Genomic DNA, 71,816 nt, shown 5'->3' on the forward strand with positions numbered 1-71,816 from the left:
CTTTCGTATTATTCTAGTCTGCTGTGATACCGACTTGAGTCCGAAGATACCTGTTCACACATTAAACTCCAGAAATACTGTTAAATCCTGTTTTTGAGGACCTTCGTAAGCCGAAGGCCCCCAACAGTAGCCCCTCGCAATATTAATTTGTTTAAAACAATAAATTTAGATTGCGATATGGACGAAGGCTTACGCCGAAGGTCCGAAAAAACACCTTCCCTTTGCTAGAATAGCAACATTCACTGACAAGCGGGGTCTTTCAATTTTCAACGCACTGGGCGTATAAATACGGTCATACCGCAAACTCATTTGGCACGCTCTCTTGTCATCTGCTCTCGCTCACTCGATTTTTAGCTTTTGTGCACTAAGATTTTCTGAGCTTTTAGTTTTGAAGCTTCGGCTTTGAAAACAGTTTTTTAGTGTTTCCGAAGATGTCTGGAGATAAGAAGGCTGCTGCTGAGACGAAGCTGAGTCTTGACGAAGAGAAAAACTTGGGGTTTCTTATAGCGATGTCGAAGACCAACACGGAAAAAATCACCAAGGAGATTCTAGAAGGTTTGTCTGAGGATACTGGTGACAGCGACAGTTATGATGTGGACAGCGGTGGTGAAGACTCCGAAGATCGTCCCTGGCGACCAAGCCATTCAGTTTATGGTAAATCAACTATCAAAGAGAATTATCTTGTCAACATGAGAGGAAGGTATTTCCGGGATTTGTCCATTGTGAGGGCCGACGAAGGGGAGAAGACTTGTCCACACCCTGAAGAGAATGAAGTCGTAGTGTACCGAAGCTTTTTGAAAGCTGGGCTGCGATTTCCCTTGAGCAGCTTCGTCGTGGAGGTGTTGAAAATCTTCGAAGTCTATCTTCACCAACTTACCCCCGAGGCTATTATAAGGCTGAATATCTTCGTGTGGGCCGTGAGAAGCCAAGGTCTGAAGCCTGATGCAAAAAGCTTCTGCAATATACACGAATTATCATACGAAACAAAACCTTGGGGTAAGGAACAGTATCATAATAATTTTGGCTGCTACAGTTTCGTTTCTCGGTCTGGGTCAAGCTGTCCCGTGCCAACCTTTCGGAAGAGATGGCCCAGCGACTGGATGACAGAATGGTTTTATGTGAAGAATGACCTGTCAGTACGAGAAGATATCAAAGGTATAATTATGCGCCCTATTTGGCAAAGCTTCGGCCTTCGGAGGCCGAAGGTTGAAATGAATGAAGCTGCCGAAGAATGCCAGAGGGCCTTCGGCGTTATCTGTTCTTTTATTGGAACGAGAGATTTAGTACAAGAGCATATTGCCTTCCGGGTATGGCCGCTCGCGGAGAAATGGGAAATGCCGCAAGAAACCATAAAAGAGGCCGACGAAGGTGGACTTGTCAGACTGAAGTACACCTTCAAGTTCGGAGATAAATTCGTTGAGCCAGATGATGACTGGTTAAAAAGCATTGAAAATTTAAGTGATGAGCTGCTTGGGGCTTATTCGAAGGCCGAAGATACTGCGATGTCAGCAGCCTTCGGAGGCCGAAAAAAGAAGAGGCTGAATCGGGTATTTGATGCAATTGGGTTTGTCTACCCTGACTATTGCTATCCCATTCGAAGGCAGAAGAGAAAAAACACAACCTCTGCAAAAGAAGAAGCTGTAACTGCTCCTAGCGAGCCAGAACCGAAAAGAAAGAAGATAAAGGTCCTCACACATCGGTCGCGTTATATTGAACCAGCTTCGGTGCCTGAGTTTACCGGAGAAACTTCTTCGGCCACCGAGGCTAAAAAGCCAACCAAACCAACCTTGCTGCCAGTAGTTGCAGAAATGGCCGAAGCGCCAAAAAGGATAGAATTGGAAGAACCGAAGATTTTGCTACCAGAAACCGAAGAAATGGCCGAAGCGCCATCCACAGAAAAAATGGAAGAAGTGAAAAAACCATCTGAAGAAAAAGCATCAGAAGTTGTGAGTCCTGCAGCAAATGTTGAGACAGTAAAAAATCAAAAAGTGCCAGTAGTGACTCCGAAAAGAAAGAGAATGGCTAATGTGCTAGATGTATTGGAAACAATCAAATCTTCAAGCACACCTCCGAAGAAGGCTGCTGCCACTCCTGAAACAACAACTGAAATTTCTGATACAAAAGCTCCAGAGCAAGAAACTGAAGCCGAAGCTGGGTCCTCAGAGCCCGTAAAGATAAAATCCTTGGAAACTGAGGAAGAAAAAATAACAAAGCCAACTTTTGTTGAAGAAATCGGTGTCGTTGCCCCCGAAGCATCCTCCAAAGTTCGTGATTATATTGTTCGTCATGCTTCGGGGAAAAAAACTATCAGAAAAAGAAGAGCAAGAGGCCCAGCGCTACGCCCAAAAACTGAAGTATCCAAAGGGGGCGTTAATATTCAATGGTAGTGGAGAAGAAGACTTTTTGTATTGTCTCCCTGACAGCAAGGAGATTTCTGTCTGCCGGGAGATGAGCAAGAGCTTCGGATTCCCAACTTTAGAAGACGGGCTCTCGGTGCTGTCGAAGAACGATCTGGCCGACAGCCTGGCCTATAATAGCTTAAAGGTGCGACAAATGGGATCCTTGTATTTTTTGTTGAGACCAAAATTTTTCGTTTGTTTAAATCTATTGACACACACATATTTCTCTTTGCAGGGCCTGATACTTAGCAATGCCCTCAGGGCACAGAAAGATGCTGAAGACGAAGGGTGTGCTATAGCCCTGAGCAACCTTCGTTCCGAAGTAATTGAACTGAGGAACGAAGGCCTCGAAAAAGATAAAATATTACACTCATTGATAAATAAAATAAAGGAAGACGAAGCTGCTTTTAAGGGTCAAGCTGAAGCTCAGAAGCGCGAAATTGAAGATCTTCGGAAACAACTGGCCAGAGCCAAGGAAGAACGCATACTTGAAGAAACAAGGCGAGAACTCAGCGACCAATGGGCAGATCACTTAGAAGTAACTGTTGAAGAGCTTCGTTCGTCCAAGAAGAGATGCTATAACAAATCTATAGAGTGTGTTAAGAAGTTAAAAGCTAGCTTCGCCAGGATCGGCGCCTTCTCAAGCGAAGAAAACTTTACGAGAGGCAATCCCGAAGGTCCCATCGAATGGATCGACCACGAAGCTGAGGCCTTCGAAGAAATTTTAAATAGCCGTGGAGATATATGTGCTTTCTCTGGTGCTAGAGGAATTGCCACCATTTTAGAGAAGAAGGGTTGCGAACATGTAAAAATTTTAGCACAATCCGAAGCTGCTTTGTCCTTTGAAGATGCAAGAGATCCTTCGGCCGAAGCTAGCATGATCGGTGGAAAATTTTTCACCGATATCTGGGATAATGGTGGCCAAGAAATGGCAGGAGAAATTATTCAAAAAAGTGAAAAGGGCATTCACGATGCTAGAGAAGTGGCTGAAGCTGCTGAAAAGAGCGCAGAGCCCGAAAGTCAATTAGGTATTAACTAATAGTTTTTATTGTGTTGTAATTTTTGGTTTTAAGCTTCGTTTGCTATTTGTAATAGCAATGTAGCCGTATCCTGTCCTTCTTCAGATCCTGCTAAAGCATCTCTGGGCCCTCAGCCGAAAGGAGACGACAAAATTAAAAAGATGGCTGAAGCCATTATGGACGAAGTCGTCAATCGACTCCTTAATGAGGCTGCAGAAGTTGTTCTGAGAGAAGATTAAATACTATTGTAAATTAAACTTCTGAAATGTAATATATTGTAACATTTTGTAATCCTGAATGTAATATACCCATTTTTATTGCTCAATTCTTTACGATGCATGAAACTTTACACGTACCGCTTTTGAGTCTTTGACGAAAAAACACCTTCCCTTCTTTTCATGCTTCGTGAAGAGGAATTTTTCTTTGTCACAACAATATCCAGTGTTCTGATGAATAATATCCAGGCTTCGTGAAGATACTTTCCGAAGCTATACTTCCGAAGATCAATAATGTATCTCCTTGTGACATTATGATTTTTCCCTTTTTTCAAAACATTCTTCTGTAGATTAATATGATGTCCACCTCTTGTGCCATATGCAACATGATGTATGATGCTTATGCTATGCGAAATGATGCGATGATGTTATGCTGTGTAAGATGGTGTTTATTCCGAAGATACACACATTCCTGCGACAAAACACATAATCTTTTGAATCAGCATTGTCTTTTTACTATAAGCCTCCCTTAGGAGCTTCTTCGCCTTTTACTTCAGCGGAATCAGCGTTTATTTTTCGCTGTAAGCCTCCCTTAGGAGCTTCTTCGCCTTTTACTTTCAGCGGTATTCGCGTTGACTTTTCGCGCTTCGCCTTTTACTTAGGCGGTATCAGCGTTGACTTTTCGCTGTATGCTCTGCATTCCCTTTGGAACGACTTTGGAGCAGAAAACTTACACTGCGCTCCCTTTGGAACGACTTTTTTGTGACTTCGGCAAACTTACTCTGCGTTCCTTAGAACGACTTTTTGTTGCTTCGAAGAATTTTCGATAGTTCGAAGGTCCTCTTTGTTATCACAAGTCTTTCAACAATTTAAGCCTGTGAAGAAAATATATTTTCCTTGTGGGAATCAACGAAACTATTTACATGAAACCTGAACAATGTCCTTTATTACAGAAAATAAAACTGAATGAAAAAGATTGCTATTAAGGTAGGATATTTGTCAATAGATGTGCTTTGACTCTGGCACAGTGCTGTTGACTGTGCGAGCTTCGGACTGTTCTCTGAAGTCCCTTTGATGTGGAGCATATTGGCTCCCTTCTGGCTGCTGACCTTGTTGCAGCGGTGGTGGAGGCGGAGGTTGTTGCCAGGAAGCCTGAGGTTGACTCGCCGAAGCAACAGAAACTGCAGGGTGATTGCCTACATACTCTGGGATGTAAGGCGAATGATACGAAGCAGTGTGCATGACCTGCTTCGGCTGAGCCTGTTGTGCTGCCGCTTCGGCTATTTCTTTTTGCTTCTGGATGGTAACATGGCACATCCTGGTGGTATGACCTTTGTTCTCACCACAGAATAAGCAAAAGATTCTTCTTGGTTGATCGCCAAATCTTCCTCCGAAGCCCCTGGCGCCTCTGCCTCTTGGAGCTGGTGGTCGGAAGGAGCCTTGCTGTTGCCCCGAAGCCTGTGAGGAACATTGTGGCCTTTGCTATTGGCTCCCTCTATCATCATTTTGTGTAGAGTTATGAATTGATCTAACATGCCTCGGGTAGAACTTCCCTCCGAAGCCCCTGGTCATTTCAGAAAACCTGAAAGCCTCCTCCCTTCTTTGGCGAAAATCATTATCGGCCCGAATGTACTCGTCCATCTTCTGGAGCAGCTTCTCCAAAGTTTGAGGAGGCTTCCTAGCGAAGTACTGAGCTGACGGTCCTGGCCGAAGCCCCTTGATCATGGCCTCAATGACAATTTCATTGGGCACCGTTGGTGCCTGTGCCCTCAAACGCAAGAACCTTCGGACATACGCCTGAAGGTATTCTTCGTGATCCTGGGTGCACTGGAACAGAGCTTGAGCAGTAACCGGCTTCGTCTGAAACCCTTGGAAGCTAGTTAACAACAAGTCCTTCAGCTTCTGCCATGAAGTGATCGTTCCTGGTCGAAGGGAGGAATACCAGGTTTGAGCGACACTCCTGACAGCCATAACAAAAGATTTGGCCATGACTGCAGCATTGCCACCATACGAAGATACTGTTGCTTCGTAGCTCATCAAAAACTGCTTCGGGTCTGAGTGGCCATCGAATACGGGAAGCTGAGGCGGCTTGTAGGACGGAGGCCAAGGTGTAGCCTGCAGCTCAGCGGACAGAGGAGAAGCATCGTCAAAAACAAAATTCCCATGATGGAAATTGTCATACCAGTCATCTTCATTGGGAAAACCCTCCTGATGAAGGTCTTGGTGCTGAGGCCTTCGGTGTTGCTCATCCTGGGCAAGGTGACGAACTTCTTCAGAGGCTTCGTCTATCTGCCTCTGCAGTTCAGCTAGCCTGGCCATCTTTTCTTTCTTCCTCTGCACTTGTTGATGAAGCATCTCCATATCTCTGATTTCTTGATCTATCTCGTCCTCTGGTGGTGTCGGGCTAACAGCCTTCCTTTTCTGGCTTCGGGCCTCCCAGAGGGAGACTGTCTCCTGATTGTGGTCCAGCGGTTGCAGAGCTGCAGCCCCAGTTGCTGAAGCTTTCTTCGGCGCCATAACGAAGGTTTATGATCGCCGAAGGTGTTCAAAAAACTCAAAGAGTGGAAGTGAGTTCACCGGAGGTGGGCGCCAATGTTGGGGACTTGTTCTCAAATGCTGAGTCAAGAACAAGGCAACATAGAAAATGTTAATCGGTAAAGTCCTTCGTCCTTCGAAGCATTATTCCTCTTAGGATATAATGGTTTTCGAACGAAGGTTATGAAGGGCATACCTTCATAAATATATTATACAATGACGAAGGACGAATTATAAGGAATATAATGAACAACATAAACAATTATGTCTTATTATCATGTATAAACAGAAATAATTGTTGGATTACAAATGTACCTTCAACTTGAAGGAGATGAAAGTACAAGCGTGACGCAAAAGTGAATGCCAAATCAGCGTGAACAGTACGGGGGTACTGTTCACCTATTTATAGGCACAGGTCACAGCCTATGCAAAATTACATTCATGCCCTTTACATTTGATAATAATTCTATTATAATCTATCGAGGTCTGAATAGCCTTTTCATCTTTAAGTCGGTTTCATTTTGTTGCTATCATGCCGAAGCTTTCCTGCTCACACCTTCGGCGCTGTATCAACCTTCGTATTATTCTAGTCTGCTGTGATACCGACTTGAGTCCGAAGATACCTGTTCACACATTAAACTCCAGAAATACTGTTAAATCCTGTTTTTGAGGACCTTCGTAAGCCGAAGGCCCCCAACAGTTGTATTTCTAGTATTATTCTTTTAGTGCTAGTTATTGGGGTAAAGTTGGGCTCTTGCTTAGGTTTAAATTAGTGTTGATTTTTAGAGAAGCCCAATTCACCCCCCTCTTGGGCATCGTGATCCTTTCAAATACTATGCCATCCTACTTAGGGCTTCTTCGTTTTGCTTCTAATCCATGTGGATTGAATGTGATTGAGTCAGTTTAAATCTTTTATAATTTTTTAATCCATATAAGATATAAATAACTGAACAAGTTCTTACATATGATTTAATAAAAATAAAACTTTCATGAAATCTCTACTCTATACTATACTTAAAGCACCAGTTTCAACGGTCGTCCTACATCATATTTTTACAAATAACCCCTCACATCTATCTCAATTTAACCATGCATCCCTTCATGCACACAACCTCTATGTTCGGCCCGTTAGCCAGTCGGGTGGTTAAATTAGCATAAAATATTTTTAAAAAAACAATGTAGGAGGTGGGGTTCGAACCTAAGCCCTGATGGAAGAAGAGCGAAAGACACTAAGTGAAGTTGTCTAACCAGTATAACATCATGGTCAATTATTTTTAATATTGAATATAAATTTTACCTATGTATATACGAGTTTTGTAAAATAAAAAATATAATCGTGTCGGGTCGGATCAGCACTACGAGCCGAGGCTACGGCCCAAACACGACACGACGATCGTGTCGGGTTGGTCCAGGCACTATTAAATGGGTTGTGCCTGGACCAGCCCGCCAGACACGAATAATTTGACCATCTATACCTCCGCACGATAATGATGGTCCTCGCCTCAGTTGTCGCCACCTCGTTCGTCATCCTGCTTCTTTTCTCTCCCCCCTCATGCCTCCACCTCTGCGCCACGCATTCTCGGCAGAGGGCATGGGAGCAGGTGCCTCCTCCCCGTATTCGTCTGACACCAGCCCCGACACCGACCCGTGCAGTGGCTATTGCACGTCCACGAGGGTGTTTCACAGCATCCACGCACCATCGTTTTCGCCGTCGTCGGATGCCCCGTTCGTCTTCCCGGCCTTCGCCCTGTTCTTCCTCCCCAACCTGCTGCCCCTGCCCACGGTCGCGGCCGCGAGCCGATCGACGCTCGTCGACGTGGGTACGGGCGAGTCGGTCTTGCTCCTGGCTTTTCTTCGTGTGTGTCGCCGAGGAGGACACGATGGTGCCTATCACACTTAGGTTATTTTGGTGATGACGAGTCCAGATCTGAGATATTCGATAACTAAAACCTGTAGTGCGGCAGCATTCGGCATATGCTACGGAGTTGGTGGTGGAGTTGTGTCACTTCGGCGGGTCCAGAGCTGGAAGGCACTCACATTCTCTCGCCCTTTTTGTCGGCGTTTCGACCCCGGGGGGTCCCTGGACCGACGAGTAAATTGTCGCTGCGTGTCCCAGCCCAGATGGGTCGGCGCGAGACGGGACACAAAGGGGGAGAACAGTAAGGGGAAACCGCGGCCTTCGTGTTGTCCTGCGCCCAGGGCGGATGGATGCGCTTGCAGTAGGGGGTTACAAGCGTTCGCGTGAGAGAGAGAGAGAGAGAGCGAGAGCCTTATGCATCGGCCCGTTCTCCCGCGCGGCCAAGCCTCTCGTACGAGAGCCCTGGACCTTCCTTTTATAGGCGTAAGGAGAGGGTCCAGGTGTACAATGGGGGGTGTAGCAGTGTGCTAACGTGTCTAGCAGAGAGGAGCTAGAGTCCTAAGTACATGTCGTCGTGGCAGTCAGAGAGGTTTTGGCACCCTGTTCATGTGATGTCGTGGCCGTCGGAGGAGCGCTTGGGCCCTATGGAAGGACAGCTGTCGGGGCTGTCGAATCCTTGCTGACGTCTCCTTGCTTCCATAAGGGGCTGAGAGCCATCGTCGTCATGGAGCACGCGGGGCGCCATCATTATTTGTTTACCGGGGCAAGCCAGATGGGACGCCGGTCTTGTTCCCCGTAGCCTGAGCTAGCTAGGGGTAGGGTAATGATGGTCCCCCCTGTGACGTGGTCAGTCCGAGCCCTGGGGTCGGGCGAGGCGGAGTCCGTCTTCCGAGGTCGAGGTTGAGTCCGAGCCCTGGGTCGGGCGAGGCGGAGACCGTCTTCTGAGGCCGAGGCTGTGTCCGAGCCCTGGGGTCGGGCGAGGCGGAGTCCGTCGTCCAGCGTCGAGGTTGAGCCCGAGCCCTGGGGTCGGGCGAGGCGGAGCTTCCTATGGCGCCCGAGGCTGGACTTAGCCACTGTCGACCTCACTCTGGCGAGTGGCACGACAGTCGGAGCAGGGCAGGCGGCGCTGTATTCCTGTCAGGTCAGTCAGTGGAGCGGCGAAGTGACTGCGGTCACTTCGGCTCTATCGACTGAAGAGCGCACGTCAGGATAAGGTGTCAGGCGATCCTTGCATTAAATGCTCCTGCGACACGGTAGGTTGGCGTGGCGATCTGGCCAAGGTTGCTTCTCCGCGAAGACTGGGCCTCGGGCGAGCCGAAGGTGTGTCCGTCGCTTGAGGGGGCCCTCGGGCGAGACGTGAATCCTCCGGGGTCGGCTGCCTTTGCCCGAGGTTGGGCTCGGGCGAGGCGAGAACGTGTCCCTTGAGTGGACTGAGCCTTGACCTTAATCGCGCCCATCAGGCCTTTGCAGCTTTGTGCTGATGGGGGTTACCAGCTGAGATCAGGAGTCTTGGGGGTACCCCTAATTATGGTCCCCGACAGTAGCCCCCGAGCCTCGAAGGGAGTGTTGATACTCGCTTGGAGGCTTTTGTCGCACTTTTTTGCAAGGGGACCGGCCTTTCTCGGTTGCTTTTCGTTCCGGTGGGTGCGCGCGAGCGCACCCGCCGGGTGTAGCCCCCGAGGCCTCGAAGGAGTGGTTTGACTCCTTCGAGGTCTTAGCGTGTTTTCTGATGCTTCGGCCGGTCTAGTTGTTCCCTCATGCGAACTGGCCGTAGCCCGGGTGCATAGTCGAGTTCCAAGTTCTCGGGCTGGTATGTTGACGATGTCAACGGTTTGGCTGGAGCCGGGTTTGCGAGAGCAGCCCCCGAGCCTCCGCACAGAGCAAGAGGACGGTCAAGGAAAGACTCGGCTTTTTCCATATACCCCTGCGTCGCCTTTCCGCAAGGAGGAGGGGGGGAAAGCGCCATGTTGCCCTCGGAGGGCGCCGAATATGGTGTCTCCAGTGAGTTGCTAACGGGTAATCCAAGTGGACGCTCGTGCCCCATTTGTTAGGGGTCGGCTAGTGGCCCGGAGGCGCGCTCCAAAAGTACCTGCGGGTGATTCGCCGGACCCGGTCCCCTTTTGACGGGGTCCGAGGGCTCGATGCCTCCCTCTGGTGGGATTCCGTTACAAAATCGTTCCCGTCGGTCTCGGAAATGTCCTAGGGTACCTCGGGAGCGTAACCCGAGCCTTGGTTATGTATCGAACGTACCCAGGGTCATCCCTCGCTCTGCGTGCTCTGAGGCGGCTGTCGAACCCTTCGGGGGCCAGCCTACGAACCCCTGATCAGTAGTGGGCGCGGAGCCCGAGTGGCCTGAGGCGGCCGTTGAACCCTTCTGAGGGGCCAGCCTTCTAACCTCTGACCAGTAGTGGGCGCGGAGCCCGAGTGCTCTGAGGCGGCTATTGAACCCTTCCGAGGGGCCAGCCTTCGAACCTCTGATCAGTAGGGGGCTCGGGGCCCGCTTCCTTCGCGGAGAAGGATCCCTTTCGGAGTATCCCCTTTCCCGGTCCCTGTGGCAAGAGAGAGAAAGAGGAAGTGGAAAAGGATACAAAATCGAATGACGTGGCGCACCTTTTTTTGACGCGGTCATTATGGCGGAGGTGAAGCGTCGCCTGCTTTGCCTGCCAAAGGTGTCGCCTATCCCGCCGCAGAGTTAATGCGACGGGACGAGTGGTTCGTGGGGCAGCCGTTGTGCGTGCGCGAGCCGTTCGAGGAACGGAACACGGGCACGTCATCTTCACACCGTGGGAGAGGGTTCTCTCGCTGTCCCAGGAGGGGGCGTGAGCTTGCTGACGACTTGACTGCTGCTTCCGCCCGCCTGCCACCGCCATTACTGCCGACCCATTTCTGGCTATATCGACCGTCGCGCCTTCTCCCGCGGCTGACTGACCCGTGACCGATGTGCTCGGTTGGCACTGTCGGGTCATGCGCAGGGTCGCCTCGAGTCGCGGCACCGGTTCCGCAGTCGAGGAGGCGCGGTACTGGCGCGTGTGGCGGTGCAGTTTCTCGCACGTAGTAACCAGCGCGCTGGTTACATGACGTGTGGGCCTGGGCCTCCATGCTGGACGCGTCGAAGTCGAAAGGGTGCGCCCCCTTGGTGCGGTTGCATGCCGCCTGCATGGCGGTCCGCCCTTTCACCCGCTGGTCCGGGCGATAGTGGAGGAATGCTTGTAACCGCTGGGCTGTTGTGCGCTCCGCGCGCGGTGGTTCGGCTTCTTCTGTCCTGGGCCAGCTTGCATGACGTGTGGGACCCAGCCCTCGTGTCGTAGGGGGAGAACCTTGGAGCGTGTTGGAGAAGACTCAGTCCGTGACGGCTGAGGACGCAAGTGGGGAGAGTCGCCTTTAAAAGGAGGGCGACTCCCTTGGATGGCAACCATGTCTTCGCACTCCCTTCATGCATCGCGTCCTTCCACCTCCCGAGCCCTCGAATGGGGAGCACTCACGTCGCTTTGTCTTGCTGTCATTGGAGGAACGCAACTTCACGGAAGTTGGTACCTTTCAGCCATCACTTGGCTTCAGGGATTTTCATCAGGCAGCCCGGCTGCATCCCCCCGCCGGTGGTCACCCAAGACGGTGACCACCAGTTCGATGGTGGGGAGAAGCGAGTCGGGCTGCGGCCTCTGCCCCGCCCTCAGCTTCAAGGATCTTCATCATCCTTGTTGGGGCGGAGGGCGGGCTAAGCCAGAGCTCTACCTCCCGCACGGGTTCGTGGGTCACCCTCTCCTTCAGCATTCAGGGGAGAGGGTGCTCACTGGCCTAGCGGAAGGGGCGGACTCCGACAACGCGGGGCTGGTCGGCCACGAGCGTCGTCAGCTTCAGCGCGTTGGGCTCGCTGGCTCAGCTGGCTCTAGCTCGGCTCCCGGTGCCCCCTCCCGCCGTACGAGCGGTCGCCGCGCCGCGCGCACCGGAGGGCCGCCCAAGACGTCGCGCGCTGCTAGGGCGGCGTTCGTATTCTTGGGCTGTCCTGCCTTTGCTCCGGTACGACGCCTCTTGCGCGGAGGTCGGTGCTCGCCTGTCCGGGAGGATCCAAGTGGGGATCTGCCGGTGGGCAGATGGCTGCCGTCGTCGACGTTGAGGTGGTGGCGGCTGAAGAAGTCCTCGTTGCCGACGAGATCGTCGCCACCATCCGCGCTCCGGGCCTCCGGCTCTTTGGCTTTGATAGCTTGTCCTCGCCCCTCGAGTGGGGACGTGGGCGAGGAGCTCGTCGCAGCAGCGTCCGCCCTGAGGTCATCGCTGCTGCTGTTTGGCCACTCGGAGCAGAGGTCGTTGTCGCTGCTGCCGGAGCGGGCGTCGGCGAGCCACCAGGGGTTTTGTCGCCCCGCAGGCCCTCCAATGTGGGGGGTTGTTCGTACCTGCGGGAGTGGAACCGGAGTTCCATTTGTAATGGCACCTTGAGTGCCGGTGTTTGTTCATTGTGGCTGTCGGGGCCTGAACATGTAGGTATTTTTGGGTGTAATACCATGTTTTTTCCTCATTTTCGAGCACCGGAACTCGCCTGTCGGCTAGCCGAACCGCTTAACCAAATGTGAGTTGCTCTGTGCGGAAGGTGACGAGTGAGGTATCCGTATCCCGGAGGCGTAGGAATCCCTCGGCTCGGTCGGCCTTGCCGCCGAGGCTTCACTTGCTTAGTCGAAGAAACCCTCGGCCGCTCTGCGGTGAGCCGGGGCCGAGGGCAGCGGTGTCAGCGTGGACAAAGGCGGAGTTGGCTCGAAAAAGGAAGCTTCGTCGGCCGGGGCTTGGCCGGGTCGTCCACTAGCAGGACCAACGCCGGAGTCGAGTTGCCGAGGCCACGAGCCGGGCTGGTGTCCTCGGGGGACAACTGGCTGAGGCTTCGGGGTGGCCGGCCGAGCCGTCTGCTCGGGTCGGGTTCCTGGAGGAGACTCTGGCCGCGATGGCCCGGGCGTGGTGCTGACGTCTTCCTTCGGAGCGGAGATCCTTCGCCCGTGTTGCCGTCCGAGGCTCGGTCGGACTTCGCCGAAGGTGGAGTTGACGCCAAGGGTGCTGCTGCTCCCCCTCCATCGACGTCTGAGCCTGCAGGATCGGTTCGCCTGTAGTATGCATATGTTTTTTGCGGCCGCCGAGGCCCAAACATACTATCGTCGCGTTGTAAAGCTGCATTTTCTTTCCTCTTGTTTCAAGTATCAGGGCTTGCTCGTCGGTAGCAGAATCGTTTATCCGAGCTAGAGTTACTTCTCACGGAAGGTGATGAGTGAGGTATCCGTATCCCGGAGGCGTAGGAATCCCTCGGCTCGGTCGGCCTTGCCGCTTACGTGTACTCTTGCTCGTCCGCGGGATTCTATTATCGACGTAGCCGAGAAAACCCGAAAAACCGTTTTGGCAGAAAGTCTTTTGAGCGTTAAGGCTTGTTCGGTCAGCAGGATCGCTCATCCGAACGCGAGTTACTTCTCGCAGAAGGTGATGAGTGAGGTATCCGTATCCCGGAGGCGTAGGAGTCCCTCGGCTCGGTCGGCCTTGCCTGCTTACGTGTACTCCATCGTTTTCATGATCCCACTACCGAAGTAGTCGAAAAGCACGGAAGATATTCTGGCAGAAAGACTTTTTCCGAGGAAAATTTTGACGCGGAGGGGGTTCCCCCCTTCTAGCCCCGAGAGAGGGTCGGGCTTTGCCGAGGCAAGGCTGACCCTTCCTTGATGGTTAGACTTCATATGTAAACGAGGTATATGAACGGCTTGAAAGCATCTTAAGGGTAGAAGCGACGTAGCTGTCGGATGTTCCAAGCGTTGCTGTAGACCTCGCCTTGACTGTTGGCCAGCTTGTACTTCCCAGGCTTCAAAACCTTGGCGATGACAAACGACCCTTCCCAGGGAGGCGTGAGCTTGTGCCGCCCTCGGGCGTCTTGTCGTAGTCGAAGCACCAAGTCGCCCACCTGGAGGTCTCGGGACTGAACCCCTCGGGCGTGGTAGCGTCGCAGGGACTACTGATACCGCGCCGAGTGTAGTAAGGCCACGTCCCGAGCCTCTTCCAGCTGGTCCAGTGAGTCTTCTCGGTTGGTCTGGTTGCATCAGTCGTCGTAGGCTCTCGTCCTTGGGGAACCGTATTCTAAGTCTGTGGGCAAGATGGCCTCGGCTCCATAGACTAGAAAGAATGGCGTGAAACCCGTGGCTCGACTTGGCGTCGTCCTCAGGCTCCAGACCACCAAAGGGAGTTCCTTCATCCATCGCCTGCCGAACTTGTGGAGGTCGCTGTAGATCCTCGGCTTGAGTCCTTGCAGAATCATGCCGTTGGCACGTTCTACCTGCCCATTCGTCATGGGGTGTGCCACGGCGGCCCAGTCCACCCGGATGTGGTGGTCTTCGCAGAAGTCCAGGAACTTTCTGCCAGTGAACTGGGTGCCATTGTCGGTGGTGATGGAGTTCGGGACCCCGAAGCGATGGATGATGTTGGTGAAGAATGCCACCACCTGTTCGGACCTGATGCTGTTTAGGGGTCGGACCTCGATCCACTTGGAGAATTTGTCGATGGCAACCAGTAGGTGCGTGTAGCCCCCGGGTGCCTTCTGCAAGGGACCGACGAGGTCCAGACCCCACACAGCAAACGACCAGGTGATGGGTATTGTTTGTAGAGCCTGAGCGGGTAGGTGTGTCTCCCTTGCGTAGAATTGACACCCTTGGCAGGTGCGGACAATTCTAGTGGCGTCGCCCACCGTGATCGGCCAGTAGAAACCTTGTCGGAAAGCGTTTCCAACAAGGGCTCGAGGCGCTGCGTGATGATCGCAAGCCCCCGAGTGTATTTCTTGTAAGAGCTCCTGGCCTTCGGCGATGGATATGCATCGCTGGAGGATGCCGGAGGGGCTGCGGTGGTAGAGTTCCTTCCCGTTACCCAGCAAGACGAATGACTTGGCGCGCCGCGCCAGTCGCCGAGCTTCGGCTCTGTCGAGGGGTAGCTCTCCTCGGTGGAGATATTGCAGGTACGAGGTCTGCCAGTTTCGATTAGGCGTGACCCCATTCCGCTCTTCCTCGATGCGTAGAGCCTCACCCTCGGTAGCCAAGGGTGCCTCGGGCACGGCTCCTTGAGCATCTTATCGAAGAGATTGGCACCTCCAGAAGGTTTCCGACGGTTCTTGTACTCAGCGGCGGCGACAAGGTCCGCGTCGGTGGCATCGCGTTTCGCTTGCGACTTCTTCTTGTTCTTCTTCTTGGTGCCGCGCTGAGCGGACGCCTCGAGGACGTCTTCCGGCTAGCGGCCCTGAGGCTGCTTGTCCTTTCGGAAGATGGCCTCAACCGCCTCCTGGCCAGAGGCAAACTTGGTGGCGATGTCCATCAGCTCGCTCGCCCTGGTGGGGGTCTTGCGACCCAGCTTGCTCACCAGGTCGCGGCAGGTGGTGCCGGCGAGGAACGCGCCGATGACGTCCGAGTCGGTGACGTTGGGCAGCTCGGTACGCTGCTTCGAGAATCGTCGGATGTAGTCCCGGAGAGACTCTCCCGGCTGCTAGCGGCAGCTTCGGAGATCCCAGGAGTTCCCAGGGCGCACGTACGTGCCCTGGAAGTTGCCGGCGAAGGCTTGGACCAGGTCGTCCCAGTTGGAGATTTTCCCCAGAGGCAGATGCTCCAGCTAGGCTCGAGCGGTGTCGGATAGGAACAGGGGGAGGTTGCGGATGATGAGGTTGTCATCGTCCGTTCCACCCAGCTGGCAGGCCAGTCGGTAGTCCGCGAGCCACAGTTCCGGCCTCGTCTCCCCCGAGTACTTTGTGATGGTAGTCGGGGTTCGAAACCGGGTCGGGAACGGCGCCCGTCGTATGGCCCGGCTGAAAGCTTGCAGACCGGGTGGTTTAGGCGAGGGGCTCCGATACTCCCCGCTGTCGTAGCGTCCCCCACGCCTGGGGTGGTAGCCTCGACGCACCCTCTCATCGAGGTGGGCTTGACGGTTGCGGTGGTGGTGCTCGTTGCCGAGGCGACCCGGGGCCGCAGGCGCCGTGTTGCGCGTGCGCCCGGTGTGGACCGAGGCTTCCCGCACGAATCGGGAAGTCACGACGCGACGCTCCGAGGGGTACCCCTGCCTTCGGGAGGTAGAGCTTTCGGCCCGTCGGACCGCGACATCCTCCAGGAGATTCTTGAGCTCTCCCTGGATACGTCGCCCTTCGGTGGTCGATGGTTCCGGCATCGCGCGGAGTAGTATTGCTGCTGCAGCCAGGTTCTGGCCGACCCCACTGGAAGCCGGTGGCGGCCTTGCCCTGACGTCGTCGGCAATGCGGTGCTGGATGCCCTGGGGTAGATGACGCGCTTCTCCGGCCGGAGCTTGGTCTGCCCATTCTTGCCGATGTTCCGCCGGAACTGCTCAAGTGTTCCTGCTCCCTCGTCGAGCCTGGCCTGCATCTCGCGAATTTGCTCGAGCTGTGCGTCCTGACCCCCCGCAGGGACTGGGACCACAGCTAGCTCCCGAAGGATGTCAACGCGAGGCGCAGGCCTAGGGGGATCGCCGTTCTCCGGCATACCAAGATGGTTGCCTTCGCCGGGACCCCCTAGATCGACGTGGAAACATTCACGACTCGGGCCGCAGTCCTCGTCGCCGAAGCTGCGACTACCATCGGAACAATCGGAGAGGCAGTAGTCGCATGCGGTCATGAAGTCCCGCATGGCACTGGGGTTACCGAGCCTGGAGAAATCCCAACAAAAGTCGGGCTCGTCGTCTTCCTCAGAACCCGAGGGTCCGTAGGTCGAGACGGCCGTCAGTCTGTCCCAAGGCGACCACATATGGTACCTCGGAGGGTTGGTACATGCCTCTATGAAGGCTTCCATCGAAGCGAGGTCGCTTGGTGGGTCGAAGCTGAATCCAAAAGGCACGAGATGGGAATCGGTCGGTACCTCTTGGTCGACGGGCGGTGACGAAGTCGCGTCAGGGGCGGACTGCACCGTTGTCTCAGGTACGAGGGCGACGCCCAGCAAGTCCTTCGTGAGCGTGCTGGCGTCGTTCGTCTGCTTGGGGTTGGCGTGTAGCGGGGAAACGACGCTCGTCTTCGTCTCAGACGCAAGGTCTAAGCCCGACGTATCCCCCGCTGGGGCGCCGACGTCGTCGACTTGCTCGACAGCCGATGAGGTGCCGCCTCCTGCTTGGCCATGGTTGCCTCGCCTCCTCCTCCGTTGGTGGGGGAGGTGACGGGACAAACCCGGATGTTGTTCTTCCGCCATGTGGGGAAGACGTCGTTGATTCCACCGCTGGCGGGCGGGCTGACGGCCGCCATTGTCGCTGTCGCGCGGCAAAGGAAGGAGTATCATGTCGTAGCTGCCGTCGAGGGACATGAACTCAAGACTCCCGAAACGGAGCATCGTCTCGGGTTGGAAAGGTTGCTGGAGACTACCCATCTGGAGCTTGACGGGAAGCTGTTCGTCAACACGCAGCAGGCCCCTACCTAGCGCGCCAACTGTCGGTGTTTCGACCCCGGGGGGTCCCTGGACCGACGAGTAAATTGTCGCTGCGTGTCCCAGCCCAGATGGGTCGGCGCGAGATGGGACACAAAGGGGGGAGAACAGTAAGGGGAAACCGCGGCCTTCGTGTTGTCCTGCGCCCAGGGCGGATGGATGCGCTTGCAGTAGGGGGTTACAAGCGTTCGCGTGGGAGAGAGAGAGAGAGCGAGAGCCTTATGCGTCAGCCCGTTCTCCCGCGCGGCCAACCCTCTCGTACGAGAGCCCTGGACCTTCCTTTTATAGGCGTAAGGAGAGGGTCCAGGTGTACAATGGGGGGTGTAGCAATGTGCTAACGTGTCTAGCAGAGAGGAGCTAGATCCCTAAGTACATGCCGTCGTGGCAGTCGGAGAGGTTTTGGCACCCTGTTCATGTGATGTCGTGGCCGTCGGAGGAGCGCTTGGGCCCTGTGGAAGGACAACTGTCGGGGCTGTCGAATCCTTGCTGACGTCTCCTTGCTTCCATAAGGGGCTGAGAGCCACCGTCGTCATGGAGCACGCGGGGCGCCATCATTATTTGTTTACCGGGGCGAGCCAGATGGGACGCCGGTCTTGTTCCCCGTAGCCTGAGCTAGCTAGGGGTAGGGTAATGATGGTCCCCCCTGTGACGTGGTCGGTCCGAGCCCTAGGTCGGGCGAGGCGGAGGCTCCTCCGAGGTCGAGGTCGAGTCCGAGCCCTGGGGTCGGGCGAGGCAGAGTCTGTCTTCCGAGGTCGAGGTTGAGTCCGAGCCCTGGGTCGGGCGAGGCGGAGACCGTCTTCCGAGGCCGAGGCTGTGTCCGAGCCCTGGGGTCGGGCGAGGCGGAGTCCGTCGTCCAGCGTCGAGGTTGAGCCCGAGCCCTGGAGTCGGGCGAGGCGGAGCTTCCTATGGTGCCCGAGGCTGGACTTAGCCGCTGTCGACCTCACTCTGGCGAGTGGCACGGCAGTCGGAGTAGGACAGGCGGCGCTGTATTCCTGTCAGGTCGGTCAGTGGAGCGGCGAAGTGACTACGGTCACTTCGGCTCTGTCGACTGAATAGCGCGCGTCAGGATAAGGTGTCAGGTGATCCTTGCATTAAATGCTCCTGCGATACGGTCGGTTGGCGTGGCGATCTGGCCAAGGTTGCTTCTCCGCGAAGACTGGGCCTCGGGCGAGCCGAAGGTGTGTCCGTCGCTTGAGGGGGCCCTCGGGCGAGACGTGAATCCTCCGGGGTCGGCTGCCTTTGCCCGAGGCTGGGCTCGGCCGAGGCGAGAACGTGTCCCTTGAGTGGACTGAGCCTTGATCTTAATCGCGCCCATCAGGCCTTTGCAGCTTTGTGCTGATGGGTGTTACCAACTGAGATTAGGAGTCTTGGGGGTACCCCTAATTATGGTCCCCGACACTTTTCGGACTAACGTCTGGTGAGGTGTCTCTCGGTTTGCAGCTACTCTGGATGAACTTCATTCTCCGCTTGCGTGCTCTCTTCGTGTATGTATCTAGTGGTATACTACCTATATCGCCTCCAGATGTCCATGTCTTCGTCGTGTCCTTCTCCGGCAACGAACAAGTATGATTGCCTCTTCCAATCTACAAAACCTTGAAAGTGGGGGAGGCGAGGGATGAGGTCCCTGATTTGCTGCCTATGGTACCCATTCGATAGCTCGACATTGTCTGTTTACATGACCTTTCCTTTACCACGATGTCGACTCGCTTAGTCAAATAAAAAAATTATGTGGAGAGAAGAGACAATCAATAAAAAACTTTGACAATTAATAAAAAACTTTGAGATCTTTTTGATGGATACTTTATGTGGTTATTATTGTGAGCCGTCGCAAGGTAGGGTAACCCGCTAGTATCCATCGAGAATGACTTCATTCTGAGTGAAACCATTCTCCGTTCAACGTGTACTGGTCTGGTCTACCCCGGGCCCGGTCCGCACCCCGCCGCCGCACCCGCACGGCCCCCCTTCGTCCCTTCCGCAAGAAAGGAAACGAGAGAGAAAATCGAGTGAAAAGGAAGGGAAACAACATAACAAATCGCAAAGAGGCGTCTTCCAAGCTTGTAGGGTTACCGGATCGGAGGAGCATCCCCGCCTAGGTCACCACAGCCATGGTTCGCGGATCGCTAGGCAAGCTTGCGTCGCGCGCCCTCTCCGTCGCCGGGAGATGGCAGCACCAGCAGCTTCGCCGCCTCAACATCCACGAGTACCAGGTGTCCAGCGCTTCCAGATCTCTCACTTTGATTTATTGGTGCTGTTTGGAGGCAGGGGCTGATGGATTGTTTGGGTCTGCAGGGTGCGGAGTTGATGGGGAAGTACGGTATCAACGTACCCAGGGGTGCGGCGGCGGGGTCCGTACAGGAGGTCAATGACGCCTTGAAGAACATGTTCCCCAGTGAGAAAGAGGTGATGACGCCACAACTTCTTCATCTTCTGTTATTCGACCCCTCATTATGTTCATCTTATCACCTCGTGATCCAAAATGCAGTCGTCCATGGCAGTGTTATTAAAACTACGTTTAAACGATGTTTAAACGTCAAAACTCTAATTAGAGGTTGAAACCACGTTTTAGCGTTTTGGCGTTCTAAACTGTAAAACGCAGTGTTTTATGCATTTTAGACCGTTAGCTACTTTTGGGCCCAGTCTATTAGTTACTTTTGAGGTTCAATCCAGCTCATGGGTGAAGTTTTGGTAAGCCACTAACCTCTCTATTTTGGTATTTAACTTCATATTATTGTCTGAAATTATGATGTATTGGTATTTTTCCTGTGTTGTTTAAAACTACGTTTAAACAAAGTTTAAACGTTTAAAAGTCAAAATTTCACCCATGAGCGTTCCAACGTTTTACAGTTTTAATAACCTTGGTCCATGGCTTGGGTGTGACAGTCACGGTGATTCTAGACCCAGAAGAATGTAGTTTACTTAGAATTTATGCTGAGTTGTGGTTGTATGGTGGTCAATTTATGATTGATTTTTCTTTTTTACGGGTGCTGGAATTAGGTGTATTTTAAGTGGTCAATGGGTTATTGAGTTGGTGGGTATAAACAGTATTTTATATTTGGCATAAACAGTCACATTTATCTTAGCTGCAAATGGAGTTATATGCAACCTTCCATGTCATATCTAACATTATCATACCGACTCTTCTCCATGCTATGTGCAATATTTCTGACCTTTATGATGTATGCATGCTTTTTATGAAAATGCTGGGTGCAATATTTCTGACCTTTTATTTGTGCATGCTTATGAAAAAGGTTCCGTATATAGCTAAGCAGCATGTATGCTTGTAATCTAAGTTAAGATTAGACATATAGTTTGCTCATTGCAATTTAGTCACAGTTTCATAGTCAAGGTGTTCTCATTACAGATAGTTGTTAAAAGTCAAATCCTTGCTGGTGGCCGAGGGCTGGGAACTTTCAAAAGTGGGCTGCAAGGAGGTGTCCATATTGTTAAGGCTGAGGAAGCTGAAAGCATTGCACGTAAGTGTACTATAGCAATTACTTGAATTCAATATGTATTGCTGGCATGCTGTGATTTGATGAAGGAAAAAAAAACTATAGCAGTTCTTCCTAGATTTTCTTAGATTTCTTTCCCGTCAACTGTTGCTATTTGCAATAATGAAACTTATTTGTCATTGCAATTTGCATTCCCTTGTTTATGATTAAAGCCAAAAAATAAAAAAACATAGAAGGCCAATTTTACTTTCTATGAACTGGAAGGACAAGCACATACTTAATTTCTGTTCTCATACATTAATTTTATTTTGAATTGATGGGTGCTGAAATTTGCTACCATGAAACTCTACTTGTACGATGAAGTGCGCATGATTACTTTCTTGTTTAACTAGGTGGATCTGTATCAGGAATATTGCTACGTGGATAAATCTCTGTGTTCACACATTTATTCCAGAATTTAAGATTGTTTATTCATTGTGATTGGTTGATTGGTTTCATGCAAGTCAGTCATGTTTCGGGTATGTATTTTAATCTCTGATGAGTCCTACTGATACTGCAGGTAAAATGTTAGGCCAGATTCTGGTAACGAAACAAACTGGTCCGGAGGGAAAGATTGTGAGCAAGGTTAGAACTTACTAATTGAGGCCATCTTTTGCTTTTATTATATGTTTCTGTTTGAACCGTGATTGGCTTCATGTTTGCTCTCAGTCTGTTGGTGTGTTTACCTGTTAGTTCATTTACTCTCTGTAGAATTTGATATGCTATTTCTTCGTTCTTGGTCTGTTTGTGTTTGTACCCATTACTTTCCTTTACGTCGAGCTGTTAAGAACATTACAAATGTTCTCCGTCGTGCGGGTTCTCCATCTTCCATTTACCAAGTTTTGACCCTTCTGTACTTGAGTTAGTATGTCAATAATAGGAAATTCGTACTCTTATATGAGAACACAAAGTATCACATGCATCCATTTTCTCTTCATTCTCCATTCTTATGTTCATGTGAAACAGTAACAGCAGGATTGCACCACATTGTCATAAAAAAGTACTCCCTCTAATAGTAAATATGGTAATTTTACATAAAGTAGGTAATTCATTTTCTCTTCATTCTCCGTTCCCATCAAAGTTTAAGTTTAACTATGACCAGTAATACATAAAGTAGGTAGATTGACAACATGACTTCCATGTTACGAGATTTTTCATGTAAAGTAATTTTACAATATGTAATTCTTATTATTTTAGCATTGTCAAAAAACTGAAGTAAAATTTCTACCTTTTAGACGGTGTAAATGTCCAAGAATGCATAGTTGTTGTAGGGAAAGGGAATTAGTGTACATGATATCTGATTGTTTCTGTCATTCACTCATTCTATGACTTTCTCCTTAACCTTATGGTTAGATTTATATTTATTTACTATTTTTAACATGCAAGACTATCTTAATGCTTTTCAATTGAAATAGTTCTACATAATTTTGCTTCTTATGATTATTCTGTATGAAAGTCATTACCTCATACTTTTATTGTGCAATATTTCCTTGCATCGAAGATTTCGAGAGATTGATACTCTATTCTCTTCGGCAGGTCTACTTGTGTGAGAAACTGTCTCTTACTAATGAGATGTATTTTGCCATCACCCTTGATAGGAAAACTGCTGGTCCGGTATGCCATTTATCTCAGATATTACTTTACTTTGCTGTTCATTTTATAATTTCTATTAGGCCTTGTTTGGTTGCAAAGGGATCAAAGGGGATTAAATCCCTTTCTATTCAATTTTGACTAGTCAGTGATTGTGGTGGCTGAATCAATGAAGTCTAAGTAACTTAATGCGCATTGTCAGTCTCCTTTCTGAAATGGATGATACTTTTTATCAAGTTCTTTTTCTAATCCTCATTTCTTATTGTCCATTTCAGCTCATTATTGCTTGCAGCAAGGGAGGAACCAGTATTGAAGATCTTGCGGAGAAGTATCCTGATATGATTATCAAGGTAAAGTTCCCTAATATTACTTTGGGCCCCGCTCTCTTGTGTTTCATATTTTCATGATACCTCTCCAAATTGTGTTACCTATGTTGAAATTTAGTTTATTGGAATGTCAGGTTCCTGTTGATGTATTTAAAGGAATAACAGACGAGGATGCAGCTAAAGTTGTTGATGGTCTAGCTCTAAAGTCAGCGGATAGGCAGTCTTCTATAGAACAGATTAAGAAACTGTATGAACTTTTCTGCAAGTCTGATTGCACATTGCTGGAGGTATGCAGGGAGAAATGGTCCTCATTTTGATGCTTTTATTATATTACACCTTATCCGTGCATTTGTACTATAATTTGGATGATTAATGTGGGTAGATAAATCCTCTGGCGGAGACAGCTGACAACAAGCTTGTTGCTGCTGATGCAAAGTTGAACTTTGATGATAATGCTGCATTTAGACAGAAAGAAATATTTGCACTTCGTGATACAACTCAGGAAGACCCCAGGGAGGTATAGAATTGCTTATCTTTCCCATTTTTTATTCTCCTTGTGCCAAGTTTTCTTCTAATGTGTTTTTGCACTTTTTTCTTCCTTTTAGACCATATTTGTGAATTGTGATGAGAACTTTCCTCTTAGCTAGTACTTTTTTTGGTTATATAATCTCAGCATCGGAACCAATACCTGTACAGGTCGCTGCTGCCAAAGCAGATTTGAACTATATTGGTCTTGATGGAGAGATTGGTTGCATGGTGAATGGAGCAGGATTGGCCATGGCGACCATGGATATTATAAAGTTGCATGGTGGGACGCCTGCCAATTTCCTTGATGTTGGTGGAAGTGCATCAGAGGGGCAGGTATAAATTGAATGCCAGTTTGGCGCTATTTGAACGTTGAACTTCTCCTGTCCAGAGTACATTACAAATATCTGTTATCACCTGAATGATATAGAATTCCTTGAGATCCATGTTAAAACCCTGATGCCATTTTGGCATTGTAGCTTACTTTCCGCATATGCCTGACACTGCATATCTTATAAATTTTTTATTCTATCCAGGTTGTGGAAGCTTTTAAGATACTGACTTCAGATGATAGAGTGAAGGCAATTCTAGTGAACATTTTTGGGGGCATTATGAAATGTGACGTGATAGCAAGTGGAATTGTTAATGCTGCTAAACAGGTACATTTTTAGTTGAAATTGCATATTTTATTTGCATGTCTCTGTCTTAAAAAATCAGCGACTTATAGTAAAAGGAGATACTTATCTCAACCTTGTTTGTCTGCCTCTTGATATTCAACAGTAATATTGTGACGGATCAATTGCAGATTGTTTTCTTGCAAAAATAATTTGGTCACTACATACAAATATGGAACAATTAGATCTATACCATTAAAAGATCCAAACTTTAGATATATACCATGGACCCCACATGTCATTGACTCATGTGGACCCACATGTAAGTGAGATAGTAATGGTATGGATCCAAAGTGGTGATCTTTTAATGGTATGGATCCAAATTTCCCTACAAATATACATACCCCAAATGAAGTCCATTTTGGAGCTGTTTGTATTCCTCGCTATGGATTCTTGATTAGTTTGGTTCTGTTTTTTTATCATCCTGTCTGTACGTTCTGCTAGTGGTTGGTGTTAAATAAAATGTGTTCATAATATTGCAATGTTTTTGTTGTCTGATTTTTAATTGGATTTAGAGGCACTTCACCATCATGGCCCTTGTTTTATTTTTCATTTCCTTAGCATTTTCAGCATGTTTTTTTCCTCAAATGCTCAGGAGAACTGCACATCATTATATTAAGAAGAAAGAGTTTAGTCCAAAATAAACTAGAACAACACAAACACAAACAATTTTCAGCATGTTTATTAATGGGGTGTTTGGTTCGAGGAATCACCTCACCTAGAATGGAATGGTCCATCATGGTGTCATTCCATGAATTTTGGTGGATGAAAGTGAAACCATTCCTTATTACTCCCTCCATCCCAAATTATACGAGGTTTTGGCTTTTCTAGATACATGGCTTCAGATATACACTATGTCTAGACACATGATTAAAGCCATGCACTTAGAGAAGCCAAAACGTCTTATAATTTGAAATTGAGAGAGTATTAAGCTAGCCATGTGTTTGTGACGGATAAGGTGACGATGTATCAATCCATTCCATTTCCCAAACCAGAAATTTGAGTAAAACTGAGAAGTTGGTATCTTGATGGATCACATCATTTGTCAAACCAAACACCCCATGAGTATCATGTTTTTTTTATGATCTGTGCTATGCATATCTCAGGTATTTCCTGTACAGATCATTATTGTTAATTTTCCCACATGTTGTCAGGTTGACCTGAAGGTTCCTGTTGTTGTTCGGTTGGAAGGCACCAATGTAGACCAAGGAAAAAGGATTCTTAAGGTAAGAGCTGTTGATAGTGGCACATGGTTCTTTTACATGTTCTGACGCTGTGTTTTGTTGTCTTAAAACATACATGTTTATTAGCGGTATTTGTATATTTATCTTGCAGGAAAGTGGAATGACTTTGATCACTGCAGAAGATCTTGATGATGCGGCAGAGAAAGCTGTAAAAGCATCCGTCAAATAACTATAGTGTATCAATCTGAAGCTTATTTTTTCACTGGTACAAGATGAGCAGTGCTCTTTTACGGATTTCGGGCTGGGGCAGAAGTCGCGAACTGCAACTTTTTTGAAGTGGGGTTATTTTGACCTAGTTTTCCTGTTAAACATTGCCAGTGCCGAAACTTTGTCGTCTCATGTTGATAAACATTTATCGGGGCCATTGGGCAGCTGCTAGTTTGGCAATTGCAAATCAATTTACCTTTTGGTTCAGAGGGCATAGGCTGCTACCCTAGTGGCTAAAAATTTCGTTGACAGGGTCTACGTTGCCAGTTTATTCTGTACATTGCCAGTGCCAGTTTATTCTGTTACATTGCCAGTGCAGGAACGCTGTGATCTCGTGTTAATAATGATTTCACACCATGAATCATAAAAAAATCATTATGTTGAATTGCCTTTCAGCTGTGGACATGTTTGATACACATGGCTAGTTTAGTAGTTGATCTAACTAAAAATTTGCTATGGTTGGTTAGCTAGTAGGCTAATCACATGGCTGTCCGCAGTACCAACGAAGGTGATGTCTGCAAACTTGGGGAGATTAAGGAGGCTTTATTCTAGATGTTTTAGACGAAGGCTTTGGGCCCTTGATGGATTTCTACCTCATATTTTTCAGAGACACGACTTATTACTTTGCGTGTAGAGGAAGCACTAGCGAGTATCAACAAGATTTTGATGGTTCTGATCTGAAGGTGGCTACTCTTGAGGCGAGCGGTCAATTTTGGCAAGCCTATGTGATGTGATTTAGAAATTGTTTTTAATAAATGTATCCGGTCCAGAGGGAATAGGTTAAAAATTATATTACTGGAAATAGTTTCGGAGGAGCAATCGACTTTCGTTTCAGGCCGTCTTATTAGCCCGTAATTTTGTCGCAACTTATGAATGTCTGCACTCCATGAAGCGGAAAAGGGCCAATTTTTCGAGGTGTTGTGCCTTGAAGATGGATGCCATCCTGGTCCGACTGGGTTTCTATCAACGTTGGGTCTGTCATGTCTGTCTCGTTTTCTAAAACTTTATGCAATAACTAAATCCTAAGTGTAAGCCTAACTTCACCCAAGTATCTAATGTGTTCACAAAGTGATAAGAGCACTAAATCCAAACCCTACACTATCATGGCAATACTCGAAATGTAAATACACAAAGTAAATTGCTTAGACGTAATTTCGAAAAGTAAAAACAAGGATTAAGACGACTCCAATTTTTATAGATGTATCAAAGAGACACTCTCCACTAGTCATCGTTAGATCACTCATGCAAGGGTATAGCTCTCTCTTGGCCCGTGCAAGGACTAAGTAATCACTATGATATGGTTCTTCCCCACTCTAGCATGGTGAACCGCTCGCAGTCGTGTACAACACTCGAGTCGAGTCACCCACAAGCTCTACGGGTAATCACCATACTCCAATCACCCACAAGCTCTAGAATTGTGACGGCAGAAGGTGTTGGACTAACGTGTGTGTCGTCTCTGCTGTAATGGGCTTAGGCCCAATCCGTGTCCATGTACTATTCAGTTATTAATACATCAACCTCACCCTAATTAGGGTTAGGGTTTTGTATTCCAACCTGGTTTTCTATTTTCATACCTGTTTATCTGTTATTTTGAATGGAATCGTTAGACTTAACACATAATGTACGCTAACGAGACTAATGAGCCAAGGTGCGCGTTGGAGGGCTACAAGAAGCGTAGAACTAGAATGATGAGTTTAGTTCATGACACAACATCAGGCCTCACTGATCCTCCCAAGCTTGTCTGGCTCATCCCTACGATCTGCATCGCATAATGGTGGCATAGACTCACGATTAAGGACGTCTGGCACGTGGTCTGCACGTTGAGACCAAACCCGATGATTTTCCAACCACTTTAAATTTGCAAATGAGTAGGAGAACTGAAAGACACTACCGGACACAACTGCTTTGTCGAGTGCATGAAGCACTCGACAAAGCCTAAAAACACTCGGCGAAGTCTTTGCCGAGTGTGACACTCGGCAAAAAAGTCTCGGTGAGCTATACATCGGCAACGACTTCTTTGCCGAGTACTTTTTGTCGGGCACCCGACAAAGACTTTGACAAGTGCCACCTGGTTCTCGCCAAAGAAAAGTTGTTGTCATGACGCCAGGTGGCGATGACGGAGACTTTGCCGAGTGCCAACGTGACACTCGACAAAGGGTCCCTCTTTACAGAGTGTCTTCTGTACTGACCCTCGACAAAGAAGCCCACGTGGGCCCCTTTGCTATTTCCTTTGCCGAGTGTATTAGGAGGCACTCAACAAAGGCTCCGGCTTTGCCGAGTGTCGGCTGGACTAGCTCTCGGCAACGGGAGCACTAGTATGCCCCTTTGTCAGTTACTTTGCCGACTACGTTAGGTGGCACTCGACAAAGGTTGATAGTTTGTCGAGTGTCATGACAACTACACTCCGCAAAGAAGTTTTACCGGTTCCCAGGTGTGCCTTCTTTGCCGAGTGCAGTTGTCATGACACTCGACAAAGTACCGCTTTGGCTTTGCCGAGTGTTGCACTCGGCAAAGTTACCAGAATACCCCTTTTTTATTTGTTATTGGTATTCCATCCAAACAAACAAAAGATATATCATTTATCGTCACAGATATCATAGAATCATAACATACATCAAACACACGACATAGCTCACAAAGATCACATGTTTCTTCACAAAGATCACAAAGTCACAAGTATCACAAAACAGTTCACAACACTAACAAGTACTCACATAAATGAGTCCACAAACATCCAATATATGCCATAAACATGTCTCACTACTAAGTTTAGAAGAACATCAGCGAGATGGTGTAGCATCCCAGTTTTGGCTCCAAGGTTAGAAACCCTAAACTCTTTAACCCCTCCTTATTTTTCTTAAAGCCTAAGCCTCATAAGCATTTCATTTCTCATATACATAAACCATGTTTGCTAGTAGCACTTCACACATGTAGTCTCACATAGCATTTCATTTTTACACCTAGAAAATCTATTATATATATAGATTTACATATAAAAGAAAAAGGAATTAAGGAAAGAAAAAGAGAAAAAGAAAAACCCTCTCCCTCGGCTGGGCTGACTTCGGCCCATGCCCACAGCCCCCCTCTCTCGCGCCCGAGCTCCCCCACTCCCTCGGCTCAATTTCGGGCCCATCACCGCGCGCGCCATACCCGCCCGTGCTCTCTCTCTCACTGACCACTCAGCCCCACTAGCTAGCCGCGATCTCTCTCGCTCCCTCGCGCTCGCGCCCCGCTGACGGTCAGGCCCCACCAGTCAGCCGCTCTCCCTCCCCCCTTCTCTCACCGCGCACGGCAACGACGTGATCACTGCTGGCCGCCGTCCTTCCCTCGCCCTGCCATTACTTCTGTGCCAGTGAAGTTAGGCACCGTTTCGTCCCCCGCCCACTATGCTCGCACCCTCACACGACACCTCTTCGAGCCATCCTGTCCATGGTGTTGTGCTCCATTACCGCCGCCGATGTGCACCTCACCGGCGCCAGCCAGCCTCAGCCGCTCCCCTCCCTCGGGCGCCTATAAAAAGGCCTCCCCGAGCTCCCTTTCTCCTCGCACCGACCTCGACCACTCTCCCTCTCCCTCCCTAGGCTCAATTGAGCTAGCGCTGCCGCCTCCCTTCGCTCCGTTGAGCTCCCCCTCTCCCCTCTCCAGAAGCCTAGTGTCAAATTAAGCTAGCTCACTAACTTCACCACATCACCACGAACACAGAACACCGCATCCCACCCCCTATAACACCCCAAGGCCTCACCAGTGACCTCACCGTCGCGAGAGCTCCCCCACTTCGCCATGGTCGGCCTCTTCGAGACTGCCACCGGTGAAATCCACCTCACCACCGTGACCCCTACCCTGCTCGTGCTAACAAACCGCCACGACCACGGGAACCGGGCCACCGACGGGGAACTACCGTCGAACCCGCCGGCGATCGATTTTCCTCCTCGGTCGGACGGTTCGCCCCCCTGACGCCGTCTTCCCCTCCCTCTCACTAGCACGTGGGCCCGTGCTCACGGCGTCGTCCCCGCGCCCGCCCACGCCGTGCTTCGTCTTTGGGGGTCGTGCTGGGCTGGCTCGCCTGCGTGGCCGTGCGCGCCCACGCTCGGCTTGGGCCGAAATCCCCCTCGGCCCGTTTAACCGAGAATCATTTATCTTTTTCCTTTTTCCTTCCCCTTTTTCACACATATTTTTATATGTTGATATTTTATGCACCAAAAATGATCCAAACACTTTATAAGTCACAAAAATGATGATTAGGAACTTGACACACTTTACTTAGCAAGCAATGTTTGATGTATTGTTTATTGCCTATTTTTGCAAGACGAAGAGGGGTCCGACTTTCCGGAACCCATAGCTCCGGAAGAAGGGCAGGAGCCCGACCTCCCAGAAGTTGAACTTTCGTGCCAAGAGAGCTTCGACGAAGATAAGTTCATTCTACCCTTGATGCATAAATTACCTATTCTTTTTACCACTACCTAAGTTGGGATATGGGATGGTTTTTATGCATTGTGAGTCGAGTGATAGCCTGCATTCAAGAATACCTTTTTGCTACAAAAATGTGTATGATGAATGGTTATCACCCTTATCACCATTTGAGTGGGATGATTAGGGACTCCCTTGTTTGGGAGGGCCTCAAGGTGATGGCTCAGCCGGGTTAGGTGTGAGCATGAAGGATTGTCCCCCTTATCTAAGGACCGATTTGTCATCCTTCACTATCTGTACTCATGACAAGTACAACCACTCGAAACTGTATGGGCAATCACTCGATCTAAACTTGCACGGTCCAAACCCCAGGATTATGATGGCTGGGGAGCACTGGGAGGATAAGGAGGGGAATGTTTTGTCCTGGTTTGGGCATGGAGGTGTCCTTGTTCCTCCCGGTATAATCGCTAAGGTAAGGTCGTGCAAGGAAGGAAAGAGCTTTGGTGTCAGATCTCATGGCAGTGAGATCGCAGAGCCAGACTAGTGGGTAAAATGTACCCCTCTGCGCAGAGTTGAAACCTATTCAAATAGTCCGTGTCCACTGGTATGGACGAGTCTAGTGTGGTATGAAAATCAGTGTTTTTATCTTAAGAAAAGGGGAATGTGTGAGTACTTTTGGAGTTAAAGATGAGGCCATGGGAGCAGGAAGCTCAATGGTGGTTGAGTATGAAAAGTGCTACTTCATTCTTTTTCTGGGTAAAAACATCAAATATCGCCTTTCTCAAAAAATAAAGAGTGACTACAACTCCACCATATCAAGCATGTACTGCATAGGTCCCTCTCTCTTTACGGGTTTGGATGGGCTTGTGGAATACGTAAGTATTCACCCAGCTTTATTTATGTTTTTAGCTACCGAAGACTTCCTTTCTACTATGTTCGACTAGAAAAGGGGGTTGTGTCTGCACCTAGTCTGCCTGTGGCTCGGACCAGTTTTATCTCGCTCCGCTACTATCCCAAGCTCGCTAGAGCTTGCTTTTGGTATTGTAATAACTATTTTGTAAGACTCTGTACTATCTAATGAAATGAATGTGTTCACTAGCCTCCTGGGACTAGTAATTGTATCACATTTGAGTCCCAAAGGATCGAGAGGCTTCAGGTGGCATCAGAGCCATAGGACTGGTCGTAGATTGTAGCCCTGACCTAAAAAGCTTTCCTCAAAAGAAAAACATCTTAACCTCTTAAAATAATCTTCCCTTCTTTCCCCCAATATTAACAACTCTTCTTCTCTTGCTACCAGATGGAGGACATCTTTGTCCTTAAAACATCCTATTGCTCGGAGGTGGAAGGATTCCTTTATCTTCTTCGAAGTTGTGCGCTTCACGTGGGAGTTTGTAATAAGCCAGAGTATGTCTGGAAGGAATACCGTGAAAATGGAGTTGAGAAGTGCTCCATGGAAGTATACCTAGGGGAAAGTCGAAGCTACCCAAAGCACCCACCTTTCCAGATCATCGCTACTGGCCACCACTTCCCAGACACATGCCAAAATGCTGCCCTAAAAGCCCTCCACCAGCTATGCTAAAACAACAGCAAGGAAGTCACTGAGACACCCCTTCGCTATTTCCCACCCAGCAACAAAAATAACCCTGCTTGGAGGAAAAGACTCCAAGCTTTGTCAGGGAGAGAGCATAATGAGGATGATCCCACTGTGTTCTACATGGCCGGATATCTCCACACCCTTAACACCAATTTGATGACCTTTTCTCCCATTGCACCCACCTAAACTCTTGGGTGAAAAGCCTAGAGCAATAGATCAAGGAATTGAAGGAAGAAAATGCAGCCCTCCAAAACAGTCTCGAGTTGGCAGAAAGCGAGGAAGCCAACACTCGTGAGGCATACAGGACCCTAAAGATGGACTATGCTAGGAAACTGAAGAGGTTCGCCCCAGTCAAGAAGATCTAGAAGTGTTTCAAAAGCCAAGGATGCTAGACTGGCCCGAGGGAGGAGTCCGCGCCAGCATTGCCTTCCCTAGGGATAGAAAACCTTTCCGATGTCAAGGAAGTGTCTCTAGCTAGCCTTAATAAGATTCTCAAGAAGTTTGGGGACACTTTAGTAGGAGACGCTCATGCGTAGTGTAATCTATGGTTGTTGTCATGCTTGTAATGAACTGGTTTGTTGAATAAAATAACATATGCATAGTAGTGATCTTTTCTCCCCTCTGGCAGATGGCCTCGGATAGAACCACGCTTACCGCCTCAGAAATTGGAGCAAGGATCCTCCTAGGCATCGAAGGCGAGGACGGGGGGGGGGGGGGGGAGAGTGAGACACACCTCCCTACACCTCTAGAAATGCCACTAGATCTAGCCCATGTTCTAGCCAACCAAACTCGAATCATTGAAGTCCTCACCAAAAGCCTCAAGAATCAGCACCCGAATGGAGGAAGACCGCAGGACAGGATGGGAGAATTTCTAAGGCTCAAGCCTCCCACGTTTGTTGGATCTAGCAACCCACTCGATGCTGATGATTGGCTGCACATAGTAAAGAGGAAGCTAGAAGCCATTGGATGCCCTGAAGGTCAATGTGTTCACCTGGCTACCCACCAACTCTTTGGGATGGCTTTATCTTGGTGGGACACCTTCAGTGCTGCTATGAGAAATGCCACCTGGGCAGAATTTGAGGCTGCTTTCCATGAGCATCATGTGCCCTTAGGAATCATTTAGCTTAAGGAAGAGGAAGTTCGAGACCTGACTCAAGGAGGACGATCTGTTAGTGAATACATCCATAAATTCACAGAGCTTGCTCGCTATGCACCAGATGATGTCAGTTCAGAAGTCAAGAAGATGACCCATTTCCTAAAAGGGTTAAGGCCAGAGCTCAAAACTATCCTTGCTAGCCAAGATTTCCTCAGCTTCTTTTGGGTTCCCTCCCAAAGGGTCAAATTTCATTAAGCCAGCAGGACCTGCTCCGCCGCGTTTCAACTAGTCTGGTCAGAGTTCCTTCCTCACTCAGTCTGTTGCAAGCAGTCAACCTCCAGCCAATGCTTGTTGGCACTGTGGTGACCCCGGTCACTTCGAGAACAATTGTCCACATTTGAAGCCGACCGCACTTGCCTAGTCCAACTCGGTGAATGGCCCCAAGAATGTCACAGCACCCACTTCCAAGGCACCCTCCTCCAACAGTCGAATAAGCAAGCCACAGTTCCACAACAGGGATCGAGTGAACCACGTTGACGCTCAGGAAACTCAGCAGGCCCCTGGAGTAGTACTCCGTGTGTTCCTAGTTGAATTTACCCCTGCCGCAGTACCTTTTGATTCTGGAGCATCTCATTCTTTCATCACCACTAGTTTTGTGGAAAGGCATGGCATTCCCACTACACCATTAGAAGTCCCTCTGATCACTCGAACCCCAGGGTCAGACCTTCTGTGCCACCTCAGGTGCTCCCAAGTTAGAGTTCTTTTAAGTGGGGTAGTATTCTTAGCAGACTTAGTCGTAATACCATCCCACAAAATTGATGTAATCCTAGGAATGGATTGGTTGTCCCGGCACAATGGCATCATAGGCTGTGCAGATAAGACCGTCCTTCTCACCGATCACCAGGAAAAGTCAGTTTCATGTAAAGCTCAACCACCAGCCCAAGACCCGATGATGTTCAGTCTAGCAACAGAAAACATATCCGTGGTAGAGGAATTCATGGATGTCTTTCCAGAAGAATTGCCAGGAATGCCTCCAGAAAGAGAAGTAGAATTCTACATCGACCTCCTTCCAGGCACAACACCAATTGCAAAGAGGCCATACCGCATGGCACCTACAAAATTGGCAGAATTAAAAATTCATATCGCAGAGCTTCAGCAAAAAGGGTTCATTCGTCCCAGCTCATCACCTTGGGGAGCCCCATTCTTGTTTGTCACCAAAAGAGATGGAAGCATGAGAATGTGTATTGATTACCGATCCTTAAACGGATTCACAATCAAGAACAAGTATCAGTTACCTCAGATTGATGACCTTTTCGACCAACTTCAATGGGCCAAGTATTTCTCGAAGATTGATCTGAGATCAGGATACCATCAGTTAAGAATCAAGAAAGCAGACATTCAGAAGACGACTTTCGTTACCTGATATGACCAGTATGAGTTTACAGTAATGCCCTTTGTCCTAACCAATGCACCCACCTTATTCATGAACCTCATGAACAAGGTATTCATGGAAGAGTTGGATAAGTTTATCGTAGTCTTGACGACATCCTCATCTACTCCAAGAGTTAGGAAGATCACGAACACCATCTCAGGATTGTCCTTGGGACACTCAGGGTACATCAACTCTATGCCAAGTTTAGTAAATGCGAGTTTTGGTTAGAGAAGATAACTTTCCTCGGGCATATCTTGACTGTAGAAGGGATAGAGGTGGATCCATCAAAGGTAGAAGTAGTGTCCAAATGGAAGTAGCCCACCAACATTAGTGAAATCCGAAGCTTCTTGGGAATGGCAGGATATTACCGCCGCTTTATCAAGGGATTCTCCAGCATTGCCAAACCATTGGTAGAACTCCTCAAGAAAGACAACAAGTTTGTTTGGACCCAGAAATGTGAAGAAAGTTTTCAAGACATAAAGAATAAGCTTACAACCTCACCAATGCTGACATTGCCAGATATCCACTAGGGTTTTGTTATCTTCTGTGATGCATCAAGGCAAGGCTTGGGATGTGTACTAATGCAAAATGAGAAAGTCATCGCGTATGCATCACGACTATTCAAGCCACATAAGCAGAATTATCCAACCCACGATTTGGAATTAGCAGCTATAGTGCATGTTCTCAAGATATGGATACATTACTTGATCGGGAACAAGTGTAATGTGTTCACATACCATAAAAGTCTAAAATACATCTTCACCTAGCCAGACCTCAACCTCTGTCAGCGAAGATGGCTGGAGCTGATCTGACATTGAAGTACATTACCACCCCGAAAAGGCAAACGTGGTGGCCGGTGCCCTCCACCGGAAGCCTTTCGGGAAAAAGCCAACAAATTTTCTGGAAGACTGGAAAAAGGAGTCTGCTCAACTAAATACGTTCTTGGGGGAGAAAGGTAGTATAGAAGTTAAACCCCTGCTAGAAGACTACATTCGCAAAGCTCAACGCTTGGATGCAGAGACAATGAGACTTGCAAAAAAGGCTAACAAAGAACAACCCTCAGATCTCAGAATAGATGAAAGGGGAACCCTTTGGTTCAAAGACCGCTTGTGTGTGCCAAAGGGAGAGGCACGAGAAATCCCGCTAAATGAAGCCCACAGTTCAACTTATTCTATCCATCCAGGGTCTACCAAGATGTACCTAGACCTCAAAACCAGATACTGGTGGAAAGGAATGAAAAAGGACATAGCTTAGCATGTAGCTCGGTGTGACACTTGTTAGCGGACTAAGGCAGAGCATCAAAAGCCTGCAGGATTACTGCAACCCCTTCCAGTGCCCAAATGGAAGTGGGAAGAGATAGGTATGGATTTCATGATCGGACTGCCCCGGACCCAAAAAGGGAATGAATCAATCTGGGTCATAATTGACCGTCTTACCAAGGTAGTTCACTTCATACCAGTAAAGACTACCTACGGAGGAGCTACCCTCGACTGGTTGTATCTCTAGGAAATAGTCAGATTGCATGGCATCCCGCAAAGAATAGTATCAGACAGAGGAACACAGTTCATCTCAAATTTTTGGTTAAGTCTTCACCAAGCCATGGGCACCAAGCTAGATTTCAGCACCGCCTACCACCCCTAGTCAGATGGGCAGACATAAAGAGTCAACAAAGTCCATGAAGATTTGTTGAGAGCCTGTGTACTGACTTTCAACAGGAATTGGGAATCCAGCTTACCGTACGCAGTGTTTTCTTATAACAACAGTTACCAAGCCAACATCAAAATGTCACCCTTTGAAGCTCTATATGGGAGGAGATGCCAAACCCCTCTGATGTGGTCGAATGTGGGAGAAAAGACCTAGAAGGGCCTGCCTTCGTCCAGGAGGCAGAAGAAAAAGTTGCTCTGATTCGTAAAAGATTCCTCGAAGCCCAGAGTCGGCAAAAGAGCTATGCTGACAACAGGAGGAGGGAACTCAGCTTTCAAGAAGGTAATTTCGTCTATCTCAATGTTTCTCCAATGAAAGGTGTTCGGAGGTTCCAAGCAAAAGGAAAGTTAGCCCCACGCTACGTCGGCCCCTATCCTATCATCGGCAGAGTAGGGCCAACAACTTACCGACAACAGTTACCAGAATCCATGTCAGATATCCATAATGTGTTTCATGTATCCCAGCTCCATAATGCTTGAAAGTGCCAGAGAGCCACATCGTGGAAGAGTCAGTCCAGATTCAGAAAGATCTGTAGTACCGAGAAAAACCAATGAAGATTCTTGACTCAGCTATTCAAAAGACCAGGAACTCAGAAGTAAGGCTCTGTAAGGTTCAATGAGCAGAGGAGAAGAGGAGGCAACCTAGGAGAGTGAGGACTCAATGAGGAGGGAGTACCCTTACCTTTTCTTGAACCCAGCCTGATCTCGAGGGCGAGATTCTTTTAAGTGGGGTAGGTTTGTAGCATCCCGATTTTTGGCTCCAAGGTTAGAAACCCTAAACTCCTTAACCCCTCCTTATTTTTCTTAAAGCCTAAGCCTCATAAGCATTATATTTCTCATATGCATAAACCATATTTGCTAGTAGCACTTCACACATGTAGTCTCACCTAGCATTTCATTTTTACACGTAGAAAATCTCTTATATATATATATTTACATAAATAAGAAAAAGGAATTAAGGAAAGAAAAGAAAAATAGAAAAAGAAAAACCCTCTCCCCACGGCTGGGCCAACTTCGGCCCACGCCCACAGCCCCCCCTCTCCCGTGCCCAAGCTCCCCCATTCCCTCGGCCAATTCCAGGCCCATCACCGCGCGCGCCATCCCCACCCACGCTCACTCTCTCTCTCTCACTGACCGCTCGGCCACACTCGCCAGCCGCGCTCTCTCTCTCGCTCCCTCACGCCCGCGCCCCACTGACGGTCTGGCCCCACCAGTCAGCCGTTTTCCCTCCCCCCTTCGCTCACCGCGCACAGCAACAACGTGATCACCACCGGCCTTCGTCCTTCCCTCACCCCACCATTACTCCTGCGACAGTGAAGTTAGGCACCGTTCTGTGACCCGCCCACTGTGCTCGCACCCTCACACGACACTTCCCCGAGCCATCATCTCCCCGGCGTTGTGCGCCATTACGGCCGCCGCTGTGCACCTCACCTGCGCCAGCCAGCCTCAGTCGCTCTCTCCCTCGGGTGCCTATAAAAAGGCCTCCCCGAGCTCCCTTTCTCCTTGCACCGGCCTCGGCCACTCTCCCTCCCCCTCCCCTAGGCTCAATCGAGCTAGCTCCGCCGCCTCCCTTCGCTCCGGTGAGCTCCCCCTCTCCCCTCTCCAGAAGCCTAGTGTCAAATTAAGCTAGCTCACTAACATCACCACATCACCACGAATACAGAACACCGCATCCCGCCCCCTAGCACACCCCAAGGCCTCGCCGGCGACCTCACCGTCATGAGAGCTCCACGACTTCGCCGTGGTCGGCCTCTTCCAGACCGCCACCGGTGAAATACACCCCACCACCGTGACCCCCTACCTTGCTCGTGCTAACCCACCGCCCCGACCACTGGGAACCGGGCAACCGGCGAGGAACCGCCGTCAAACCCGCCGACGACTGAATTTCCTCCCCAGTCGGACGGTTCGCCCCCCTGACGCCGTCTTCCCCTCCCTCTCGCTGGCACCTAGGCCCGTGCTCATGTCGCCATCCCCGTGGCCACCCGCGTCGTGCCCCGTCTTTGGGTCGTGTTGGGTCGGCTCGCCCGCGCTCGGCTTGGGCCGAATCCCCCCGCCCCGTTTAATCGAGAATCATTTATCTTTCCTCCTTTTTCCTTTTCCTTCTCCCTTTTTCACACATATTTTTATATGTTGATATTTTATGCACCAAAAATGATCCAAACACTTTATAAGTCACAAAAAATGATGATTAGGAACTTGACACACTTTACTTAGCAAGCACTATTTGATGTATTGTGTATTACCTGTTTTTGCAAGACGAAAAGGGGTCCGACTTTCCAGAACCCATAGCTCCAGAAGAAGGGTAGGAGCCCGACCTCCCCAAAATAGAACTTTTGTGCCAAGAGAGCTTCGACGAAGGCAAGTTCATTCTACCCTTGATGCATAAATTACCTATTCTTTCTTCCACTACCTAAGCCGGGATATGGGATGGTTTTTATGCATTGTGAGTCGAGTGATAGCCTACATTAAAGAATACCTTTTTGCTACAAAAAGATGTGGGTTAGGGTAATGGTTTCAAGAGAGAAATGTTTTCAAAAATGTGTATGATGAAAGGTTATCACCCTTATCCCAATTTGAGTGGGATGATCAGGGCCTCCCTGGTTTGGGAGGACCTCAAGGGGATGGCTCAGCTAGGTTAGGTGTGAGCATGAAGGATTGTCCCCCTCATCTAAGGACTGGTTTGTCATCCATCACTACCTGTACTCATGACAAGTACAACCGCTCGAGACTGTATGGGCAGTCACTCGATCTGAACTTGCACGGTCCGAACCCCAGGATTATGACGGTTGGGGAGCACCGGGAGGATAAGGAGGGGGAATGTTTTGTCCTGGGTTGGGCATGAAGGTGGCCTTGTTCGTCCTGGTATAATCGCTAAGGTAAGGTCGTGCAAGGAAGGAAAGAGATTCGGTGTTGGATCTCATGGCAGTGAGAACACAGAGCCGGACTAGTGGGTAAAGTGTACCCCTCTGTGCATAGAAAAGAGGGCCCTCTTTTCTAGTCGAACATAGCAGAAGGGAAGTCTTCGATAGCTAAAAAACATAAATAAAGCTGGGTGAATACTTATGTATTCTGCAAGCCCATCCTAACTCGTAAAGGGACTGGGTGCAGACATAGATCTCATGGCATATGTCCCTCTCTCTTTACGGGTTAGGATGGGCTTGCGAAATATGTAAGTATTCACCCAGCTTTATTTAAGTTTTCAGCTACCGCCTTTCTGCTATGTTCGACTAGAAAAGAGGGTTGTGTCTGCACCCAGTCTGCCTGTGGTTCGGGCTGGTTTTCTCCCGCTCCGCTATTATCCCATGCTCGCTAGAGCTTGCTTTTGGTATTTTAATAACTATTTTGTAAGACTATGTACTATATGATGAAATGAATGTGTTTACTAGCCTCTTGGAACTAGTAATTGTATCACATTTGAGTCCCAAAGGATTGGGACGCTTTAGGGGTGCGGCTGGACTAGTTCGACGATGGGCTGGGCGATCCATGAGGGTTGTTAGATGCCACAGATTGTCCCTGCACAAAGAAGAGATTGCATGTGCTATACCAGATGAATATATATCATGCATGACTAGAATTTTGATACTCATATGAGTGTGAAACTGAGCAGGGTTAGCTGGAGGGAACAACGGAGGTGGTGGAGCAAAACCCTATGCGATGCCAAGGCTCTGCATGTACAGGAACATCTCCGCCATCCTCTGTTGGTCTGCCAAGCGAGCCACCCGCTCCGCCCTCATCTTCACCTCCATCTCCATCTGTTCCCTCCTCTCTTCTTCTAGCTGGGTCTGTAATATTTCACGCCAATGTTATAATAACTTAAAGAGAAGTTATATAACTCAATTAATGACAAGTTACAGAAGCACTAACCTGGAGTTACTGTATTCAATGATGTGAGATGTCCTGCCGAGGTCGTATGGCTAGGCTCGCACTCGTGCTCCTTGCTCGCACCTGAGACAGAGTGGGAGTGGACGACGAGTCGATTGCCTCGTCAGCAATCTAGTACCGCCCATGCCTCTTGCCTCTTTCGACCCTCATGAGGACATCTCCGTCGATGTCCTCGGTCCTCAGATCATAATCTGGCTCATGGACCTCCTGTGCCATGACAGTGTACTCATTGAGGCGGTCGTAGATGGTGGGGTTTCTATACGTCTCGAGCCCGTCCTTCGGGTTGTAGGTGACATTGGACGTCGCCTTTCCCTTGTGTGCCATATCATACTGAAAGGGAAATGGGCTTAACCATTTTCTATAATTGATTTTGGTGTTTGACGTCCATCACAAACCATAGGAAGTTTGCCTTGTTAGCCAACTGAGTCATAGGAAGTTAGCCAGCAAACTCCCTAGGGGCTACATTCAGCCGTAGGAAGTTAGCCAGCAAACTTCCTAGGGGCTACAGTCGCGAGCTAACTTCCTGCGGGCTACAGTCAGCCGTAGGAAGTTAGTCGTAGGAAGTTAGTCAGCTGACGGCGCTGACGGCGTGAAGCTACTAACTTCCGAGAACCTACTAACTTTCGAGAGGCTCCTTTGGATGTAGGAAGTTAGCTAACTTCCTAGAGGGCTCTAGGAAGTTAAGCAAACTTCCGACAAAAAATTTCCGAGAGCCAAACTTCTGACGGGATGGCTTTACTTCTAAGGGTTTAGCTAACTACCTAGAGTTTAGGGCTAACTTCCTAGGGTTTAGGCTCTAGGGAGTTCACTATTTTGGTGTAGTGTGCTATTTTTATCAGATGCATAATGTTCAACATAAACATACAAATAAAAAGAGTTGAAGGAATTCTATAAAGTTTGGAGCATACAAGAATGGGTGCAGTCTATGGCGCACCGGACACTATCCGGTGTGCACCGGGAACTGTCCAGTGCCCCAGGCTGCGGAACTCATGAACTGGCCGCTCTCGGGTTTCTCAGAGCCACTCCACTCAAATTCACCGGACTATCCGGTGATCCAACGGAGCAACAGTCAACTTTGCCAACGGTCGACTGCGTTGACGAAAGAACAGTGCACAGAGCAGAAGTCAGAACTGCAAAGTTAGAACGCACCGGACTGTCCGGTGTGCCACCGGACTGTCCGGTGTCGCAAGAGGACAAAGGACTTCAACCGTCAACAGCTCCAAACCCCAACGATTGGCTAATGTGGCACGCACCGGACAGTGAACACTGCCATGTCCGGTGCAGCACCGGGCTGTCCGGTGTGCCCATCGACAGTAAAGTCAGCCAACAGCTAGGAAGTGGTTGTAGGCTATAAATACCCCCAACCACTTCCATTCAAGCCATCCAAGCCTCCCACACTTCTCATTCAATACAAGATCAAAGAATACACTCCAAAGACACAATCAAAGCATTCAATCCTCTCCAAGTTCCAAAATCAAGCCAAATGATCAAAAGAGTTTGGTGACTTGAGAGAGGGTGTTTTGTGTTTCTTTTGTTGCTCTTTTTTCTTGGATTGCTTTCTTCTTCTCACTCTAATTCTTCTAAAGTGCTTTGTAAAGCTAGCAAGAGACACCTAATTATGTGGTGATCCTTGCGGGGTCTTAGTGACCTAGGTGATTAAGAAGAAGCACTCGACCGGTCTAAGTGACCGATTGAGAGAGGGAAAGGTTTGGAATAGACCCAGCCTTTGTGGCCTCCTCAACGGGGACTAGGTTCTTTGGAACCGAACCTCGGGAAATAAATTGCCGTGTTCACTTGTGTTGATCTTCACTCGATTTGTTTCTCTCCTCTCCTCTCTCTCTAAAGTTCCCTTGCTCATATTGTTTTGAATTTGCTCCCAAAGTTATCCGCATTGATTGAGCAACTCATAGCAAGAGGAATTATATTTCACACTCTGAATTATTTCGAACACTAACCCCGGGTATAGTGCGTGTTCAAAGTTTACAATTTTTAGGTTTCGCCTATTCACCCCCCTCTAGGCGACTTTCAATTGGTATAAGATCCCGGTGCTTCATTAGAGTCTAGCAACTCGAAGTGATGTCAGGAGAACACGCCAAGAGGGAGAATGTCATCGGCAAAAAGCTCGAAGCCTCGAGAAGGAAGAACGATGAAAGGACTTCGTCAAAGGAGGCCGGTGACATGCACAAGAAAGAATCCACCGGCTCCATAAAGTCACATAGGAAGGGTGACAAGAAGAAAAAGAAAATGAAGAAGGTGGTCTACTACGAGACTGACTCTTCATCACCTTCCTCCTCCGGCACCGAGTCTACATCTTCAAAGCGCCAAGAGCGTAAGAAGTATAGTAAGATGCCTCTTCGCTATCCTCGCATTCCTAAACGTGCTCCTTTACTTTCCGTACCCCTAGGTAAACCACCATATTTTGATGGTGGGGATTATTGTATGTGGAGTGATAAAATGAGGCACCATCTAACCTCACTCCATGGAAGCATATGGAATATTGTTGAATTTGGAGCGCAAGCACCACATATGGGTGACGAGGATTATGACTCCAATGAGGCCACCCAAATAAGGCACTTCAACTCCGAAGCCACCTCTATAGTACTAGCTTCCTTGTGTCAAGAGGAGTATAACAAAGTGCAAGGGTTGAAGAATGCCAAAGAAATTTGGGACGTTCTCAAGACGGCGCATGAAGGGGACAAGGTGACCAAAATCACCAAGCGCGAAACGATCAAGGGAGAAATTGGTCGGTTCGTCCTCAACAAAGGAGAGGAGCCACAAGCAATGTACAACCGGCTCAAGGCAATGGTCAACCAAGTGCGCAACCTCGGGAGCACCAAGTGGGATGACCATGAAATGGTCAAGGTTATTATTGGATCTCTTGTTTTTCGTAATCCCACTCAAATTCAATTAATTCGTGGAGATCATAGATATAAACAGAAGTCTCCCGAGGAGGTTATTAGCAAGTTTGTGAGTTTTGAACTTATGATCAAAGACTGCAAACACATTGTCAACTTGGAGCAAGGCGCCACCTCTACACCCAAGGTGCAACCCGTTGCATTCAAAGCAACAGAAGAAAAGAAGGAAGAGTCTACACCAAGTAGACTCCCAATCGATGCCTCCAAGCTCGACAACGAGGAAATGGCTCTTATCATCAAGAGCTTTCAGCGAATCCTCAAACAAAGGAAGGGGAAGGACTACAAACCCCGTTCCAAGAGGGTGTGCTATAGGTGTGGTAAGTCTGATCACTTTATTGCAAAATGTCCATATACAAGTGACAGTGACAGGGACGACGACAAGAAAGGGAAGAAGAAGATATAGTAGAAAAGATAATATAAAAATAAGGGTGGCGAGGTGCACATGGGGCGGGAATGGGACTCCAACGAGAGCTCCACCGACTCCTCCACCGACGAGGACACCGCCAACATCACCGTCAACAAGGACCTTCTCTTCCCCAACGTCGGCCACAAATGCCTCATGGCTAAGGACGACAAAAAGAAGAAGGTACATTCTAGAGACACCCCAAATACACTACTTCCGATGATGAGGGTAGCTCTAGTGATGATAATGATGATTTAACTTCTCTTTTTGCAAACCTTACCAAGGATCAAAAGAAGAAAATAAATGAATTAATAAAAACCATTAACGAGAAGGATGATATCTTGGAAAGCCAAGATGAATTGCTCGTTAAGGAAAATAAAAAAATTTGTTAAGTTGAAAAATGCTTATGCTCTTGAAGTAGAAAAATGTGAAAACTTGTCTAAAGAGCTTAACATTTGCAATGATTCAATTTCTTGTTTTAGAACTGAAAATGCTAGTTTAATTGCTAAGATTGAAGAATTGAATGCTTGCAATATTTCTACATCTACCGCTGAGCATGTCACAATTTGCACTAGATGTAGAGATGTTAATATTGATGCTATTAATGATCACATTGTTATGATTAAAGAACAAAATGATCACATAGCTAAATTAAATGCCAAAATTACCAAGCATGAGCTTGATAATGAAAAATTTATATTTGCTTGTAGTATGCTTAATAATGGGAGATGCCCTGGCATTAAGGATGTCATTGGCTTCCAACAAGGGAGCCAAAGCAACATCAAACTTAATGCCCTCAAGAACAGGCTTTCTAATTTTGTGAAGGGCAAGGATCCCATGGTTTAGGATAGAGAGGGTTACATTTTGTATCCTGAAAACTATCCTGAGCACAAAATTAGAAAAATTCATGCTAGGAAATCTCATGCAGTTTCTCATTATGCTTATATGTATAGTAATGAAGCTTCTAGTTCTAGGCATTCAACTCATATTAAAATGCCTAAAAAGAAAATTGTTGATGCATCCAATGAACATAGCATTTCATTAAAAACTTTTGATGCATCTTTTGTGCTAACTAACAGATCAGGCAAAGTAGTTGCCAAATATGTTGGGGGCAAACACAAGAGTCCCAAGACTTGTGTTTGGGTACCCAAGGTGCTTGTTTCTAATGTGAAAGGACCCAAGACCGTTTGGGTACCTAAGAACAAGGCCTAAATTTGTTTTGTAGGTTTATGCATTCGACGGGACAAGTTGGATAATCGATAGCGGATGCACAAACCACATGATAGGGGAGAAAATGATGTTCTCCTCATATGAGAAAAATGATGATCCCCAAATACCGATTACATTCGGGGATGGAAATCAAGGTTTGGTCAAAGGTTTGGGTGAAATTGCTATATCTCCTCACCATTCCATTTCTAATGTTTTTCTTGTAGATTCTTTAGATTACAACTTGCTTTCTGTCTCTCAATTATGCAAAATGGGTTACAACTGTCTTTTTACTGAAGTTGGTGTTACTTTCTTTAGAAGAAGTGATGATTTAGTAGCTTTTAAGGGAGTGTTAGGTGGTCAACTATATTTAGTTGATTTCAATGATAACAATGCTGAACTAGACACTTGCTTAATTGCTAAGACTAACATGGGCTGGCTCTGGCATCACTGACTTGCTCATGTTGGGATGAAGAATCTTTATAAGCTTCTAAAGGGAGCCCCTTTAGAAGCTTGTGAAGATTCTTCATCCCGACATGAGCAAGTCGGTGATGCTAGAGCCAGCCCAGGTTAGTCTTAGCAATTAAGCAAATGTCTAGTTCAGCATTGTTATCATTGAAATCAACTAAATATAGCTGACCATCTAACACTTCCTTAAAAGCTATTGAATCACCACTTCTTCTAAAGACGGTAACACCAATATCAGTAAATAGACAGTTGTAGCCCATTTTACATAATTGAGAAATAGAAAGCAAGTTGTAATCTAAAAAATCTACAAGAAAAATATTAGAAATGGAATGGTCAGGGGATATAGCAATTTTACCCAATCCTTTGACCAAACCTTGATTTCCATCCCCGAATGTGATTGCTCTTTGGGGATCATCGTTTTTCTCATATGAGGAGAACATCCTTTTCTCCCCTGCCATATGGTTTGTGCACCCACTGTCGATTATCCAACTTGTTCCACCGGATGCATAAACCTACAACAGAGATTTAGGCATTGTTCTTAGGTACCCAAACGGTCTTGGGTCCTTTTACATTAGAAACAAGCACCTTGGGTACCCAAACACAAGTCTTTGGACTCTTGTGTTTGCCCCAACATATTTGGCAACTACCTTGCCTGATTTGTTAATAAGCACAAATGATGCATCAAAAGTCTTAAATGAAATGCTATGTGCATTTTATGCATCAACAGTCTTTTTTCTTATGCATTTTGATATGAGTTGTATGCCTAGAGCTAGAAGCCTCATTACTGTACATATAAGCATGATGCAAAGCAGAATGAGATTTCCTAGCATGAATTTTTCTAATATTATGCTCAGAATAGTTTTCAGGGTATAAAATGTAACCTTCTCTATTCTGAACCATGGGAGCCTTGCCCTTAACAAAGTTACAAAGCTTATTTCTAGGGGCATTAAGTTTGATGTTGCTTTGGCTCCCAGATTGGAAGCCAATGCCATCCTTAATGCCAGGGCGTCTCCCATTATAAAGTATATTGCAAGCAAATTTAAATTTTTCATTCTCTAGCTCATGCTTGGTAATTTTATCATTTAATTTAGTTATGTGATCATTTTGTTCTTTAATCATAGAAATGTGATCATCCATAGCATCAACATTAATATCTCTACATCTAGTGCAAATGGTAACATGCTCAATTGTAGATATAGAGGGTTTGCAAGCATTCAATTCTTCAATGTTAACATTTAAACTAACCTTCTCGGTTCTAAGACAAGAAATTGAATCATTGCATATATCTTGTTCTTTAGTTATGTTTTGACATTTTTCAATTTCAAGAGCATAAGCATCTTTTAGCTTAACAAATTTTTTATTTTCCTTAACGAGCAAGTCCTCTTGGCATTCCAAGATCTCATCCTTGTCGTTAATGGTTTTTATTAATTCATTAACTTTCTTCTTTTGATCCATGGTAAGGTTTGCAAAAAGAGAAGTCAAATCATCATCATTTTCACTAGAGCTACCCTCATCATCGGAAGTAGTGTATTTTGGGGTATCTCTCGAATGTACCTTCTTCTTTTTTCTATCCTCGGCCATGAGACATTTGTGGCCGACGTTGGGGAAGAGAAGGCCTTTATTGAAGGCGATGTTGGTGGCGTCCTCGTCGGAGGAGGAGTTGGTGGAGCTCTCGTCGGAGTCCCATTCCCGCCCTAGGTGTGCCTCGCCACCCTTCTTCTTGTAGTATCTCTTCTTCTCCATCTTCTTCTTCCCTTTCTTGTCATTGTCCCTGTCACTATCACTTGTATATGGATATTTAGCAATAAAATGACCGGACTTACCACACCTGTAGCAAACCCTCTTGGAGCGGGGTTTGTATAGTAGTCCTTCCCCTTCCTTTGTTTGAGGATTTGCTGGAAGCTCTTGATGATAAGAGACATCTCCTCGTTGTCAAGCTTGGAGGCGTCAATTGGGAGCCTGCTTGTTGGTGTAGACTCTTCATTCTTTTCTTCCGTTGCTTTGAATGCAACAGGTTGCACCTCGGGTGTGGAGGTGGCGCCTTGCTCCAAGTTGACAATATGTTTGGAGTCTTTGATCATAAGTTCAAAGCTCAGAAACTTGCCAATCACCTCCTCATGAGACATCTGTTTATATCTAGGATCTTCACAAATTAATTGTACTTGAGTGGGGTTATGAAAGACAAGAGATCTTAGAATAACCTTGACCATTTCGTGGTCATCCCACTTGGTGCTCCCGAGGTTGTGGACTTGGTTCACCATTGTCTTGAAATGGTTGTACATTACTTGTGGCTCTTCTCCCTTATTGAGGACGAATCGACCGAGTTCTCCCTCGATCGTTTCTTGCTTGGTGATCTTTGTCACTTTGTCTCCTTCGTGCGCTGTCTTGAGGAAGTCCCAAATTTCTTTGGCACTCTTCAACCCTTGCACCTTGTTGTACTCCTCTCGACACAAGGAAGCGAGGAGTATAGAGGTGGCTTAGGAGTTGAAGTGCCTTATTTGGGTGGCCTCATCGGAATCGTAATCCTCGTCGCCCACCTATGGTACCTACGCTCCATACTCAACAATATCCCATATGCTTTTGTGGAGTGAGGTTAGATGGTGCCTCATTTTATCACTCCACATACAATAGTCTTCACCATCAAAATATGGTAGTTTGCTTAGAGGATCAAAAAGTAGAGGAGCGTGTTTAGAAATACGAGGATAGCGAAGAGGGATCTTACTATACTTCTTGCGCTCTTGGCGCTTAGAAGATGTAGATTCGGTGCCGGAGGTTGAGGGTGAGGAAGAATCCGTCTCGTAGTAGACCACCTTCTTCATTTTCTTTTTCTTCTTGTCCCCATTCTTATGTGACTTGATGGAGCCGGTGGATTCCTCCTTGTTCTTGTCACCGACCTCCTTCGATGGAGTCCTTTATTCGATCTTCTTTCCCGAAGATCCGGGCTTTTCCCCGGTGACCATCTCCCTTTTGGCATGTTCTCCCGACATCACTTCGAGTTGTTAGACTCTAATGAAGTACCGGGCTTTGATACCAATTCAAAGTCGCCTAGAGGGGGGGGGGGTGAATAAGCAAAACCTGAAAATTATAAACTTTGAACACACACTTCACCCGGGGTTAGGGATGGAAATAAATAATAGTGAATTCGGAGTGCGGAAGATAGTTCTCCTTGCTATGAGTTGCTCAATCAATGCGGATAAATTTGGGAGCCAACTCAAAATATTGTGAGCAAGGGAATTTTAGAGAGAGAGGAGAGGGAAGAAACAAATCGAATGGTGAAGATCAGCACAAGTGGACACTGTGATTTGTTTCTCGAGGTTCGGTTCCAATGAACCTACTCCCCATTGAGGAGGCCACAAAGGCCGGGTCTATTTCAACCCTTTCCCTCTCTCAATCGGTCACCTAGACAGGTCGAGTGCTTCTTCTTAATCTCATGGGTCACTAAGAACCCGCAAGGATCACCACACAGTTAGGTGTCTCTTGCTTGCTTTACAAAACACTTGAAAAGTTTAGAAGGAGAAGAACAAAGCAACCAATCAACAAGAGCAACAGAAGAAACACAAATCACCCTCTCTCAAGTCACTAAACACTTTTGATCACTTGACTTAATTTTGGAACTTTGAAAGGATTGAAGGCTTTGAATGTGTCTTTGGAGTGTATTCTTTGCTCTTGTATTGAGTGTAGAGAGTGGAAAGCTTGGATGACTTGAATGGTGGTGGTTGGGGGTATTTATAGCCCTAACCAACATTCTAGCCGTTGGCTGACTTCTCTGTCGATGGGCACACCGGACAGTCCGGTGCGCATCAGACACTCTACTATTCACTGTCCGGTGCGTGCCATGTCAGCCGACCGTTGGGGTTTGGAGCTATTGACTGTTGAAGTCGTCTATCCTTTTGGTGCACCGGACAGTCCGGTGGCACACCGGACAGTCCTCTGCGATCTGACATCGCAGACTATCTTCTGACTTTCTGACGTTCTAAACCGGTAGCAGTCGCGGCAGTGGACCGTTGGCGAAGATGACCGTTACTCGTGGGCTCACCGGACATTCTGGTGGCACACCGAACAGTCCAGTGATTTTTAGCCGAGGAGTGCTTTGATTTCCCGAGAGCGACCAGTTTGCGAAGTGCTCCAGCCTGGGCACCGGACACTGTCTGGTGCACCTCAGGCTGAAGCAAGTCTGTTTTGCTCCAAACTTATAGAACTGCCCCAAGGTCATTTTTCTTATATGTGTATATGAACTTTATGCACCTGAGGAAAATATCAATTAGGCAAACTAGTTAGTCCATAAGATTTGTGTTGGTCGTCAAACACCAAAATCGATTATATGAAATGTTTGAGGCCATTTCCCTTTCAAAAGTTCTATATTTATCTGCAAGTACTGGTCCCGATTCAATGACATGGTTCGGACATCTGGCTTGGTCACCTTCTCCCCAAGGACAGAGTCATGGTAAGTGACGATGGCCTGAATTCACCTTCTCCCCAAGGACAGAGCTTCTTATAGCTCGTGGTAGCCACCACATCTGCCCTGGCCTCGTATCCAGTCTCGCATCTAAAGAAATCCTGCATACAAAGACGATGTATCCATACATTATTTCAAGAATGTGCAATGAATGTGACGTATTAAACAACATAGAGCGAGGAAGATTTACCCACATCTCTTGCTTCACCCGCTCCACCTTGTTGTTGAATTCTGTGTCGTCTCGATCTACTACATCGGGGGCGACAACATAGTGGTCGAAGGTGTAGGCTAGGCTCATAACTCCGGCATACTCAACAAGTCTAGGGAAGTGTTCCCTACACAGAAGGCCGAGGATGCCATTAGGGTTGCGGCCGTGACCCTGTATTCTCCACAACTGAAAGTCGCCTAGAGGGGGGGGGGTGGATAGGCAAAACCTGAAAATTATATTTCTAAATACAAACTAGATCCCTTGATTAGTGGTTATAACAAGATTCACAATTATCTGAGTATAAAACTAAGTCCTTTGTTTGCAACGAGTATTGTTTTCAAAAGAGTGCGGAATTTAATCAATAGCAATACTACTAGAAATGTTAGTGGAGAATAATGCAAGAGGGCTTAGATAAGAAGAGGAGAAACACAAGTTCTTTCTTGCAAGAGGTTGCTTCTCTAAATGTGAATTTGACTTGAAGCAACAAAAAATAATATTAGCAAAGAGTAGCGTAAGAGAACTTTAGAAAGGGAGAGAACAAACAAATCACAAGCAATAAACACAAGAGACACAAGTGATTTGTTTTACCGAGGTTCGGCCCTCGAAGGCCTAGTCCCCGTTGAGGAGTCCACTAAGGACGAGTCTTTTTCAACCCTTTCCCTCTCTCCACCGATCACCAAGACCGACGAGTTCTTCTTCTTCTTTGTCAACAAGAGACCGAAGTCTCCGCAAGGCCAACCACAAAGATAAGGGGCTTGTTGGGGGCCTTCGTCTTCTGAAGGTCCTCAAAAACATGATTTGACAATGTTTCTGGAGTGTAATACATGAACAGGTACCTTCGGGCTCGGATCAGAACCACAGTGTGAGAAGCACAAAGAATACGAAGGTTGACACAGAGCCAAAGCTATGCGCAAGGGAGCTTCAGCATGATAACAGAAAAGGGAACTGACTTAAAAGGGAAAAGGCTATTTGGACCTTGATGGATCACTATAGAGTCAGTAGCAAATGTAAAGGGCATGGGTGTAATTTTACATGGGTTGCGTCCCGTGCCTATAAATAGATGAACAGTGCTCCCGTACTGTTCACGCTGACTTGGCATTTGCTTTTGCGTCACGCTCGTACCTTTGCTATCTATCAAGTCAAAGGTATCAAATGTAATTCGATAGTGTTCTTATGTTGGTTCGTATTTATATAATGAGAAATACATGCATAACAATATTATTGTTATTCACATTATTCCTTATGCTTTACATGCTTCATTTGTTGTTAATAAACGGACATATATATATATATATATATATATATATATATATATATATATATATATATATATATATATATATATATATGTCGGGGACCATAATTAGGGGTACCCTCAAGACTCCTAATTCTCAGCTGGTAACCCCCATCAGCACAAAGCTGCAAAGGCCTGATGGGTGCGATTAAGTCAGGGATCGGTCCATTCGAGGGACTCGATCACGCCTCGCCCGAGCCTAGCCTTGGGCAAGGGCAGCCGACCCCGAAGGATCTCCGTCTCGCCCGAGGCCCCCCTCCAGCGACGAACATACTTCCAGCTCGCCCGAGGCCCAGTCTTCACCAAGAAGCAACCCTGGCCAAATCGCCACGCCAACCGACCAAATCGCAGGGGCATTTAATGCAAAGGTGGCCTGCCACCTTTATCCTGACGCGCGCCCTTCAGTCGACAGAGCCAAAGTGACCGCAGTCACTTCGCCGCTCCACTGACCGGCCTGACAGAAGGACAGCGCCGCCTGCGCCGCTCCGACTGCTGTGCCACTCGACAGAGTGAGGCTGACAGGCAGTCAGGCCCGGCCTCAGGCACCATAGGAAGCTCCGCTCCGCCCGACCCAGGGCTCGGACTTGGGCTCAGCCCCGGAAGACGGCGAACTCCGCTCTGCCCAACCCAGGGCTCGGACTTGGGCTCAACCCCGGAAGACGGCGAACTCCGCTCCGCCCGACCCAGGGCTCGGACTTGGGCTCAGCCCCGGAAGACGGCGAACTCCGCTCCGCCCGACCCAGGGCTCGGACTTGGGCTCAGCCCCGGAAGACGGCGAACTCCGATCCGCCCGACCCCAGTGCTCGGACTCGGGCTCAGCCCCGGAAGACGACGAACTCCGCTTCGCCCGACCCCAGGGCTCGGACTCAGCCTTGGCCTCAGCCGACGGTCTTCGCCTCGCCCGACCCAGGGGCTCGGACTCGACCTTGGCCACGGAAGACAGACTCGACCTCGACCTCGGAGGAGCCTCCACATCGCCCAACCTAGGGCGCGGACCGACCATGTCAACGGGAGGCGCCATCATTTCGGCTACGGGGAACAAGACCAGCGTCCCATCTGGCTCTCTCCGCCAGACAAGTAATGATGGCGCCCCGCACGCTCTATGACGATGGCGGCTCTCAGCCCCCTTACGGAAGCAAGAGGACGTCAGCAAGGACTCGACAGCCCCGACAGCTGTCCTTCCGCCAGGCTTCAGCGCTCCTCCGACGGCCACGACACCACACGAACCGGGTGCCAAAACCTCTCTGGCTGCCACGATGGCATGTACTTAGGGCGCTAGCTCTCCTCCGCTAGACACGTTAGCACTCTGCTACACCCCCATTGTACACCTGGATCCTCTCCTTATGCCTATAAAAGGAAGGACCAGGGCCCTCTTACAGAGGGTTGGCCGCGCAGGGAAGAGGACGGGACAGGCGCTCGCGTGAGGCCGCTCGCTCCCTCTCCCGCGTGGACGCTTGTAACCCCCTACTGCAAGCGCACCCGACCTGGGCACGGGACGAACACGAAGGCCGCGGGATCTCCACCTCTCTCACGCCCGTCTCCGGCTGCCTTTTCCCTCCTTCGCGCTCGGCCTCGCGCCGACCCATCTGGGCTGGGCACGCGGCGACATTTCACTCGTCGGCCTAGGGACCCCCCGGTCTCGAAACGCCGACAGTTGGCGCGCCAGGTAGGGGCCTGCTGCGTGTTGATGAACAGCTTCCCGTCAAGCTCCAGATGGGCAGTCTCCAGCAACCTCTCCAGCCCGGGACGGTGCTCCGTTTCGGGAGTCTTGAATTCATGTCCCTCGACGGCAGCTACGACATGATACTCCTTCCCCCGCCGTGCGACAGCGACAATGGCGGCCGACAGCCCGCCCGCCAACGGCGGAATCGACGACGTCTTCCCCGCGTGGTGGAAGAACAACATTCGAGCTCACCCCGCCCTCTCCCCCGCCGACGGAGGAGGAGGCGGGGCAACCAAGGCCAAGCAGGAGGCGGCACCTTGTCGGCTGTCGAGCAAGTCGACGGCGCCGGTGCCCCAACGGGGGGCGCGTTGGGCATCGACCTCGCGTTTGAGACGAAGACGAGCGCCGTCTCCCCGCAACACGCCAATTCCGAGCAAACGGACGACGCCAGCACGCTCGCGAAAGGCTTGCTGGGCGTCACCCTTGTACCTGAGACGACGGTGCAGTCAGTCCCTGACGTGACCTCATCACCGCCCGTCGACCAAGAGGTACCGACCGATTCCCATCTCACGCCCCTTGGATTCAGCCTCGACCCGCCAAGCGGCTTTGCTTTGGCGGACGCTCTCGTAGAGGCGAGTCCAAACCCTCTGGGGTATCGTATGCGGTCACCCTGGGACCGGCTGACGGACGTCTCGACCTACGGGCCCTCGGGGTCCGAGGAAGATGACGAGCCCGACTTCTGTTGGGATTTCTCCGGACTTGGTAACCCCAGTGCCATGCGGGACTTCATGACCGCATGCGACTACTGCCTTTCCGACTGTTCCGACGTAGCCGCAGCCTCAGCGACGAGGACTGCGGCCCAAGTCGTGAATGTTTCCACGTCGATCTAGGGGGTCCCTCCGAAGGCAACCATCTCGGTATGCCGGAGAACGGTGATCTCCGTAGGCCTTTGCCTCGCGTTGACATCCTACGGGAGCTAGCTGTGGTCCCCGTTCAGGCGGGGGGTCATGACCCACAGCTCGAGAAAATCTGCGGGGTGCAGGCCAGGCTCGACGAGGGAGCAGGAACACTTGAGCCGGTCCGCCGGGACATCGGGCAGGAATGGGCGGGCCAACCTCCGGCCGGAGAAGTGCGCCATCTACCCCAGGGTATCCAGCACCGCATCGCCGACGATGTCAGGGTGAGGCCGCCGCCCGCTTCCAGTGGGGTCGGCCAGAACCTGGCTGCAGCAGCAATGCTTCTCCGTGCGATGCCAGAGCCATCTACCACCGAGGGGCGGCGAATCTAGAGAGAGCTCAAGAATCTCTTGGAGGGCGCCGCGGTCCGACGGGCCAAAAGCTCCGCCTCCCGAAGGCAGGGGTACCCCTCGGAACATCGCGCCGCGACTTCCCAATTCATGCGGGAAGCCTCGGTCCACACCGGGCGCACGCGCAACACAGCGCCTGCGGCCCCGGGTCGCCTCGGCAACGAGCACCATCACCGCGACCGTCGAGCCCACCTCGACGAGAGGGTGCGCCGAGGCTACCACCCCAGGCGTGGAGGACGCTACGACAGCGGGGAGGATCGGAGTCCCTCACCCGAACCACCCGGTCCGCAGGCTTTCAGCCGCGCCATACGACGGGCGCCGTTCCCGACCCGGTACCGACCCCCGACTACTATCACAAAGTACTCGGGGGAGACGAGACCGACACTGTGGCTCGCGGACTACCGGCTGGCCTGCCAACTGGGTGGAACGGACGATGACAACCTCATCATCCGCAACCTCCCCCTGTTCCTCTCCGACACCGCTCGCGCCTGGTTGGAGCACCTGCCTCCGGGGCAGATCTCCAACTAGGACGACCTGGTCCAAGCCTTCGCCGGCAATTTCCAGGGCACGTACATATGCCCTGGAAACTCCTGGGACCTCCGAAGCTGCCGGCAGCAGCCGGGAGAGTCTCTCCGGGACTACATCCGGCGATTATCGAAGCAGCGCACCGAGCTGCCCAACATCACCGATTCGGATGTCATCGGCGCGTTCCTCGCCGGCACCACCTGCCGCGACCTGGTGAGCAAGCTGGGTCGCAAGACCCCCACCAGGGCGAGCGAGCTGATGGACATCGCCACCAAGTTCGCCTCTGGCCAGGAGGCGGTTGAGGCTATCTTCCGGAAGGACAAGCAGCCCCAGGGCCACCCACCGGAAGATGCCCCCGAGGCGTCAACTCAGCGCGGCGCCAAGAAGAAGGGCAAGAAGAAGTCGCAAGCGAAACGCGATGCCGCCGACGCGGACCTTGTCGCCGCCGCCGAGTACAAGAACCCTCGGAAACCCCCCGGAGGTGCCAACCTCTTCGACAAGATGCTCAAGGAGCCGTGCCCCTATCATCAGGGGCCTATCAAGCACACCCTTGAGGAGTGCGCTATGCTTCGGCGCCACTTCCACAGGGCTGGGCCACCCGCGGAGGGTGGCAGGGCTCGCAACGACGACAAGAAGGAAGATCACCAGGCAGGAGAGTTCCCCGAGGTCCGCGACTGCTTCATGATCTACGGTGGGCAAGCGGCGAACGCCTCGGCTCGGCACCGCAAGCAACAGCGTCGGGAGGTCTGTTCGGTGAAGGTGGCGGCGCCAGTCTACCTAGACTGGTCCGACAAGCCCATCACCTTCGACCAAGCCGACCACCTCGACCACGTGCCGTGCCCGGGGAAATACCCGCGCGTTGTCGACCCCGTCATCGGCGACGTCAGGCTCACCAAGGTCCTCATGGACGGAGGCAGCAGCCTCAACATCATCTACGCCGAGACCCTCGGGCTCCTGCGTGTTGATCTGTCCTCGGTCCGGGCAGGCGCTGCGCCTTTCCACGGGATCATCCCCGGGAAGCGCGTCCAGCCCCTCGGACAACCCGAACTCCAACTTCCGAAGGGAGACCCTCACGTTCGAGGTGGTCGGGTTCCGAGGAACCTACCACGCGGTACTGGGGAGGCCATGCTATGCGAAGTTCATGGCCGTCCCCAACTACACCTACCTCAAGCTCAAGATGCCGGGCCCCAACGGGGTCATCACCGTCGGCCCCACGTACAAACATGCGTTCGAATGCGATGTGGAGTGCGTGGAGTACGCCGAGGCCCTCGCCGAATCTGAGACCCTCATCGCCGACCTGGAGAGCCTCTCTAAGGAGGTGCCAGACGTGAAGCGTCACGCCGGCAACTTCGAGCCAGCGGAGACGGTTAAGTCCGTTCCCCTCGACCCCAGCAGCGACGCCTCCAAGCAGATCCGGATTGGCTCCGAGCTCGATCCCAAATAGGAAGCAGTGCTCGTCGACTTTCTCCGCGCGAACGCCGACGTCTTCGCGTGGAGTCCCTCGGACATGCCCGGCATACCGAGGGATGTCGCCGAGCACTCGCTGGATATCCGAGCTGGAGCCCGACCCGTCAAGCAGCCTCTGCGCCGATTCGACGAAGAAAAGCGCAGAGCCATAGGCGAGGAGATCCACAAGCTAATGGCGGCAGGGTTCATCAAAGAGGTATTCCATCCCGAATGGCTTGCCAATCCTGTGCTTGTGAGAAAGAAAGGAGGGAAATGGCGGATGTGTGTAGACTACACTGGTCTAAACAAAGCATGTCCGAAGGTTCCCTACCCTCTGCCTCGCATCGATCAAATCGTGGATTCCACTGCTGGGTGCGAAACCCTGTCTTTCCTCGATGCCTACTCAGGGTATCACCAAATCAGGATGAAGGAGTCCGACCAGCTCACGACTTCTTTCATCACGCCCTTCGGCATGTACTGCTATGTCACCATGTCGTTCGGCTTGAGGAATGCGGGTGCGACGTACCAGCGGTGCATGAACCATGTGTTCGGCCAACACATTGGCCGGACGGTCGAGGCCTACGTCGATGACATCGTAGTCAAGACGAGGAAAGCCTCCGACCTCCTTTCCGACCTTGAAGTGACATTCCGATGTCTCAAGGCGAAAGGCGTGAAGCTCAATCCCGAAAAGTGTGTCTTCGGGGTGCCCCGAGGCATGCTCTTGGGGTTCATCGTCTCCGAGCGAGGCATCGAAGCCAACCCGGAGAAGATCGTAGCAATCACCAGCATGGGGCCCATGAAGGACTTGAAAGGCGTACAGAGAGTCATGGGATGTCTTGCGGCTCTGAGCCGCTTCATCTCACGCCTCGGTGAAAGAGGCCTGCCTCTGTACCGCCTCTTAAGGAAGGCCGAGTGCTTCACTTGGACCCCTGAGGCCGAGGAAGCCCTCGGGAACCTGAAGGCGCTCCTCACCAATGCGCCCATCTTGGTGCCCCCCGCTACCGGAGAAGCCCTCTTGATCTACGTCGCCGCGACCACTCAGGTGGTTAGCGCCGCGATTGTGGTTGAGAGACGAGAAGAGGGGCATACATTGCCCGTCCAGAGGCCAGTCTACTTCATCAGCGAGGTACTGTCCGAGACCAAAATCCGCTACCCACAAGTTCAGAAGCTGCTGTACGCGGTGATCCTGACGCGGTGGAAGTTGCGACACTACTTCGAGTCTCATCCGATAACTGTGGTGTCATCCTTCCCCCTGGGGGAGATCATCCAGTGACGAGAGGCCTCGGGTAGAATCGCAAAGTGGGCGGTGGAAATCATGGGCGAAACAATCTCGTTCGCCCCTCGGAAGGCCATCAAGTCCCAAGTCTTGGCGGACTTCGTGGATGAATGGGTCGACACCCAGCTCCCAACAGTTCCGATCCAGCCGGAACTCTGGACCATGTTCTTCGACGGGTCGCTGATGAAGACAGGAGCCGGCGCAGGCCTACTCTTCATCTCGCCCCTCGGGAAGCACCTACGCTACGTGCTACGCCTCCATTTCCCGACGTCCAACAATGTGGCTGAGTATGAGGCTCTGGTCAACGGGTTGCGGATCGCCATCGAGCTAGGGGTCCGACGCCTCGACGCTCGTGGTGACTCGCAGCTCGTCATCGACCAAGTCATGAAGAACTCCCACTGCCGCGACCCGAAGATGGTGGCCTACTGCGATGAGGTTCGGCGCCTGGAAGACAAGTTCTACGGGCTCGAGCTCAACCACATCGCTCGGCGCTACAACGAGACTGCGGACGAGCTGGCTAAAATAGCCTCGGGGCGAACAACGGTTCCCCCAGACGTCTTCTCCCGAGACCTGCATCAACCCTCCATCAAGATCGACGACACGCCCGAGCCCGAGGCACCCTCGGCCCAGCCCGAGGTACCCTCGGCTCAGTCCGAGGCACCCTCGGCTCGGCCCGAGGCATCCTCGGTTCAGCCCGAGGTACCCTCGGCCCCCGAGGGTGAGGCACTGCGCGTCGAGGAGGAGCAAAGCGGGGTCACGCCTAATCAAAACTGGCAGACCCCGTACCTGCAATATCTCCACCGAGGAGAGCTACCCCTCAACCGAGCCGAAGCTCGGCGGTTGGTGCAGCGCGCCAAGTCATTCGTCTTGCTGGGAGATGGGAAGGAGCTCTACCACCGCAGCCCCTTAGGCATCCTCCAGCGATGCATCTCCATCGCCGAAGGCCAGGAGCTCCTACAAGAGATACACTCGGGGGCTTGCGGCCATCACGCAGCACCTCGAGCCCTTGTAGGAAACGCCTTCCGACAAGGTTTCTACTGGCCGACGGCGGTGGCCGACGCCACTAGAATTGTCCGCACCTGCGAAGGGTGTCAGTTCTACGCAAGGCAGACCCACCTGCCTGCTCAGGCTCTGCAGACAATACCCATCACCTGGCCTTTTGCTGTGTGGGGTCTGGACCTCGTCGGCCCCTTGCAGAAGGCACCCGGGGGCTATACGCACCTGTTGGTCGCCATCGACAAATTCTCCAAGTGGATCGAGGTCCGACCCCTAAACAGCATCAGGTCCGAACAGGCAGTGGCATTCTTCACCAACATCATCCACCGTTTTTGGGTCCCGAACTCCATCATCACCGACAACGGCACCCAGTTCACCGGCAGAAAGTTCCTGGACTTCTGTGAGGATCACCACATCCGGGTGGACTGGGCCGCCGTGGCTCACCCCATGATGAATGGGCAAGTAGAGCGTGCCAACGACATGATTCTACAAGGACTCAAGCCTCGGATCTACAACGACCTCAACAAGTTCGGCAAGCGATGGATGAAGGAACTCCCCTCGGTGGTCTGGAGCCTGAGGACAACGCCGAGCCGAGCCACGGGCTTCACGTCGTTCTTTCTAGTCTATGGGGCCGAGGCCATCTTGCCCACAGACTTAGAATACGGTTCCCCGAGGACGAGGGCCTATGCCGACCAAAGCAACCAAGCTAGTCGAGAAGACTCGCTGGACCAGCTGGAAGAGGCTCGGGACAAGGCCTTGCTACACTCGGCGCGGTACCAGCAGTCCCTGCGATGCTACCACGCCCGAGGGGTCCGGTCCCGAGACCTCCAGGTGGGCGACCTGGTGCTTCGGCTGCGACAGGACGCCCGAGGGAGGCACAAGCTCATGCCTCCCTGGGAAGGGCCGTTCGTCATCGCCAAAGTTCTGAAGCCCGGAACGTACAAGCTGGCCAACAGTCAAGGCGAGGTCTACAACAATGCTTGGAACATCCAACAGCTACGTCGCTTCTACCCTTAAGATGTTTTCAAGTTGTTCATATACCTCGCTCCCACGCAAAGTTTAGTCATCAAGGAAGGGTCAGCCTTGCCTCGGCAAAGCCCGACCCTCCCTCGGGGGCTAAAAGGGGGGAACCCCCTCTGCGTCGAAATTTTCCTCGAAAAAAGATCCTTTCTGCCAGAATGTCTTTCGTGCTTTTCGACTACTTCGAAAGTGGATCCTGAAAACGACGGAGTACACGTAAGCAGCCAAGGCTGACCGAGCCGAGGGACTCCTACGCCTCCGGGATACGGATACCTCACTCATCACCTTCTGCGATAAGTAACTCGCGTTCGGATAGGTGATTCCGCGGATTGAACAAGTCTTCACGCTCGAAAGTTCCTCTGCCGAAGCGATTCTTCGGGCCTTGTCGACTGCGTCGGTGACAGAACCCCATGGACGGGCAAGAGCGCGCGTAAGCGGCAAGGCCGACAGAGCCGAGGGATTCCTACGCCTCCGGGATACGGATACCTCACTCATCACCTTCCGTGAAAAGCAACTCTCGCTCGCACAGACAATTCTGTTACCGACGAAAAAGTCCAGATACTCGAAACAAGAGGAAAAGAAACGCAGCTTTACAACACGGCGAGGGTGTGTTTGGGCCTCGGCGGCCGCAGAAAACGCACACTACAAGATAATCCGATCCTGCAGGCTCGGATCTTGACAGTTGAAGGGAGCAGCAGCACCCTCGTTGTCGACTACACCTTCGGCGAGGTCCGACCTAGCCTTTGACGGCGACGTGGTCCGAGGATCTCCACTCTGAAGGACGACTTCATCATCACGCCCGGGCCATCGCCGCCTGGGTCTCCTCCAAGAATCCAGCTCGAGCAGGCGGCTCGGCTGGTCACCCCGAGGCCTCGGCCAGCTGTCCCCTGAAGACATCAGCCCGGCCCGAGGCCTCGGCAGATCAACTCCGGCGTCGGTCCCGCTAACGGACGACCTGACCAGGCTCCGGCCGACCAAGTCTTCTTTTCGAGCCAACTCCGCCTCTGTCCGTGCTGACACCGCTACCCCTGGCTTCGGCTCATCGAAGAGCGGCCGAGGGGTTCCTTTCACTAAGCAAGAGAAGCCTCGGACAGCAAGGCCGACCGAGCCGAGGGACTCCTATGCCTCCAGGATACGGATACCTCACTCGTCACCTTTGCACGGGGCGACTCACGCTTGGTGAAGCGGTTCAGACAACCAACAGGCGAGTCTTAGTGCTCGAAAATGAGGAAAAAACACGGCTCCGCGCCAAAAATACATACACGTTCAGGCCCCGATAGCCACAATGAACAAAAGACCGGCATTCAAGGTGCCATCACAAACGGAACTCCGGTTCCGTCCCCGCGGGGATGAACAACCTCCACACCGGGGAGCCTGCGGGGCGACAAGTTCCGGGCGACTCGCCGGCGACCTCTGCAGCAGCAGCCATGGTCCCAGGACGGACGCGGCCACCGGAAGGCTCTCGTTCGCGTCCCCGCTCAAGGGATGCGAACCAGCCATCAAAGCCAAAGAGCCGGAGGCCGGCCCGTAGGGGCCACTGACGGCCTCAACGGTGGGGAAGCTTCCCCCGGCCGCCACCATGTCAGCATCGACGACGGCGTCTACGACGCCGCACCGGCGAACGCAGGCCGCTCCAAAGCGCACCGGCAGGTCCTCGCTCCTGTCCTCGCCACGAAAGCGAGGAAGAGGGCGGAATGTTGCATCCTAGCTGGGCAGCAACAGTTCGCCTTCCCCGGCATGGCTGGAGGACGCCTCCTCCGCAGAGCTGGAGGATGGTTTCCACCACCAGAAGCTGGAAGAGGAGGTGGCCAGCCGACCCGTGCGGAGGTAGAGCCCCAGCTCGCCTCGCTCTCCGCCCTCGCAAGGATGGTAAGCAACCTTGAAGCTGAGGGAGGGGCGGGGACCGTGGCCCGGCTTGCTTCTCCCCATCCAGGAGCTGGTGGTCACCGTCTTGGGTGACCGCCGGCGGAGGGGTGCAGCCGGGCTGCATGATGAAAATCCTTGAAGCCGAACGATGGCTGAAAGGTACCAACTCCCACGGAGTTGCGTTCCTCCAACGACAAGGCGGAAGGACTGCGGGTATCCCCCATCCGAGGGCTCGGAAGGTGGAAAGACACGATGCATAAGGGAGCGCGAAGACATGGTCGCCTTTCAAGGGGGTCACCCTCCTTTTAAAGGCGACTCTCCCTACTTGCGTCCCCAGCCGTCGTGGGCTGAGTCTTCTCCAACACGCTCCAAGGTCCTCCCCCTACGGCGCGGGGGCTGGGTCCCACGCGTCATGCAAGCTGGCCTAGAGCGGAAGAAGCCAAACCGCCGCGCGTGGTGCATGCAACCGCCCAGCGGTTACGAGCATTCCTCCGCCTTCGCCCAGACCAGCGGGCGAAAGGGCGGGCAGCTATGCAGGCGGCATGCAACCGTGCCAAGTGGGCGCGCCCCTCCGACTTCCAACGCACCCAGCATGGGGGCCCATGCCCACGCGTCATGCAACCGGCGCGCCGGTCGCTACGTGCAAGCAACTGCACCGCCACTCGCACCACTGCCACGCCTCCTCGACTGCGGAACCAGTACCGCGACTCGAGGCAACCCTGCATACGACCCAGCAGTGCCAGCCAGGCGCGACGGTCAATACGACCAAAAATGGACCGGCAGTAATGGCGGTGGCAGGCGGGCGGGAGCAGCGGTCACGTCGTCAGCTAAGCTTACGTCCCATCCTGGGGCAGTGAGAGAACCCTCTCTCACGGCGTGAAGACGGCGCGCCCGTGTTTCGTTTCTCGAACGGCTCGCGCACGCGCAACGGCCGCCCCGCGAACCACTCGCCCCGTCGCATTAACTCCGCGGCGAGACAAGCGGCGCCTCTGGCAGGGGAAGCGAGCGACGCTTCGCCTCCGCCATAATGACCGCATCAAAAAAGGTACGCCGCGTCATTCGATTTCGTATCCTTTTCCTTCTCCTCTTTCTCTCTCTTACAACAGGGACCGGGAAAGGGGATACCCCGAAAAGGACCCTTCTCCGTGAAGGAAACAGGCTCCAAGCCTCCCTACTGATCAGAGGTTCGAAGGCTGGCCCCTCGGAGGGGTTTAACAGCTGCCTCAGAGCGCGTGGGCTCCACACCCACTACTGGTCAGAGGTTCGAAGGCCGGCCCCTCAGAAGGGTTCAACGGCCGCCTCAGGCCACTCGGCCTTCGCGCCTACTACTGATCAGGGGTTCGAAGGCTGGCCCTCGAAGGGTTCATAGCCGCCTAGGACATAGAGCGAGGGATGACCCTGGGTACGTTCGATACATAACCAAGGCTCGGGCTACGCTCCCGAGGTACCCTAGGACATTTCCGAGACCAGCGGGAACGATCTTGTAACGGAATCCCATCAGAGGGAGGCATCGAGCCCTCGGACCCCGTCGACAGGGGACCGGGTCCGGCAGATCACCCGCAGGTACTTTTGGGCGTGCCTCTGGGCCTCTAGCCGACCCCTAACAAATGGGGCACGAACGTCCGCTCGGATTACCCGCCAGCAGCTCACCGGAGACACCATGTTCGGCGCCCTCCGAGGGCAACATGGTGCTTTCCCCCCTCCTTGCGAAAAGGCAACGCAGGGGCGTATGTAAAAAAGTCGAGTCTGTCCCTGACCGTCCTCTCGCCCTGTGCGGAGGCTCGGGGGCTGCTCTCGCAAACCCGGCTCCGGCCAAACCGTTGACAGCGTCAACATACCAGCCCGAGAACTTGGGTCCCGACCGTGCACCCGGGCTACGGCTGGCTCGCATGAGGGAACGACCAGACCAGCCGAAGCATTGCACGAGGCATTAAGACCTCGGAGGAGTCAAACCACTCCTCCGAGGCCTCGGGGGCTACACCCGGCGGGTGCGCTCACGCGCACCCACCGGAACAAAACGCAACCGAGAAAGGCTGGTCCCCTTGCAAAAAAGTGCGACAAAAGCCTCCAAGCGAGTGTTAACACTCCCTTCGAGGCTCGGGGGCTACTGTCGGGGACCATAATTAGGGGTACCCTCAAGACTCCTAATTCTCAGGTGGTAACCCCCATCAGCACAAAGCTGCAAAGGCCTGATGGGTGCGATTAAGTCAGGGATCGGTCCATTCGAGGGACTCGATCACGCCTCGCCCGAGCCTAGCCTCGGGCAAGGGCAGCCGACCCCGGAGGATCTCCGTCTCGCCCGAGGCCCCCCTCCAGCGACGAACATACTTCCAGCTCGCCCGAGGCCCAGTCTTCGCCAAGAAGCAACCCTGGCCAAATCGCCACGCCAACCGACCAAATCGCAGGGGCATTTAATGCAAAGGTGGCCTGACACCTTTATCCTGACGCGCGCCCTTCAGTCGACAGAGCCGAAGTGACCGCAGTCACTTCGCCGCTCCACTGACCGGCCTGACAGAAGGACAGCGCCGCCTACGCCGCTCCGACTGCTGTGCCACTCGACAGAGTGAGGCTGACAGGCAGTCAGGCCCGGCCTCAGGCACCATAGGAAGCTCCGCTCCGCCCGACCCAGGGCTCGGACTTGGGCTCAGCTCCGGAAGATGGCGAACTCCGCTCCGCCCGACCCAGGGCTCAGACTTGGGCTCAGCCCCGGAAGACGGCGAACTCTGCTCCGCCCGACCTAGGGCTCGGACTTGGGCTCAGCCCTGGAAGATGGTGAACTCCGATCCGCCTGACCCCTGGGCTCGGACTCGGGCTCAGCCCCGGAAGACGACGAACTCCGCTTCGCCCAACCCCAGGGCTCGGACTCAGCCCTGGCCTCAGCCGACGGTCTCCGCCTCGCCCGACCCAGGGGCTCGGACTCGACCTTGGCCACGGAAGACAGACTCGACCTCGACCTCGGAGGAGCCTCCACATCGCCCAACCTAGGGCGCGGACCGACCACGTCAACGGGAGGCGCCATCATTTCCCTACCCCAAGCTGATTCAGGCTACGGAGAACAAGACCGGCGTCCCATCTGGCTCGCTCCGCAAGACAAGTAATGATGGCGCCCCGCATGCTCTATGACGATGGCGGCTCTCAGCCCCCTTACGGAAGCAAGAGGACGTCAGCAAGGACTCGACAGCCCCGACAGCTGTCCTTCCGCCAGGCTTCAGCGCTCCTCCGACGGCCACGACACCACACGAACCGGGTGCCAAAACCTCTCCGGCTGCCACGATGGCATGTACTTAGGGCGCTAGCTCTCCTCCGCTAGACACGTTAGCACTCTGCTACACCCCCATTGTACACCTGGATCCTCTCCTTACGCCTATAAAAGGAAGGACCAGGGCCCTCTTACAGAGGGTTGGCCACGCGGGGAAGAGGACGGGACAGGCGCTCGCGTGAGGCCGCTCGCTCCCTCTCCCGCATGGACGCTTGTAACCCCCTACTGCAAGCGCACCCGACCTGGGCGCGGGACGAACACGAAGGCCGCGGGATCTCCACCTCTCTCACGCCCGTCTCCGACTGCCTTTTCCCCCCTTCGCGCTCGGCCTCGCGCCGACCCATCTGGGCTGCGGCACGCGGCGACATTTCACTCGTCGACCCAGGGACCCCCCGGTCTCGAAACGCCGACAATATATATATATATATATATATATATATATATATATATATATATACACGGCGGCACTAAAATGCACCTGGGTGCATTCTCTATATTGAATGCACCCACCTGCAATAACACCCCCGAGCACGCCTCGGCCCTCCTGTATGCGCGCCTCCCTGCCCCCCGCCGACGCGCGCCTCCCTGTCCCCGCGCCACCCTCTCCCCCACCGCCGCCGAGCGCCACCCTCTCCCCCACCGCCGCCGAGCGCCTCCCTGTCCCCGCGCCGCCGCGTGCCTCCCTATCCCCGCGCCGCCGCGCGCCTCTCTGTCAGTGCGCCTCCATGTCCCCCGCATTAGGTGTGATTGCAACTGCTGTATAATTCTACCCAAATATCTGTTAAAAATGTAAACAAAATGATTGCAACTGCTGGTGTGTTGTAATTGCAACTGCTGGTGTGGTGTGGATGCAACTGCTGAGTTGCTCTGATGTGATTGCAAGTACTGAATAACTCTGGGAAATTTTGTTAAAAAATATGATTGCAACTGCTGGTCTGGTGTAATTGCAACTGCTGGTCTGGTGTGATTGCAACTTCTATATAACTATGTTCAAAAATCTGTTGAACAAACAATGATTGCAACTGCTGTCTAGTGTAATTGCAACTGCTGGTCTGGTGTGATTGCAACTTCTTTATAACTATGTCCAAAAATCTGTTAAACAAACAATGATTGCAACTGCTGTCTGGTGTAATTGCAACTGCTGGTCTGGTGTGATTGCAACTTCTATATAACTATGTCCAAAAAACTGTTAAACAAACAATGATTGCAACTGCTGTCTGGTGTGATTGCAACTGCTTTCTGGTGTAATTACAACTGCTGGTCTGGTGTGATTGCAACTTCTATATAACTATGTCCAAAAATCTATTAAACAAAACAATGATTGCAACTGCTGGTCTGGTGTAATTGCAACTGCTGGTCTGGTGTGATTGCAACTGCTGGTCTGGTGTGATTGCAACTTATGTGAAGAGGTTGAGCCGTTCGTGGAGAAAGAGGGGCGTGGGCGGGAAAGTAAAAAGGTTCTGTCGGGAGCGTGCGGGAGCGACGAAGACGTGCGGGAGGGACGAAGACGGCCTGAGTGGGACGGTTGGCTCGGACCTAGCGCGTAGGTTCGACCTGGGTGCATTCTCTATATTGAATGCACCCAGGTGTAATATATAAATACAGTATATATATATATGTGTCGACATGATGAAGGTATGCCCTTCATGACCTTCGTCCGAAGATTATTATACCCTTGGGGAAATAATGCTTCAAAGGACGAAGGGCATTAATATTTAACATTTTATGTTGTCTTGTTCTTGATTCATAGCATTGGAGAACAAGTCCCCAACAGGGCTCTTGCTAGCTTTACAATGAATGGGAGTCAAAACTCCACACTCAAATGATCACAAGAGGTAGCACACACTTTCTCTCAATAATTCTCACAAGGCACTATCACTAAACGCACACGAGTAGGTCTTTCTTGCTTGATCTCTCTTTTGCGGCACTTGTGAGGCTTTGATGTGTATAGAAGTGTTGCTCTAGTAGATAGGAGTGAATACCCAACTCTTGTGTATGAAATGGATGAATGAATACTTGTGAATGGGATGGTTGAGGTGGCTTTTATAGCCCTCAACCACTCATATAGCCGTTGGGACGCATTTGCTAGAAATTGCACTGGCGGACGGTCCGCGGCTAGGGCCTGGACGGTCCGTGACCCTCCAACGGTCGAATGTGACATCTCCAATGGATATCTCTGATAGATCAACGACTAGATCAACGGCTATCTACCTCGGTGAACCCACGCGGACGGTCCGCCCTTGGTCCCAGATGGTCCGCGCCAGCTCTATAATTCCTTTTGCTCAACTTGTCACCTTCGGGCTGAACCAGGTCTTCACATGCGAACGGTCCGTGAATTATAGCCGGACAGTCCACGCTGTATAGTCGGACAGTCCGTGGTTTAGTCGGACTATCCACGATTTTCAGTTCCTGGCCGAAGTCGAAACGGTGTCGCGGACAGCCCGCTAGAAGGGGCCGGACGGTCCGCGCTAGGCAATTTCAGAACTTGAGTTTCTGACTTCCCGTTGATCTTTGAACAATCTTCTCCAAGTTGCTTTGGCTAAACTTGAGAGAGATCCTATGACTTAGAAAAATATCTCAAGTGGTTTTCCATCTAGTCTAAGTCATGGATTATAAACATTTTGATTCTTTCACTCATATTTCTTCTTTTGCTCAAACTAGCTTCAAAATAGCGATATGTTGATTTTGAGCTTTCCAACCTTTCTAGAAGTGTTGAATACGTTCCTTGGGGTATTTTGAACTTATCCAAAGAGTAGAACTATTGGTAGTTCATCTATCTCATGTTTTACCCCTATTTGGTTGAGTCTAAGTTGATTCTGACTTAGAAACTGAATTGTTGACTCTTATGAACCTGTGAATCAAAGACTGGGCAAACTAGTTAGTCCGAATGGTTGTGATGGTCATCAAGCACCAAAATATAAGAAATGGTTTAAGGCCATTTCCCTTTCAATCTCCCCCTTTTTGGTGATTGATGCCAACACAAACCAAAGCAAACGTGAAGTATAAAATTGTAACTAGTTTGCACTTGGTCAAGTGTTCATAAGCTACTGAAAAGAAGGTGGTTCTAAGTGCATATGAGTGATATTGATATGATTGTAGTTTTGGACCACTTTTGCACCACATGTTTTTTTTGCAAATGCTTTTGGAAAGTCTTTTCAAATATCCTTTTGCAAATAGTCAAAGGTATATGTATAAGAATTGCGAGAAGCATTTTCAAGATTTGAAATTTTCTCCCCCTGTTTCAAATGCTTTTCCTTTGACTTAAACAAAACTCCCTCTCAATGAAATTCTCCTCTTAGTGTTCAAGTACCAATTTGAAATTATATCAAAAAATAAGATACCAATTAAAAAACTTCTTTAATTGCTTTGGGCTAATACTTTCTCCCCCTTTGGCATGAATCGCCAAAAACGGATACTTTGTGAATGAAATATGAGCCCTTATTACTTTCCCTCCAATGGTACAAATGAATATGAGTGAAGATTATACCAATTTTGAGAGATGGCGGAATACCGGCAAAAGGATAGATAATACCGATGGTGTAGAGTGGAAGCGATGTTTTTGCCGAATACTCCATTTCCCTTTCAATCTAAGACTTAATACACAAGATACTTATGGAAACATATTAGTCTTAGCCTTGGCACAAGAGAGATAGGAAATATGCAAATGTACCAAAGGAAAGAGACATGGTCAAAGGATATGTCAATTGAGCTTAAACAGTTCTATATAATATAGATTGCTCCCCCTAAATATGTGCCTTGAGAGGAATACTGATTTTGGCCTTAAATGCCAAGTGCACATAATTAGGTTAATGAGAACATATCTATAACATAGAAACTGTGAAGTGCAATGTGTCATAATAAGGTGTGATGCTCACGACAAACTATGCACTTATGAAAGCATGTTGAAAACATTTTAAGCAATTACCCTTAAGGATTTCAAAGAGACTTAAGGAACCTCCACCTTTGGAACAAAGGTAGCTTATCCTCGTTACAAGGTTAAGCTTTAAGCTCTTTGACAATAAAATCACTTCACCTAGTTTTAACAAAAATGCATAAATGCAGGAATGGAATTATTAAGAGGTTAAACTAGGTATGAAGCAGAGATATTGCATAGACATGCTTTCTCTTCCTTTTATACAAGTTATGCAAAGAATGTATAGGAAGAATTAGGTACATGTGTAAATGAGAGGCAGTTTACCTTTATGTACCTTCACATAGAGATGCTCTCTTCATTGTTCTTTGTGCTTAGTCTTGGTTACTTAAGACCTATATTCAATATATGGAAATATTTTGCACAAGAGAGAGTTCTACAACTAGTGATCTTTTTCTAAGTTATTGTTATTATATATCAAGTAGATCTCAAATTGCATAAATGTATCATGAATTCTCCTTTTAACTTAGTGCATATCAAGAGAGATATCGATTGAAATTATATGAGACACTAAGAACCATAAGTGTTAATTGAAGTTATTTCAATGATCAAACAAATAACAGATGTGATCAAAAGAACAACATATGCATTAGATTATCAAACAAGCTTAAACTAAGAGAATCTAGTAAATATGCTACTTTAACAATAAAAGCTACAATCCTTGAGAATAGTGATATTACTTTACCAAGTTGGATTGAAATATAGTAGCATACTTCATGAGAAACTTATTCTCATACATGAGACTATATGAGATTGCTTAAGATAAAGTATTAGTCTCAATATAATCAAGATATATCAATAGGCTCCCCCTAAAGATATGCATCAAGTATTTGGATGTATTGGATGGATGCACTCACTTTTAAAGACAAATAGGGAGAAGCATCATACATCTTGATCAAGGCTTATAAAATTTGCAATGAACAACTTATGCCTGGTATTCTCATAATGAAAAAGATTTAGAATGCTTACAACCACACCTTTGATTGAAGATCTTACTGTCCAAGTAGGTGTTGTTCTTGATGTCTTCCTCTTTCATTTGAGTGTCCTCCCTTTGTAGTTGTCTCTTTTTCCTTCCAAACTTATTGAATATACTCAAGAAAGATGTTAATAGCACAAGGGAGTATATGATGAAGGATGATTTCTTTGTATGAGAAATATAAACAATTCATCATCCACAAGTCACACAAACATGAAGTAAAATCTTTAACATTAGTGCACACCATTAGAAAAGAGGAATATGCACCTTTTAAACATTTTTGATCAATCACAGGAATTTTACTTCTTCATATTGAACTTATTATCATAACTTAGAAGCATATCAATATGAGAATGGATATAGCAAAGGCATGAATTAAATTCTAATGGACACGTGCATTATGAGAACGAGATTGAATGCACATCTAGCTGATTTATGTCCAATAAGGAATCTATTCTTCACATAGGTAGAATATGATAATTTAGAGTAAACAACCATTGATGGGAACTATATTTGATTAAGAAGATGAGTTCCCATACCTTTGCTTTTACCTTTCTTCCTTTGGGTGAAGAGTAACCCTTGAGGCTTGTGGCTTGCACTTACTCTCTTGTAGATTTTCATAAGTAAGCTCAAGAGATATGTCATTAGTAACACAAGCACTAGTTTCCCTTTTTGTAATCATTTTTGACAAGGAATGAACAGTGGATTACTAAAGCACGGAAACTTTATAATATGAACTAGATTATTCCATGATGTATACTCATTTTTAACTTATAAAACAAGCATAGTTAATTCTTCAAGATTATGGGAATAAATCTAATTCATAACATGGAGAGCGATGAATGTAGAAGAATCATATCCAATTTAAGCAAGAAGAAATACAACATAAATCATTGGATTTTTCTTTTCATGTTAGATTACGCATTTCCATAGAGAAACTTATTCTCTACATGTGAGACTACTTAGGTTATTTAGACAGAAACATTAGTCTCACAATTCGAGATATATAAAGAGAGACTCCCTTTATAAGTGTCCTAAGGATTTGAATTCCTTATATGACACTTTATTCTTTTAAGAACTTGGAATATCTCTTTCTATGTCTAGAACATGGCAACAACATGATAATTAATGTAGATCATGCCATAAGGTAGTTAAAACAATTTAACGCATGTAGATTGCCTATATGATAAATATGCAATCTACCATATGAGAGGAACTTCTTCCAAAGAATGGTAATATAATCTAACGACATTCTTAAGTGCTTCCCTTTTCTATGTGACTACATAAGACACAAGAGAAATGATATTTGAAGATACTTGCATTTAAAGACATAAGTGTTACCATCCTTTGGCTTTCCTCCATGTTGTAGTCCTTGATTTTTCCGCATAGGATAATTCTTAATTTCCTACAACATCAATATCTTCCCCGAGATGATATGAGTTTTAGATATAATAGTTCAAAACAACTTTGGGTCAAACTTGGATATATATAGATCATTGAAGATTAATAGGTTGAGTTAATAAGAATTGAATTGACTCTCTCAAGCACCCCAAAGCTTCATATCATCTCCTTCTCCTGCAAAGCTTGTCAAGCATATTTTGGTACCCATCGCTTGATGGGTCCATCAAGGTTAGTCAACAAAGATCTAGGAACCCAAAAGTCCTTTGTGTTAGCACTTGGTAAACTCATTACCTTTCTAGCACAAGTTGCAATTTTGGGTTGCCTAGTTACATGCGAAGTAATTGACAAGCTAGAAGTGGGATAGTTACCAATGGGACAATCCTTGTATTGATGTCCCTTCTTTCGGCATATGTAGCAAAGGCGATCTTCAAGTCTTGAAGATTTCTTGTTTCCTTGTTTCTTGCTTGCTACATGGTTAGTTAATATTTTCTTTTCTAACATTATGCCTTTTTGTTTCAAATGGGGACAAGATTTAACTAAGTGTCCCTTCTTTGAGCATTTAAAACAAAGTTTATCATCCTTGTTAATAATCAAGCCATTTTTAATATAGGGACATGACCTAATCAAGTGTCCCTTTTCAAAGCATTCACTACACTTCTTACTTTTCTTAGTGTGAAGTGTGGCTTGATCATTACCTTGGATGTTACCTTGCATGGAGGCATGGTTGAGGCTTTTGGTAGAGGTATTGATTTTCTTCTTTTGTTCTTTCCTCTTGGCAATCCTCAAGTCCTTGACATTTTCTTCAAGGGATTTAGTGCATGCCACGGTTGATCCCGTCTCAAGCTTCTTCACCATGTGATCACGGTTATCTTGAAAAGGTTGAGCAGTGCATTTCCCTTTTAGTTGTGTCAAGCTCATCTTTAGCCTCTCATTTTCTTATTTGAGCTCTTGACATGTATCATCTTTTGTTCCTGGAAATTTTGGCTCAAAGGAGGATTTGCTTATCGATGAACAACAAGCATTAGCACATGGTAATATAGTTTCAATTTGAATACATGTGCATGAGTGAGGTTGTTGGGATTTTAAGTTTTCTATCACAACCTCATGAGCAATGTTTAACGTGATATGATCATCCATAAGATTTTCATGAGAACATAGAAGTATATCATGTTTATCTTGAAAAGCTAGATTTTCAATTTTTTGCTTTTCTACTTGGTCCTTAAGCAAGGCATTCCTATTTACTAATTGAGCGATACAATGTAAAGAGTTATCTTGCTCAATTGAAATAGTTTCATACCTTTGGACCAAATCAACATGAGAGCACTTTAGCTCCTCATGTTCTTTAGTCAACTCGTCAAATCTTAGCATTTTTATGGAGAGAATGTCTTCTAGCATTTGACGAGCTTCGCTTTGCTCTCTCGCTCTTTTTAGAAGTTTGAGCATGAACGCCTTATCTTCTGGGCTTAGATGAGCGTAGAGTTGCATGAAGCTTCTTTCATCCTCCTCATCCTCATTTGTGCTTCCACCATCATTTTCATTAGCCACACAACATATGTGGGAATCGAAATTGGAAGACAAACCTTTTGAAGAG

The 71,816-nt window shown here is 49.6% G+C and overlaps 1 protein-coding gene across 1 annotated transcript; it reads left to right on the forward strand.

Annotated features, from left to right (window-relative positions):
* Window positions 1-19,392: 19,392 nt before the first annotated feature.
* On the forward strand, window positions 19,393-25,800 carry LOC100284286 (succinyl-CoA ligase beta-chain). Its single transcript, NM_001157181.1, has 12 exons — window positions 19,393-19,649; window positions 19,732-19,842; window positions 20,804-20,915; window positions 21,451-21,515; window positions 22,467-22,544; window positions 22,796-22,870; window positions 22,981-23,133; window positions 23,229-23,363; window positions 23,543-23,707; window positions 23,908-24,030; window positions 25,200-25,271; window positions 25,381-25,800. The coding sequence occupies exons 1-12, from the start codon at window positions 19,548-19,550 to the stop codon at window positions 25,456-25,458; spliced, it is 1,269 nt and encodes a 422-aa protein (NP_001150653.1). The 5' UTR covers window positions 19,393-19,547; the 3' UTR covers window positions 25,459-25,800.
* The last annotated feature ends 46,016 nt before the right edge of the window (window positions 25,801-71,816 follow it).

This window comes from Zea mays, chromosome 4 (assembly GCF_902167145.1).
Source record: "Zea mays cultivar B73 chromosome 4, Zm-B73-REFERENCE-NAM-5.0, whole genome shotgun sequence".
NCBI lineage: Eukaryota > Viridiplantae > Streptophyta > Magnoliopsida > Poales > Poaceae > Zea > Zea mays.

Bases quoted from the DNA above. Each gene is read 5' to 3' on its own strand.
- LOC100284286 (NM_001157181.1), top strand. From the start codon at position 19,548: ATGGTTCGCGGATCGCTAGGCAAGCTTGCGTCGCGCGCCCTCTCCGTC. The intron at 20,916-21,450 runs GTAAGTGTACTA...CTGATACTGCAG, and splicing joins GGAAGCTGAAAGCATTGCAC to GTAAAATGTTAGGCCAGATT. The intron at 21,516-22,466 runs GTTAGAACTTAC...TCTCTTCGGCAG, and splicing joins AGGGAAAGATTGTGAGCAAG to GTCTACTTGTGTGAGAAACT.